At 40.3% G+C, this 72,089-nt stretch overlaps 2 protein-coding genes across 6 annotated transcripts; one reads left to right on the top strand and one right to left on the bottom strand.

Moving 5' to 3' along the window:
* Positions 1-8,386: 8,386 nt before the first annotated feature.
* Positions 8,387-25,893, top strand: LOC133561913 (oxidized low-density lipoprotein receptor 1-like). 4 transcript variants are annotated; one of them, XM_061915572.1, is made up of 8 exons: positions 8,391-8,556; positions 9,481-9,558; positions 9,752-9,832; positions 13,225-13,332; positions 13,406-13,600; positions 19,409-19,578; positions 23,397-23,513; positions 23,656-25,893. In XM_061915572.1, exons 1-8 carry the CDS (start codon positions 8,508-8,510, stop codon positions 23,710-23,712), a joined length of 855 nt encoding a protein of 284 aa, XP_061771556.1. In that variant the 5' UTR covers positions 8,391-8,507; the 3' UTR covers positions 23,713-25,893. The 4 variants fall into 4 exon arrangements, with proteins under 4 accessions (XP_061771557.1, XP_061771555.1, XP_061771556.1 ...); XM_061915570.1 differs by having other exon boundaries at positions 8,395-8,556; positions 23,397-23,518; XM_061915571.1 differs by lacking the exon at positions 9,752-9,832 and having other exon boundaries at positions 8,390-8,556; positions 23,397-23,518.
* On the bottom strand, positions 25,826-35,156 carry gpatch4 (G patch domain containing 4). Of its 2 annotated transcripts, none has more exons than XM_061915568.1 (8): positions 35,080-35,156; positions 31,830-31,908; positions 31,689-31,762; positions 31,515-31,607; positions 29,008-29,127; positions 28,803-28,921; positions 27,228-27,278; positions 25,826-26,612 (listed from the first exon to the last, which is right to left on the bottom strand). In XM_061915568.1, the coding sequence occupies exons 2-8, from the start codon at positions 31,906-31,908 to the stop codon at positions 26,048-26,050; spliced, it is 1,101 nt and encodes a 366-aa protein (XP_061771552.1). In that variant the 5' UTR covers positions 35,080-35,156; the 3' UTR covers positions 25,826-26,047. The 2 variants fall into 2 exon arrangements, with proteins under 2 accessions (XP_061771552.1, XP_061771551.1); XM_061915567.1 differs by lacking the exon at positions 35,080-35,156 and adding an exon at positions 33,509-33,592.
* Positions 35,157-72,089: the final 36,933 nt, after the last annotated feature.

Below are 72,089 nucleotides of genomic sequence, written 5' to 3' on the forward strand. Positions count from 1 at the left end.
GCTGGAGGCGATCATCCTGGAGCAGTTCCTTGACGGCATCCTGGCGAGAACATCTGCGTGGGTACGGTACCACAGCCCGCCTGACGTGAAGGTAGCAGTAAAGCTGGCGGAGGAGCACCTGGCGGTCCGAAAAAAAAACCCCGGGGCCCCGGCGACGGCTCGCCCCGTTATGGGGGGCGGGGTACAGGACATCCATCAACCAAACAAGGCCCATGACCGGACTACCGGGGGCCAACGAGCAGGTTTTTCACCCAAACAGTCAACAACACAATACACACACACACACATCACGGGGGGGAACACGGGGTAATAATGAAATGCCTTTCCGTGTATTCCAGGTTTCCAGCGCTGCTAACAGGGGGATTCCCTCACAGAGTGCACCTCAGGGGCCAGGGCCGGTGTGCTGGGGTTGCGGACAACCTGGACACGTACGCCGGGAGTGCGCCGTGATGGAGGTGGGGCAGGTGTTGCAGGTTGTCGGGCCTCCAGCACCCGCCCCAGATCAAGGAGAGACGTACTGCGTACCGGTAAGGATACAAGGGAGTACATACCGGGCGATGGTGGATTCGGGCTGCAGGCAGTCCATGATCCACCCGAACCTGGTTCGTCCCGGGGCGTTGAGGCATGCAACCCGGATAAGAATCAAGTGTGTGCATGGGGATATATATGAATATCCAACTGTGCCAGTTGAAATTATATATGAAACCCAAAAGCATAAAGTAAAGGTTGCAGTAAGCTCGCAACTTGCGCACCCTATAATTTTGGGAACAAATTGGCCGGAATTCAATCAATTGGTGACACGTTGTGTGGGGGTGCGTTCATGTACAGTAGGCAAGGGGAGTATCCGCGCAGTTCTCAGCGGCGACGCGGTTTCATCCGGGAATGCCGAGCGGGAACCGGTGGGGGCTTCGCGGGAGGCCCCCCCGGTCCCCCGATGGCAACCTACGGAGGATTTTCCCCTCGAGCAGGCCCGTGATGAAACTTTGCGCGAGGCCTGGGATCAGATCAATTTTGTGGACGGTCAGCTGGTGCGCCCGGGGAAAGCGCGGGTATTCCCCCATTTTTCCATTATTAGGGATAGACTGTATCGAGTGGGCCGTGACACGCAAACCGGGGAAGAATACACCCAATTGTTGGTGCCAAAATGCCGCCGGGAAATGGTTTTCCAGGCAGCACATTTCAATCCCATGGCTGGCCATTTAGGATATGATAAAACACTTAATCGGGTCATGGTCCGATTCTATTGGCCGGGCCTCCGGGCAGACATACGCCGATGGTGCGCGGCCTGTCCGGACTGCCAGCAGGTGAACCCCGCAGCCACCCCAAAGGCGCCTTTACGCCCATTACCACTCATGGAGGTCCCGTTCGAAAGAATTGGGATGGACCTCATCGGACCATTTAACCTGAGCACACGGGGATACCGCTTTGTGTTAGTTCTGGTGGATTACGTAACGCGGTATCCCGAAGCAGTGCCGTTGCTCTCCATCTCCGCCAAGAGTGTGGCGCAAGCACTCTTCACGGTCATTTCCCGCATCGGAATCCCGAAAGAGATTTTGACGGACCAGGGCACGTCCTTTATGTCACGCACGATAAAGGAACTTTACGGATTACTGGGGATTAAGGCCATCCGCACCAGCGTATACCATCCACAAACGGACGGGCTGGTGGAGAGGTTTAATAAAACGCTTAAAACCATGATCCGTAAATTTATGCACGAGGACAAACAAAATTGGGATAAATGGTTGGACCCCCTAATGTTTGCGATGCGGGAGGTACCTCAGGCCTCCCTCGGTTTTGCACCGTTCGAGTTGCTGTACGGCCAAAGGCCCCGCGGAGTATTGGACGTCATTAAGGAAAGCTGGGAGGACGGTCCAAGCTCCAGCAAAAATGAGATTCAATACGTCTTGGACATGCGGACAAAACTCCACAAGGTGGGGCACTTGTCACGTGAGAATTTGCGCCTTGCCCAAGAGCGTCAACAGCGCACGTATAATAAGCGGGCCCAACTGCGTCAATTTTCACCGGGAGAAAAAGTACTTGTGTTGCTTCCAACGTCAAGCTCCAAATTACTTGCAAAGTGGCAAGGACCCTTTGAGGTCACACGGCAAGTGGGGGATGTCGATTATGAGGTCCGGCGTTCGGACCGACGCGGAGACACCCAAATATACCATTTGAACCTGCTGAAGGCATGGAGAGAGGCCGAGCCTGTCGCCATGGTAACAGTAGAGGGGGGGAAGAGGAGGAGTTGGGACCATAGAGCCCGCACTCTGGCCCAACCCCTCAGCTTCTCTGTGATGACCAGCTCACATTGGCGCAGAGAGCGGCGGTGGCTGAATTACAGCGGCGCTACTCAGATGTGTTCTCCTCTCGGCCCGGGCGCACGGATCTTGTCCGACATCACATAGAGACCAGCCCGGGGTTACGGAGCGGTCTCGGCCATATCGGCTGCCCGAACACAAGCGTAAAGTGGTTCGGGAAGAATTAAAAACTATGCTTGCGTTGGGGGTGATAGAAGAATCCCACAGCGCATGGTGCAGTCCCATTGTCTTAGTAGGGAAGAAGGATGGGACTGTGCGGTTCTGTGGGGATTACCGCAGGGTGAATGACATTTCACGTTTTGACGCGTACCCAATGCCTCAGGTCGACGAGCTCCTAGATCGGCTGGGCACTGCTCGTTTTTTTACGACACTGGATTTGACGAAGGGCTACTGGCAGATTCCCTTGTCTCCAGAGTCCCGAGAAAAAACGGCCTTTGCTACTCCGGAAGGTTTGTACCAATTCGTGACACTTCCGTTTGGCTTGTTCGGCGCGCCGGCCACGTTCCAGCGCCTCATGGACCGGGTGCTGCGACCCCATGCGGCATACGCGGCTGCCTACCTGGATGACGTAATCATCCAGAGTAGCAACTGGGAACAGCACATGCAGCGGTTGGGGGCGGTGCTCGAGTCCCTGAGGCGGGCGGGGCTCACCGCCAACCCGGCGGGAGGGAGGTACAGTATCTGGGGTACCACTTGGGGGGGGGACAGGTGCGGCCCCAGGTGGACAAAACGGCGGCCATCGCGGCCTGTCCACCTCCCAAGACGAAAAAAGAGGTGAGGCAGTTTTTGGGTTTGGTAGGCTATTACCGCCGGTTCATTCCCCAGTTCGCGGAATGGACCAGCCCACTGACTGACCTCACCCGAAAGGGTGCTCCAGAACTGGTCCAGTGGACGGAGCAGTGCCAGCGGGCATTTGAGAAGGTAAAAGCAGCACTCTGTGAGGAGCCGGTACTGCACATGCCAAATTTTAACATCCCTTTTTGTCTGCAGGCGTACGCGTCGAGCCGGGGACTGGGGGCGGTACTGTCACAGCGGGTGGAGGGCGCCGACCGCCCCATACTGTACATCAGCCGGAAGCTCTCGGACCGGGAGGCGAGGTACAGCACATTGGAGAGGGAGTGCCTCGCCATCCGGTGGGCGGTGGGGGCCCTCCGCTACTACCTGCTGGGGCGCGCATTCAGTCTCTGCTCAGACCACAAACCGCTACAATGGCTCCACCGCATGAAAGACGCTAATGCGCGGATCACCCGGTGGTACCTGGCATTACAGCCCTACAACTTCCAGGTGGTCCACAGGCCGGGCACCAGATGGCCGTGGCCGACTTCCTCTCTCGCCCAAAAGTGTCCCTTTTGAATAATGTGGCCCAGCTAGTTAACTGACTGTGGCAGGGGCGTGGTCCACGCGTTCCCTGCGGGCGGGGTGTGTGCAGCGATCGGCCATGAAGCAGCTGACAGGTGAGTAGATGAGCTCAGCTGGAACGAGTTATCTAATCACCTGTTCCTTTATTAGCGGCGTGGGAAACCTTGAGGGAGAGAGGACACAGGCGGAGCAGAGGACACACGCGGAGCGGAGGACGATCGACTGAAAAGCCGAAGTGAAGAAATAACTAAAAAAACATTGTGGATTGCAAGTACGGGCTGAAAAGCCAAAACTGACATTTGTGTGAACAAACAGCAATTAAAAAGTGTAAACCTGCTCGAGTGTGCTGCTCCTTTCCTGTGCTCCCAGAAGAACAAGCAGGATCTTGCTACACTGACGAATTGTGGAACTCACATTTTTCAGCCTTGACGAACAGGTGGTTCTCCAGTAGACGCTGCAGGACATGGCTTTCCAGTAGGGTTTCAGAGAAAAATAGAATGTTGTCAAGGTACACAATAACAAACCGGTCCAACATGTCTCGGAGTACCTCGTTGACCAGGGCCTGTAAAACCGCCGGGGCGTTCGTCAGGCCGAAAGGCATCACCCGGTATTCGAAGTGCCCCAGGTGCGTGTTGAAGGCCTTCCATTCATCGCCCTCCCTGATTGTGGATATCCAATTTACTAAAAACGGTGGCGGGGGCAAGGGACTGAAGGAAGAGCTCAGGAGAGGGTGAGGGCATCTTTTCTTAATTTTGATCTTCAATACACGGGCGTAGAAATCCGTCCTTCTTGCCATCAAAGAAGAATCCCGCTTCCACCAGGGACTTCGAGGGTGCCGGAGGCGAGAGAGTCCGAAATTTAGTCCTGCATGGTCTTCTTTTCGGGCACGGACAGATTCTAAAGGCGGCTAGGTGCATGGACAGTTTTGGGAACCAGATGTATGGAGCCATCATATGGTCAATGCGGGGGAAGGGAGAGTGCCTGTTCCTTGCGGAAGTCTGCAGCCAGGTCGTTATAGACCGGGAGAACGTTAGAGCATTAGAAGCATTTAAATCCCATTTTAAAATTCATTTGTATACTCTAGCCTTTAAATAGACCCCCCTTTTAGACGAGTAAATCTCCCGTTTCTTTTCTGCTCTGGCCCCCTCTCCATCGTGGAGGGGGGTGGGGGGGGGCACAGATTTGGTGACCACAGATGAAGAGCTAGCTGTTCAAAGTCAGGACCCAGGGTGGACCACTCATCTGTGCATCAGTTGGGGATGTCTCTGCGCTGCTGACCTGTCTCCACTCAAGATGATCTCCTGCTGGCCCCACAATGGACTGGACTTTCACACTATTATGTTAGATCCACTATGGAGTGGACTCTCACAATATTATGCTAGATCCACTCGACGTCCATTGCACCGGTCGCCCTGGGGGGTCCCCACATCTACGGTCCCCTCCAAGGTTTCTCATTCTCATCCCATTGGGTTGAGTTTTCTCTTGCCCTGATGTGTGATCTGAGCCAAGAATGTCATTGTGGCTTGTGCAGCCCTTTGAGACACTTGTGATTTAGGGCTATATAAGTAAACATTGATTGATTGATTGACTGATAGAGAGGTCCGTGGGAGGTAAGACGGCCTTGGGACTGGCGCTCGGGGGAACTGCGGATTCGAGGCAGTTAGTGTGGCCTACAGCGGTCCAGGGCAGGATTTTGCGCGTCGACCAAGAGATGTGGGGATCCTGTTTGCAGAGCCATGAGCAACCAAGGGCTAGGGGTGCGATAGGGGTGTCCAGAACCCAGAGGCTAATGGTCTTGGTATGGTTCCATGAGAGGGTAAGTGAGAGGGGTTCCGCCCAGTGGGTTATGGGACCAACGGGGTGTCCGTCCAGGGCTTGTGGCGGTAGGGAGGTCTCGAGAGGTAGGAACTGGATTCCAGCCTGTCGTGCGAACTCCCGATCCATCAGATTGTCGTCCGCTCCAGAATCCAGGTAGGCCTTGATGGGCACGTTCTTGGAGCTCCAAGATAACGTTACTTGGAGCTCCAAGTAAATGTTACTGGGAAGAGGATGCCAGGATTTCTTTTCTTGTGGGGAACGGAGGTATGACTCACCAGGACTCCGCCGACTAGTGAGCCTTGCCCTTTTGGCCATGTTGGGCAGTTCCTAATCTCATGGCCAGCCACCCCGCAGTGGAGACAGAGGTGTTGCTGAAAGCGTCTCTCCCGTTCCTCAGCTGCTTGGCGGAATCTGCCCAGCTGCATGGGCTCATCTGTGCCGGTGGGCCCAAGGGGAATACTGGTGGCCACATGACAGCGGGCTTCCTGGTGCGAGCGCTTGGGCCTGGGCTGCTGTGCACTTCCTCTGCGGCTTGCTCGATAAGTCTCCAGTCCATCTGGAGAGCGAGTTCCATTAAGGCCCGGTAGGAAGTCGGTCGGTCCAGTTAAAGGCCGTCCGTTACCGCTTCACTTCACTGAGTCCGTACTGGCACTGCACTCTGGAGTGCCTTGTCACCCCACTCGCTGTCAGCTGTGAGGGTGCGAACTCCCCCCCCATCCACTGGATGGTCAAAAACGACGCGTAACTCAGCGCGGAAGGCAGAGTAGTCAGTTCCTAGCCCATTACTCTGGTCAACTGCCGCTGTGGCCCACTGCAGGGCTCTGCCTGACAGGAGGGAAAACAGGAAGGCAATCTTGGCTCCATCAGACGAGTAGTGAGGGGGCTGGTGCTGAAATATAAATTAGCACTGGACCAAAAATCCCCAGCATAGTTTAAAATCTCCCTCAAAGGTTCTCGGGGGAGCAATCTTCGGTTACCGGGAGAGGGAGGTAGTCCAGGTTGCTGCAGCCGGGGAGGCGCCCAGATCCAATGCAGATGGAGAGGGGGTTCTGGCCCAGAACCCAGAGAGTATAGAATGTACACTGTTCTTTTCCACACCTTTTTTTGCACTTGTATATTTTTTACATTTTTATATATTTACACATTGTTTTTTTGCATGCACACATCGCACTGTATGGAATGGCCTCAATCTCGTTACCCTGCGCAATGACAATAAAGCTGATTCTGATTCTGATTCTCTGGTGTCCAGCCTTGAGAGCAGGCTGGCGAAGGCAGCCTAAAGCTTGTTCTTCAAGTTAGCAAAGCGGGACTGGTGCTGCTGGAGAATAGCGTGTATGGTGGGAAGAGCGGAAGCCGTGGGGGGTCAGGAAGGGGAAGTGGAGCGAGGTGTGTTGATTGGAGAGTACTTACGCAGCTGCTGCAGGAGTGGCACACACAGGGGCATGCTTGGAGGTGCGCTCAGCAAAGCGTACGCGCATTAGAATGCGCACGAGTTGTGACAAAAAAAGTCCAATCATCTAAAAATTTCACAACCCCCCCGCAGCACCGCTTCTGAAGACCTCTCCAACGGAAAATAGAAGACAACTGTTTTTAGGGGATATTTTGTTATTTTTTATTATTTTTTTGCTAATGGTATTGTACAGTATTATACGTAAAAGTACACATGATTGTACTTATTAAAGTAATTAGAATCCTAGCAGTCAAAAGACGTTCATACAAACATGTCCTTTAAAACTGAATTTGAAACAAATAGTTGTACTTGTAAATTGGGACAACATTGATGTCTAATGTTGGATCCATGTTGTTGGTTGGGAAATGACCAGTTTTCTAAGTATAATAATGTGTACTTTTGTAAATAGACTACTGTGTATAATACTGTGTACTTTTTGTAGTGAGCTACTGTCTACTTTTGGAAGTAAAATACAATCTACTTTTGGAAGTACAATGATGTGTACATTTGTAAGTACATCACTGTATATTTTGTAAGTGAAATAAATAATACTTTTGTAAGTATACTACTTTGTACCTTATTATGACTTACTATGACATGGTGTACTTTTCAAAAGTCCATAACTGTTTACTTTTGTTGAGTACAATCCTGTGCACTTTGATAAGTAAAAAATAATGTGTATGCTTCTTGATAAAATACAGTGTACTTTTGCAAGTACAATACTGTGTACTTCTGTAAACATCATTCTGTGTACTTTTGTAAGTACAATAATGTGTACTTTTGGAAGTGCAATCCCAGCAGGCACAAGACTTTAAACCAATGTTGAGAACTTGTTGAATTAGGTCCTGACGTTGAGCATAAACATAACGTCAAACAACATACTTTTTGACGTTAAATCAATGTTGGACTCTGATGTTGATTTGACCATTGAATTTTGGTAATTTTCCAACCAATATTCTACAACACAAATACAACATTGAAAAAACATGCTTTTTGACAAGGTTTATTCAATGTCAGGTTGTAATGTTGATTTGACCTTTGAATGTAGGTCATTTCCCAACCAACAACTTTGATCCCAAGTTAGACACCAACGATATCCCAATTTACAAATACAACTATTTTGCAACCTCGTTTCAAAGTCAGTTTTAAAGGACAGGACGTATTATCAACTTTGTATCAATGTCTTTTGCCTGCTAGGATACTAATTACTTTTATAAGTACAATCATGTGTACTTTTAAGTACAATACTGTGTACATCTTAAGTACAATACTGTATACTTAGCCACTGCAAATAATCAAAAGTCTCAATAATCAGATTTGAAAAATCCATCATTAGACAGCCCTAAATATATGGTGTCATACATGAGCCACCCGCCAGAAGCATCAAATCGCGCGTCCACACTTGCCTGCTTTGCATCATATCCTCAAAAAGAAGAACAGGGTTTGAAGTGGTTGTCATGTGTTTCTAAATTTTAGTTTCATTTTTGACCAGACAGTGAGAGCTCGAGCCGCAGCGGTCTGACGTTGGGGCTGGCTGTGATGAAGTGGAATATTTGTTGAAGATGGCAGAAGAAGACCTAAATTATGTGACAGTCAAGTTCAAGTCTCACAGTAAGTCATGTGTTTGAATACGCTGTGCTTTGAGGATGTGTGTTTACTGAAGTGTGAAGTCAACTGAGGCTACCTTAAAATACATTAATGACATTTACCAATCTTTCTCGGTGATATTTGAACCAAAAAACAAGACAAAACATGGAGTTTAGTCATCAGTAACTATCAGAGTCAGCTTTGTTGGCCAAGACATTGATACAATGTCGATTACTGTCTGCGTCCTTTAAAACTGACTTTGAAACAACATTGCAAAATAGTTGTATTTTTAAATTTAGACAACGTTGATGTCCAATGTTGGAGCCACGTTGTTAGTTGGGAAATCACCATATTTACCAAATTTCAATGGTCAAATCAACATCACAACCTGGCAATGAATAAACGTCAAGAGGCATGTTGTTTCAATGTTATATTATATATTATATATATGTAGAATATTGGTTGGAAAATGACCCAAAGTTCAATTGGTCAAATCAACATCAGAAAGCAAGATTGAATAAACGTCGTCAAAAAGCATGTTGTTTCAACATTGTGTTTGTGTTGTAGATTATTGGTTGGAAATTGACCAAATTTCAATGGTCAAATCAGCGTCAAAACCCAACATTGATGAAACATAATCAAAAAGCATGCTCTTCCAACGTTATGTTTGAGTTGGTCAACATCAAGACCTAATTCAACAAGTTCTCAATGTTGTTTTAATGACTTGTGCCTGCTGTGGTATTTGTAGCACAGAAGGAATTTGACTTGGTAGACTGTGCTCTCTTGTTCAGTGTAAACCTTAATATCAAAATTAATTAAATATATAAACAAATAATATTTCCAAGGCTAGTAAGTAACAGTGCAGTGGTGAATAGAACAAAAATAAAAAGATGATGACGTTAACATAAGTTACCACATCCACAGTGATGTATGTTTTGCTATGTCCAGACAGGCCCAGTGATGAAGTTATCTATGAAGACGTGAGGGGCAGCTTGGAGACGTGGGGACCACATCTCAACGTACAAGGTTCTAGAACCTTTCTTGTTGTCCTGCTTTGAAAGCGTAACCCCAAACTGCTTGCAGATCGCACTCCCCTCCACCGGGGGCAGCGGTTTGTGTTTAAGTCAGTTGAACGCAGCTGAACAGGCAGATGCGATGTTGTGCAGCCACTGCAAATAACATAAATAATAAATTAAAAGTAGTGTCATGTCACTTCCAGAGAAGCACAGCGACTTTGAGGAGGTCTATGACGACGTCTGGACAAAGGAGAAGGCGTCCGGTCCACGTCACATCTGTCATGGTACTTTGGAGAAGACCAACTCTTGTACAGTGCTGAAAAAGATACTGCTTTCACGACACAAAACTATGGGAATAACAATATTGTGCACGGCACTGGAAATATTGTATGTAACATTGTTATGGGAACCTAACAAAGCACCCAGTCTTAGAAGGAAACTGCACTTTTTTGTGATTTAGCCTTTAGTTTTCAATAACTATGTAAGACAAGAACACGTATGTTTCTCTTTTTTTAAGCATTCTAAATTATAAATAAATGTTAGCTAAAGTCAGTGAACAATAGAGTCAATTGGAGCGCCTCTGTTTGGTACACAAAGCCCTCTAAATAACCATCCAAAAAGTGCTAACAATACTCCATTTACATCTCGTGACCTGAATATTAACCAAGTATTAACGATATTGTTTTTCTAAACGCTAACGCAGACGATCTATTTTTAAAGATATGAAATCCCAATGTAGTCCGTGTTATCTTTCATAATAATCTTTCATTACCATGAATTGATTAACGTGGACCCCGACTTAAACAAGTTGAAAAACGTATTTGGGTGTTACCATTTAGTGGTCAATTGTACGGAATATGTTGATTGATTGATTGATTGATACTTTTATTAGTAGATTGCACAGTTCAGTACATATTCCGTACAATTGACCACTAAATGGTAACACCCGAATAAGTTTTTCAACTTGTTTAGGTCGGGGTCCACGTTAATCAATTCATGTACTGAACTGTGTCATCCATCCATTCATTTTCTACCACTTATTCCCTTTGGAGTTGCTGGGGGCGCTGATGCCTATCTCAGGTACAATCGGGCGGAAGGCGCCGTACACCCGGGACAAGTCGCCACCTCATCGCAGTACTGAACTGTGCAATCTACTAATAAAAGTTTCAATCAATCAATCAATCAATCAATGACATCTGCCATGATCAGTTGTGTTGTTGTTGAAGAGAAAAGCAAACGTGATGTGTCTGTGTAATTAATACGTCGCCGTATGCTTAAAATGAGCAAAATATGTAAATATTACATGTTGTCAGGAATGTGCCTGTAACTACATTATATGTATATTCTTACAGTGTGTATATAAACGTTGTTGGAGGTGTTTGTTTTTAATAGGCAAATAGAATTGACTCAGTTGTTAGCTGACTTTTGCTATTGTTTATTTATGATTTAGATTGCATGAAAAAAGAAAAATATAGGTGTTCTTGTCTTTCATAAGGATTGTGAATGACATATGATAAGAATAAGGTTTCCCTAATTTTTACACTTTGAATTATTGTACAAATGTAAAAATAACTTAACCCCATCTTCGTAAGTCAAAACGATACAACAGTTTAGCTAAACTTTGATCTTTATTTGATGTTCCCAGGTAACGGCCCCTTTTGGTACAAGTATCGCGCAAAAAGCAAAATAAAAAAGCAAAACAGAAAAGTTAACGCTTTGATATTGGTGGTTCTGTACCCTATTTAAAAAAAAAAAAAATGGGTCTAAACCTGGGCCCCTGGGGAGGGGGTCCAGACTGAGGCCAAGGGAAAAAACAACTCATACCTCTTACATGTGTGTAAGAGGGAAACATCAAAGAACACAAAGGACATTCAATACATTAAAAGAGCAGAGCTGATGCAACCAGCCACTTCTACATACAGCTATGAATAAAAAGTAAAAGAAACATATACATTGTGGTGGCCTCTGCGGTGTTCCACGCCATCGTCTGCTGGGGTGGAGGTAGCATGGCCAGGAGCAGACCCAACAAAGCAACCAAGAGATCGCTGTCGGCCAGTGTCCACTCTGCATGGATGAGCGACGATGCGTCCAAGGAGACTGAGGTGTCTGATACCTGCTCATTCAGCCAAGACACTGTGAAGATTGTCCGTCCCGGCGCACAGTGCTAGCTCTGCAGCCCTGTCTCTTCATCTGCATCTCCTGCAGTCTCTCCAAACGGACTCTGGTGTGGCAGAGACCCAGACGCTGGTCTCCATGGCCAAAAAGGCTCCCGGGAGGTAGATCCAGAAGCCCACAAAAGAGCATCGCAGAAGTCATGAAAGTGCCACCCCTTGTCACACAGTCCCAAAGGGTCCCGAACCAAAAGGCAAGAAAAAAATGTATATATATATATATATATACAAAACACATGAAAACAAGAGAAAAACACAAAATGACGACCCAAGAGCACAGAACTCCTGCCAACACAGCCACTACAGAGGTGCCATCTTGGGAAAAAAAAAAGAAAAAGAACAACTTGAGAATACGTTGAGACACCTCTCCCTTTCTCCCATTAGGAGCTCAATTGTTTCTATGACGGCATTTTTAGTTTAAAACACTTGTATGCTAATCAATGTTGCCCATTGAAATTAATCTACATCAGACGCAAAAGGTAGCTAAATTGTAGATAAGGATTGTTTTGGTTGGGGCCAGCAGACGCATTACGAGGGTTTGTCTGCTCTAATTGTCCGTTCTGGCTCCCAAATTGATCATAATTTCGCCTTGCGGAAAGCTTCTACGAGATGTTATCCAATTTGTGATTTGGTTCAGAAATCGCTAAAGTCTAAGTTCCCACAACTCTGCCCATCCTTCAATTATTTGCGGCAGCTTTAGGGTATCTTGAACGGCTGCCAACATCTTCCAATGTATCGATACAATGCTCACTCCAATCAGCAGATGTCCTGTTATCATGTTTCCGAAAAGGTACCAATAGAAATACAGTACAATATAATTTAGTACAAACAGTTTTATGAAATAATGTGAGTAAAATATACAGCGTATATCTTGGAGAGCGGACTTGTATGGTATCTCCTTGCAGCTGCTTCTCCATATTTTCATTAACACATGTCCGCCGTTAAGACATGATTTTAACGTCCTTGGCTGGCATTATCAACCAATTCTGTTTCAGTGTATGGCAGATGAGCAGTGCTATGCTCCAACTTCTTCACCAAGTTAGCTTGCTGCACGCTGTCATGTTTGTGATGATTTGTTTCTTTGATTCAATGAATAAAATCCACTTCTTCTTCTCAGCACTGTCTTCAGACACATTTTCTTCCTTCTTATGCTTGGCAAAAAAAAAAAATGTCGATCTCTAGCTATAAGCTAATGCTGGTGACTTAAGACCGGATGTTACTGGGTTTATTCTAATAGTCGCTACGCCAGCTAGTGGCAGCGATGCTTGTAGCTCAATTTTTTTTTTGCTTGCAACTTAAACCATGACAAATAGCTCTTATCTCAAAACACTGTTAAGTTTAGATAACACTATAATTGTGGTTTTAGAATATACCACGGGACACTAAAACATTAGCTGCAGCCTGGAAATGGCTCCTTTAGGCCAACTTTGCGCACCCCTGCTTCTTTAGAGTGAATGAAAAAGTATCATTTGCCTTCAAACTTTCCCTTTCTCTTCTCCTGGCAGACAATTTGGGGAAGGTTTCCCTTCACACGTCCATCAAGATGGCATCAGCCGGCCTGGGCATCATCTGCATCATCCTCATGTCCGTCATCATCACCCTCGCCCTCCACAGTACGTCCGCCCGCAAGGCCTCTCTCTCTCTCTGAGAGTGAAGGTAAAGCGCTTTCCCTCCTCTTAACCTCAGTAAACGACGTCGTGGCGGAGCGGCGGCAAGAGAACGCCAACCTGACCGATGAGAACCAGCAGCTATTTGCCCAGGTCTCCCAGCTGCGGGGGCGAGTGAAGGAGCTGGCCAGAGAGCGTGACAGTCTCAACTGGACCATGGGAGTCATCTTAAAGTATGACAGTTTCCCAGTGAAGAAACACTGCTCGGAAAAAGGTGATAGCACTTAAACCACATTCGTTGTCTGTTATGCGTGTTTCATCTAGGCAGAAAAAACTTGCAGATGTGACTCGCACATAACATCTGGGCTCATCAATACAGTGTTATTACATGTGTAATGTATTTCAATCAGTCACTGGCTTTAAATTAAATAAAAATGGTTAGGGTAATGGTAATGGTTAAGGGTGTGAATCTTTGTGCACTGAACAATTCTCTCCGATACCGATTCCTGGGGTGACGACTCGATTCAGAATTTATTCTTAATTCAAACCCATTCTCGCAAAGTACTATTTGGTATAATAATTAAAATGAAACTTTTTTAAAACAGGTTGCATTTTAGAAAAGCTCCTTCTGGTTGCATGAAGATAGACTAAAAACATATTTTTTAAATTGATTCTTATAAAAAAAAAATTTAAATATATTTTTTTAAATTGATAAGCTCCAGCACGCCCCGTGACCCCGAAAGGGACAAGCAGTAGAAAATAGATGGATGGATGGATTTTTTTAAATGATGAATTAGGGGTATATATATATATATATATATATATATATATATATATATATATATATGCTACAAAGACAACATATTTGATGTTCAAACTGATAAACTTTTTTTTTTTGCAAATAATCATTAACTTTAGAATTTGATGCCAGCAACATGTGACAAAGAAGTTGGGAAAGGTGGCAATAAATACTGATAAGGTTGAGGAATGCTCATAAAACACACATTTGGAACATCCCACAGGTGTGCAGGCTAATTGGGAACAGGTGGGTGCCACGATTGGGTATAAAAGCAGCTTCCATGAAATGCTAAGTAATTCACATACAAGGATGGGGCAAGGGTCACGACTTTAGAACAACATTTCTCAACGAGCTATTGCAAGGAATTTAGGGATTTTACCATCTACGGTCCGTAAAATCTTCAAAAGGTTTAGAGAATCTGGAGAAATCACTGCACGTAAGCGATTATATAACGGACCTTCGTTCCCTCAGGCGGTACTGCATCAAAAAGCGACATCAGTGTGTAAAGGATATCACCACATGGGCTCAGGAACACTTAGAAAACCACTGTCAGTAACTACAGTTGGTCGCTACATCTGTAAGTGCAAGGTAAAACTCTACATTGCAAAGCCAAAGCCATTTATCAACGATACACAGAAACGTCGCCGGCTTTGCTGGGCCCGAGCTCAGCTAAGATGGACTGATGCAAAGTGGAAAAGTGTTCTATGGTCTGACGAGTCCACATTTCAAATTGTTTTTTGGAAACGGTGAACGTTGTTCCTCCGGACCAAAGAGGAAAAGAACCATCGGGACTGTTTTAGGTGCAAAGTTGAAAAGCCAGCATCTGTGATGGTATGGGGGTGTACTAGTGGCCAAGGCATGGGTAACTTACACATCTGTGAAGGCCCCATTAATGCTGAAAGGTACATACAGCTTTTGGAGCAACATATGTTGCCATCCAAGCAACGTTATCATGGACGCCCTTGCTTATTTCAGCAAGACAATGCCAAGTCACTTGTTACAACAGCGTGGCTTCATAGTGAAAGAGTGCGGGTACTAGACTGGCTTGCCTGTAGTCCAGACCTGTCTCCCATTGAGAATGTGTGGCGCATTATGAAGCCTAAAATACGACAACGGAGACCCCGGACTGTTGAACAACTTAAGCTGTACATAAAACAAGAATGGGAAAGAATTCCTCTTGAAAAGCTTCAAAAATGTCTCTCCTCAGTTCCCAAAGGTTTATTGAGAGTTGTTAAAAGAAAAGGTGATGTAACAAAGTGGTGAACATGCCCTTTCCCAACTACATTGGAACGTGTTGCAGCCATGAAATTCTAAGTTAATTATTATTTGCAAAAAAAAAAAAAAAAAAGTTTATGAGTTTGAACATCAAATATCTTGTCTTTGTAGTGCATTCAATTCAATATGGGTTGAAAAGTATTTGCAAGTCATTGTATTCTGTTTATATTTACATCTAACACAATTTCCCAACTCATATGGAAGCGGGGTTTGTATATTGACATGAAACCACAAACAACTGCACTTCTGAGTGTTTCTAACACGGTGCGGCATACACAAAAGCAGACGAAAGGCCAACCAATTACTTTTCAATCAATTTTCAATCGGTGTTATATTTGATATCAGTCTCTTTTACATATTTTAGGAAACCACCCCATACTTCTTTAAATTTCACAGAACAATTGTTCAATGTCAGCCTAATTTTCTCCAGTTTAAGGAAATAAAGAATATAATCTCTAATGCAGCGGGTGTGTCAACCCCGCCGCAATTTTCCAATTTAGCGCTATGAGTCTTCTAGCCAGCAAAGTAGCATATACTACCAAGTTCTTTTTGGATTTTCTGAGAGAAGATGGATGCAATATTTTTTTAGACTGATACGATCCAAAACGATACAGAGAGTTGAAATTGATTCAGTAACTTTTTAGCCAATAAAAAAAAAAATCAAGCAGTGTGGGAGTGAAATAAATAGTAGATAGGGCACACTGCAGGTTTCTTATATTACTGTTATTCCTTGTAAGGGGAATAATGTATACATGAATTATGGATACAAACAAGCAGCAAAACAACAATTAATGGCCAATACATTTACATCTTCTTTGAATAAAATGCAACCAACACTTTGGATTTAATTAACCTTCTATGATCACTTTTTCAATATTCAAGAAGTTTTCAAGAAAGTCCAGTAACCCACAGTAGATAAATCTACTGTTAAAATGTTGGTTATTGCACTTTTTTGAAAACTTTTTGAATATTGAAAAAGTGATCATAGAAGGTTAATTAAATCCAGATTTATCTGCTAAATAAAGTATCTGTTCTCCGCCCTCGCATTGACCGATGGCGGACAGCGTCCCGGGTGTGCAGAAGCAGTAGCTTAACCCCGTTGATGGTGGGTTTTTTTAATTTTTATTGTACAATTGTACTTACAAATCAAGGCACATTCAACATATCTAAACATTTTCACACGTCCACCAGGTTGAGCAACATTTTTGTCTTTAACTAACAAAACATGTCAAGGAATTAGAAGTACCATTTCCCAAAATGTAATTAATAATTTGAAATCATTAAAGGCCTACTGAAACCCACTACTACCGACCACGCAGTCTAATCGTTTATACATCAATGATGAAATATTAACATTGCAACACATGCCAATACGGCCTTTTTAGTTTACTAAATTGCAATTTTAAATTTCACGCGAGTTTCTTGTTGAAAACCTCGCGGAGTGATGACGCGTACGCGTGACGTCATGGACTGTAAGGAAATATTAGCGCTGCACCAAACACGGCTAAAAGTCGTCTCTGTTCATGGCGTAATTACACAGTATTTTGGATATCTGTGTTGCTGAATCTTTTGCAATGTGTCAACTTAATGATTGAGACTATAAAGAACAATGCTGTTGGTGGAAAGTGGTGGATTGCAGCTGTCTTTAGCACCAAGACACAGCCAGTGTTTCTTTGTTTGTTGTGAAGCTTTAACACAGAGCGGTCAAGCGAACATGTTTTCTCTACGTCAACCAGCATGTTTTTGGATGGGGAAATTGCGATATATATCTTACCGGAGAAATCATTGGATTATTCGTCGTCCTGCAGCAGCTGTTTAAAAGGCAGCTGTGAGCTTGGCTCCTCGGCTTCTCTCTGAGACACTTCGTGTTCACCGCAGCCATCCGACCTTGAGGTATGTCTTTACAATCTTTAAAATCTCACTAAAACACTATCAAAACAATAAGCAGATAAGGGATCTTCCAGAATTATCCAAGTAAATGTGTCTAATTACATCTGAAACGCTTACACTGCCGCCGCCCGGAGCGTCGCTTTTTTTTTTTTTTGTAGTCCTTCACTATCAATATCCTAATTCACAAATCTTTCATCCTCGCTCAAATTAATGGGGAAATTGTCGCTTTCTCGGTTCGAATTGCTCTTACTGCTGGTGGATCCCATTAAAAACAATGTGAATATGTGTGGAGCCCTGCAACTCGTGACGTCACGCGCAAACTTTATCGTCGATGTTCTCTACTAAATCCTTTCAGCAAAAATATGGCAATATCGCTAAGTGATAAAGTATGACACATAGAATGGACCTGCTATTCCCGTTTAAATAAGAAAATCTCATTTCAGTAGGCCTTTAAGTCAAAGTGAAAATGTATGTTTTACTTCCAGAAATCGACATTTATGTTTAAAACAATTTTTATATTAAAATATTGACAAGCACACCAAAAATTATAAATGTGCCGAATGTGTTCTCTTCTATTGTAAATGAGGACATCTCCACACTCTTGTATCTCAGCTTATTTATGATCTCCCAAAACAAAAGTACAGTGTCACATTCCACAAACAAATGATTCACATTCTCTACAGTTCTACAGATATAACAGCCGTCAACCTCAATGTTAAAGTTTTATTTTAAAAAAAAAAGTAGGGTATATTGTATTAGTCATTTTCAAATGTATTTCTTTAATTTTGGGTAGAATCCTTTTGATGGTGTTGGTCCCTTGTTTCCTCATTTCTGAGAGTCGGTGTGTCGAGGTAACTTGCTCAACTGTCACTTCCATTGTGTCGGCCGCGTCTTATGTGGTTTAAAGTTGTGTTGCGACTTGATCATTGTGTAGTGGCATGTCGTCATAGCAGAGAAAGACAGACAGTAAATGTAAATGACACTCTTGTCTCAAACGCTTTCTTAACAAGCGGGTAACAAACTCTCAGAGTGAAAGCACACATACATACAAGAGCTGCTGTCCGCCACAACTCACGTTTAAACACTGAACACAAAGACACCCCAAATCTTGCGGGACTCGCACACATTGCACTCAAGAGCACCATCTCTTAAAGGTACACACACGTCACAGATTAAACTATTGTCTTGTGGCGTTTGTCAAGACTTTTCTCGAGCACCTAGTATCGATAAAATTGTTTGATTTCCTCTTCAAACAATCTTGGATCAATAGCTAACTTTTTAAAGGCAAACTTTCCGGCAACAAATCAGTATACTCGAACTTTAGCAATATAAATCGATGTATCGACCAATCGTTGCACCCCTATTATTTGCTGCTATTGTTGTAAATCCGTTGATGTATTAAGCATGTGGTATTGAATGCTACTTCCAATTGATTTCACAAAATAAAGTGACTTGGGCACATTAACTTAAAAAAACAAATCTACTATTGGCCTCCACTTAAATCATTTGGGTTGTGCCTTCAAAGCCTTTGTGTACCCAGAGACTTACTCCCTCTCTTTGTAAACAGTAACAAAAATTGCCAAAAAACTGATACTCTGATAAAAAAAAGAAAAATATCGATATAATCACTTTAATGTTGTTTATAAGTAGCTATTTTGCTAGATATCGATGGTTTCGACATCTGAATCAAACTCCTTTACTTTACATTGAAGTGGTTTAGCTTCATGTGTGTAGCGTTCATTTTTCTTAAGTCCTCCAGTGATAGAGAGAGACTTGGTCCTTGAAACTTGGTGAAAATTGTGACAAAACAGAAACCCTCCTGGAATTCCTGCATGTGTGTAACAAATGTGTTTGGGTCTCCCTGAGCGCGAGTATAATCCTTAGTCACGTAACACCGCTGCAGCTGGGTTTGGCAGGCAATCCGTTAAAAAAGGCAAATATCGGCCCGATCGATCCCATATTCGGGATTGCGACATCTTTAGTACGAAGTAAAACCCTTTGTTGTTAAGGCTTTTTCCCCTATAAATGTTTGATGGAATTCTGAATCGTATGAGTGTTGGGTGGTTCCACATTAAAGATCCAAAGGTTATTTGTGTCAATGTCTTTGTTTCCCACTAGTTTTAACATTGTGTGAGCCCTGCATGCAAGGATGGCTGTGGTTCCGCTCCAAGTGTTATCTCTTCCTCGACACACCATATTACCAAGGTTGGAAAACTTGGAAGGGAAGTGTTGAAGCCTGCAGGGAGATGGATGCAGACCTGGTGGGGATTGACTCCCAGGAAGAACAGGTACGATGGACATTCCTATTTTACTTAAGGTCCCATATTATAATAGCATCCGGAAAGTATTCACAGTGTTTCACTTTCTCCACATTTTGGGATGTCACAGCCTTGATCTAAAATGAAATACATTTATTTTTATCTTCAAAATTCTTCATATGATACCCCATAATGACAGTGTAAAACATTTTTTGGGCAAATTGATGAAAAATTACATGTACATACATTCACAGCCTTGCTCAATACTTGGTTGATGCACTTTTGGCAGCAATTACAGCCTAAAGTATTTTTGAATACGATGCTACAAGCTTGGTACACCTACAGTATCTTTGGGCAGTTTGACCCATTCCTCTTTGCAGCATCCTCTCAAGCTCCATCAGGTTGGATGTGAAGCATTGGTTTTCATCCAGGATGTCGCTGTACATTGCTGCATTCATCTTAGTCTAGTCAGGGAGATGACCAGTAACCTGATGGTCACTCTAGCAGAGCTACAGCATTCCTATGTGGAGAGAGGATAACCTTCCAGAAGGACAATCATTTCTGCAGCAAACCACAAATCAGGCCTTTATGGTAGAGGGTAGAAGGCTGGCCACTAAAACGTTTACCAAAATTCACCTGAAAGACTCCCAGACCACGAGAAACAAAATTCTCTGGTCTGATGAGACAAAGATTGAACTCTTCGGTGGAAATCACGCACTGCTCATCACCAGGCCAATACCATCTCTACAGTGAAGCATGGGGGTGGCAGCATCATGCTGTGGGGATATTTTTCAGCGGCAGGAACTGGGAGACAAGTAAGGATAGAGCGAAAGATGAATGCAGCAATGTACTGAGACATCCTGAATGAAAACCACCAATTCCCATCCAACCTGATGGAGCTTAAGAGGTGCTGCAAAGAGGAATGGGCCAAACTGCCCAATGATAGGTGTGCCAAAATAGTGATTTTTTATAACAAATCAGTGGACATTTCTGTGCTGTCAGTGTCCGTTAACCTTATCCGTCTCTGGCCTTCTTTTGTCCCCTTTGCACCTTTTTAGACGTGTTAAACAGGATATCATACGTCCAACCTGAAGGTTGATCAAATGACCCCAACCTATTTTCCACCATGGATCGGTTTAATGCAGGGGTCACCAACCTTTTTGAAGCCAAGATCTACTTCTCGTGTACTGATTAATGCAAAGGGCTACCAGTTTGATACACACTTTAAAAAATTGCCAGAAATAGCCAATTTGCTCAATTTACCTTTACTATATATATATATATATATATATATATATATATATATATATATATATATATGTATATATATATATATATATATATATATATATATATATATATATATATATATATATATATATATATAATTGGGTATTTATGTCTGTCATTCCGTCGTACATTTTTTTTCCTTTTACGGAAGGTTTTTTGTAGAGAATAAATGATAAAAAAACCAAACACTTAATTGAACGGTTTAAAAGAAGAGAAAACGGGAAAAAAAATGAAAATTTAATTTTGAAACATAGTTTATCTTCAATTTCGATTCTTTAAAATTCAGAATTCAACCGAAAAAAAGAAGAGAAAAACTAGCTAATCCGAATCTTTTTGGAAAAAAATTTAAAAAGTAATTTATGGATCATCACTAGTAATTTTTCCTGATTAAAATTAATTTTAGAATTTTGATGACATGTTTTATTTAGGTTAAAATCCAATCTGCATTTTGTTAGAATATGTAACAAATTGGACCAAGCTATATTTCTAACAAAGACAAATCATTATTTCTTCTACATTTTCTCGAACAAAACTTTTAAAATAAATTTAAAACACTTTGAAATAAGATTTAAATTGGATTCTAAAGATTTTCTAGATTTGCCAGAATAATTTTTTTGAATTTTAATCATAACAAGTTTGAAGAAAGATTTCACAAATATTCTTTGTCGAAAAAACAGAAGCTAAAATGAAGAATTAAATTAAAATGTATTTATTATTCTTTACAATAAAAAAAATTGTCAGGAAAGAAGAGGAAGGAATTTAAAAGGTAAAAAGGTTTATGTGTTTAAAAATCCCAAAATCATTTTTAAGGTTGTAATTTTTCTCTAAAATTGTCTTTCTGAAAGTTATAAGAAGCAAAGTAAAAAAATAAATGCATCTATTTAGGGACGGTGTGGCGCAGTGGGAGAGTGGCCGTTCGCAACCCAAGGGTCCTTGGTTCAATTCCCACCTAGTACCAACGTCGTCACGTCCGTTGTGACACTTCACCCTTGCTCCTGATGGGTGCTGGTTAGCGCCTTGCATGGCAGCTCCCCCATCAGTGTGTGAATGGGTAAATGTGGAAGTAGTGTCAAAGCGCTTTGAGTTCCATGAAGGTATTTAAACAAGTGAAGACCAAGTCTTTAGGATATTTTCTTGGATTTTCAAATTCTATTTGAGTTTTGTCTCTCTTAGAATTAATAATGTCGAGCAAAGCGCGACCAGCTTGCTAGTAAATAAATCAAATTTAAAAAATAGAGGCAGCTCAATGGTAAGTGCTGCTATTTGAGCTATTTTTAGAACAGGCCAGCGGTCCACTCATCTGGTCTTCACGGGTTACCTGGTGCCCGCGGGCACCGCGTTAGTGACCCCTGGTTTAATGTATGCATTATTTTCACGGACCAGCTTTCCACATGTGGCAGATAAAAACAGCAAAAAAAAAGTGAGCACGAAAAATCCATTCACACCGTAATGCTGAAGCAATGGCAACCCTGGGCATGTTTCTTTGCGAATAGATGCTCTCCGGCACGATGACAGCAGTGTTTCTTAACAATAGGTCGCGAGCGACACCGAGATTGTAATATATCTGTTTTTCAGCTGTGGTCATTATAGGCCGCAGTAATACAAGTTTCCACCACTTATGGCAGTAATGATAATATAAAAAAAACAGAAGAAGTCTGGCGTGAATGTCAGACACATTTCTTAAGCGCAAAATTTATGACTAAATTTGTAAAGCTGTATTGTCATTTGCACTTTAATTTTATTGACAGTTCGGTTAAGAAGCATTTATTATTATGTTTTCTAATTTAACATGACATAATGTATATTCTATGCAAATGTATTATTTGGTTAGTACTTATTTTTCTAGTGTGAATGTTGTCTGTCTATCTGTGTTGGCCCTGCGATGAGGTGGCAAATTGTCCGGGGTGTACACCGCCTTCCGCCCGATTGTAGCTGAGAGAGGCACCAGCGCCCCCCGCGGCCCCAAAGGGAATACGTGGTAGAAAATGGATGGATGGACTAATTTTTCTAATCAACCTGACCTAAGCCCAAGGTTTATTTGTTAAATTCAAAATAACCTTGTGATTAACACATGTTTTTATATCATTTGACAAGGTAGTATACTGTAAATAGGTTAGATATATTTATTGAATATGATCAAAATCAAGGGTAAGATTACTAATTCAGTGTTAATATTGGAATGCCAGGGCCCCTACGTAGTGAAAAAGTTGGTTTCTGAGGTCAAACAGGTTACGATCCCCAGCTATAAGCAATCACCCTGCAGATGCAAAATGTTTCTGTGTGGTCCGGTTGCAAACACGTCACGGACCAATCCGCTTAGTCGTTGTTTAGTGTCAGATTAAAAAGTTCAACATGTGTGAATTTTAAATAGAATTGTGAGCATACTATCTCTTTAAATATGCATGAATATTCCATAAGCATCATCAAAAGCAACCAACATTAAAATACATCCTTCGCTAATCTTTATTGCGTATGAATATTTATTAAGCACTCCCTACAAGTTATTGGAGTTAGTTGACGTGAATACGTTATAGCACTGACATTGACATTGTGTCCAGGAGTTCGTCACAAACCACACAAAGTTTTACAACGACAACAGGCACGGTTACTGGATGGGCCTGAGGAAGGATGACAACACGGACCAATGGATGTGGCACCATGGAGGAAACCTCACGGTGACGTAAGCACTCACGTACTGTACAGTGATACGCTCGAGTGAAAAATAAATGTAGGGTGCAAAAAGACGTGATTTGTCAACCAAGATCGGTGTATCTATCCGTAACACTTCTAATGGAGTCCATTTTCTGTTCCGAATAGGTTCTGGAGAACACAATACTACAGCAGAACCAATTGTGCATTGATTCTGCCGTCTGATTCGCTGGCTAACTGGAGCAAAGAGAGCTGCGAGATGAAGAACCGTTACGTTTGCCAAACGAGTGCCTTGTTCAAACCAGATTTGGAATAAATGCATCTTGGAAGGCAGTAGTCGATTAGCCCGCAAGTAGTTTACTAGAATACCAAAGTATCTAATTGTAGCTCAGTCTCCACTGTGTGACGTCATGGATAAAATCTAAAACCCCTACAAATATTCAAACTGACAACGTAGTTGCATATTTATTATTATGACGGTGTTAAACTGCATCAAATGAGTTGAATTCTCCTCTGGTCAATTCAAAAGGTTGTTGCACAACATGGAAAATAAATGGTGTGTTGCAACAGCTGTGCACGTCGTCATCAACGATCGACCTTTAACCTCTTATATCCCAATTGTAACTCAGTCCATGATGTAGTGTTCCGTAGCAATTAATCATCTCCACTAACAGTGTTAGTAAAACGACAGGATTTTGAGTTTTTTAGGGATTCGTGCAGTTTCCAACTTCCTCTATTTCATGGTTGTGTACTGTGTAGATGTACTTTCCGAGAAGTTGTAAGTTGTGTAATCCTTGATATGTGGTCAGTTGTGCAATTTTTTTTTTCCAGCAGCAAGGGTGCCTTGCCTTGATTTAATCAATTTTAGATGGAAAATACCTTTTTTTTTTTTATACTTACAGTAATTTATTTGTGGTGACCCGCCACAAATACATTTGGCACTGCTCGCCTTAGCTTGTAGCTTAGTGATGAGTCAGCTCAAATTAGTGTGACTTAAATTTTGTTTCAATAACTTTTTCACAAAAATGTTCAGCTTTTTTTTTTGACACTGAATTTATGTAACTGATTTTTTTGCGTTTGAATTTTGTGAACTGCCTGCGACCCCAAGAGGGACAAGCGGTAGGAAATGGATGGAAGGATTGTGAACTGAATTTCTTTTACATTAAGTAATGCTGACAATTTCATTGAAAAAAAATCAAGTATGTAAAAAAATTTGATGGATGGATGGCAATTCAGTGTATTACAACTCAGCGTATAAAAGTTCAGGGCTAAAAAATGTACTGTTTTAAAAAGCAAGATTTCTGGTAAATTAAGTCAATCCTGTCTCAGAGCAAGCCAATAAGGTATTAGGTTTGAAGTCACGTGACACAGGTCTTACAAAACAGCATAAAAATGGCAGTTACTTGATCATAATACAACATAATTAACATTGCAATGCGGTTCACCGGACATTTTCAAACTATTGAAAAGATTCCAATGTTTATAATCTGCACTTTTGAGTGACATTTTAAGCTCTGCTTCATGCAGATTTCTACAACAAAGTTCTGAAAAACAGGGACATTTTATCGAATGTGTGGATGCTTTTTTTTTACCCTTTTCGTTCATTTTTCACAGTGTTTGTTACATCCTCGTTGCTCTCGCTCGATTAAAAAAGATGTCGATCAAAGTAGTCTGGGAAGCAGAGGAGCAACGGTCATGTATTCAGTGTTTTATTGTTGATAGTCAATATTGTGAATACCACATTCTATATTTTTATGTACATTCTGACTCATATAATTTAGTTAAAAAAAAACTTTGAGAGGGTCTGTTTAGTTTTCTATTCAAAAAGACTCAGATTGTACATGAAATTACAGAATGCAGGCAAAACGATACAAATATATCAATTTATTCTATATAAATCCCTGTTCTGCAGAACTTTGTAGAAATATACCTCCGTCTGACAATCGCGATTGCGGGGTCTCAGGCTTGTTGCTGCTACGCCCACTCTGCCCCACTCTGTGCATGGTCTGCATGAAGCAGAGCTTCCTGTGATTACTGTAGTAACCCGCATGTCACTCAAAAGTGCAGATTCTAACCATTGGAACCATTTCTAGTTTCAAATTATCCAGCGGGATGCATTTAAAAGTTATTTTGTATTATGACCAGCTAGCAGCCATTTTATGCTGTTTAGCAAGACCCATGTCACCTGACTTCAAATTTGACACCTCATTGGATGGTTCTGAGACAGGATCGATTGCTTCGGTCATAATTTACCGGAAGTGAATGTTGCTTTTTTAAGCAGCAAATATTTCGACATCCTTTTTGACAGCAAGTGACAAAGAAAACAAACACACAGACATGACAATTTAGTCGTTTATGGTTCAGTTGATTGTCGGCCCAGGCCTGATTAAAAGTGTGGTAACAAAGGAGGTTTGCTTTCTTTGTCTGAGGGTCTTCACAGGGTTCTTGAAGTTCTGTTCCTTCAAAGTGAGGCTAAAAAAAATTGGTCGTGATGGACACAATCCGATTCTCTTTTCCTGAGTCACAACACTTCAAGCGTTACTCTTTGGTCTTTTTCTTCTTATTTGGTGGACGCATCTCCTGGCTGATGTTTGATTCCAAACATGTTTTTTTCCTTTTTGCTCTTCCTGTGTTTCTTCTTTAGTGGCTGTTCCTCATCCTCCAGCTGCTCATCTTCTTCTGCAGGTTCACTCTGTTTTTTGTTGTTGTTCTTCTGCTGCTGTTCTGGGCTTCTTTCAGACCTCTTATACTCTCCGTTCTTTCTCTTTTTACATTTCCTCTTAATTTTTGTGTCACGATTTTCCACACAGGACATTTCCTTCTCGCATTCCTCATTGTTCCTTGTTTTTACCTTAGGGCAGGACACTTCCTTCTTCTCGCATTCCCGATTTTTCCTTGTTTTTACTTTAACGCCCGGCTTTTCCAACACAGAGAGAACATTTATTTCTTCAGTCTTCTCCCTGGAATGCTTCTTTTTTCTTCTCCTGTTCTGAGTTTCCTCAGCCACATCCTCTGGCCTCTCCTGTGATGATGTGATCTTCTTGCCATACTTGGCCATGAACTCGGCCTCCTGCTGCTCCAGCCTGGCTAGCTTAGCGCTCATGGTCAAACCATGTCTGGCACCTCTAAAAGTACACAAGAGCACACCATAAATAATTCCTTAAATCCTAAAATACTAAACATTCTGTTGTGTAGCCCAGTGTTTCTTAACTATAGGGCCCGCAAGCACCCCCTAGAGGGCTGACAAGAAACATCTATTCTTCAGTTGTAATACACTTTTGTATTATTTGTGGCAGTGATAACAATATCAAATAAACAGATGAAGTCTGTAGCTAAAATCATGGAAAATTCAAGTGGTGAAAATTTAGTTTTTTAATTTCACTTTAACTGTTCATTTAAGAAACATTTATTTGTTAATATGAATTTAGTTATTTATTTTTAACACTGGGTAATTGTATGGAAATGTATTTTTCATCAGTTTTATGAGTCCCTTCTTTTGCAGTATATTTGATTAGTATTTATTATGTAATCAGTCTGACCTAAACCTTGATAATAATCTTTGGGATTAACGCATGCTCTCATATCATTTAACAGGTTACAAACTGTAAGTAGGTTAGATATAATTACTGAATGCCAAGAGTAACATGATTAATTCAGTGTTAATATTTAAGTGGGCCTGGCCCCCTCTGTAGTGGAAAAGGTGGGCCCTGAGGTCAGTTGTTTACTTTAAAAGGACTTACTTGTGAGCAGTACGGCCTCCACAAACTTTCATGAGTTCCCCGTCAGACAGTCTGTAAGCAGCAGCAAACATGTTAAAATATTGTTCATGTCAGGCAAAATAGTCAAAAATGCATTAAAAGGAATTAATCTTTGAGGTAAGATGGAAACATTTTTTTTTTAATCTTAAAGTCTTTGACTTGTAATATTCTCCGCTCAGGGTGTAATGGCACGTTTCATAAACTTTTTTTTGGTTCAGTCCACATGTGAAAAGTGAGGAACAGGAAGTGTAACTGCCTCAAAATATAGCCATGTTTACTAGCGGAAGTCGTCACAACTATGCTGTCAGTAAAATCTCCTGTTTTGAAACACTTTGCCTGTCCGGGGGAACTGCAATTAATGCTGCACTTATAATAGGAAACTTGTATTTACTAAAAATAAAATAATCATTCACACATAATTTTAATTCTAATTAAAAAAATCACAATTTCAGCTGTTTACAAAAAAACCTAAGCCACAGTTTCCCTTACATGTAATTGATTGGGGTGCACTGCCAAAAAACCGCCAAACCTTGAAACATTGTTTTTAAAAGTGAAAACACATTTTTAATGTTACAGTTGCCAAAAATATTTAATATTGTTGTTAAATAAAACATCTGCTATGTTTTTAAAACTTAGGCCTACTACGCTACTGTATTTTAATAAAATAAAACTTTATTTATATAGTATTTTTCATACACAGGCAAGTAGCAAACGCAAAGTGCTGTAAAAAAAACAGCAGAACAAATGAAAACTTAATAGAAAAAAGAGAAGAAAAAATTCACACGCACGCGCAAACTTTTTTGAGAGAACAAAGCAAAAACAAAACAGGGCATGGCACTGAGGATTTGAGAAAAAATGCCACCATTGAGGCATCCACACTGGAGAATAACTAAAATTAACGCCATTTCATAAAATAAATGTAAACATTTAAATAATATGAATATTACATTCATAAGTTCATAAAAAACAGAACATTAATAGATAATAGTAGAAATACTCAAGCTTAAGATAGAAAACCACATGATAAAACAATAACAAACAGATGATCAGTAATGAACCTGATTATCTAGTCATAATGTCGGCCATTATATTAGTACTTGGAGAGCCAAGTTTTTTCCGAGGTGGTACTTGGTGAAAAAAGTTTGAGAAACCACTGCTCTAAACTAATCAAGTGTCCCTAGTACAGTTACTGTCAATGTTCGAAAACCTGATCTTGTGCTTTTTGAGGTTAGGGGTACAAAGAACACTTGAAGAACACAAAATGACAACACATTTGTAAAATCTCAGGATAATGCTAATGTTGCAAATGTTATTGCAAAACATTTGCTAATTTTGCTGCAAGTTTGTGTAAAAGCTGCGGCATAAGCTGTCATTTTAGGCCATAACAATCCAGTGAAATCTGGAAAAGATTGCCTAAAAATGGACAAGGCGAATATAAAGTGTTTTCTTTCTGTTTTGAGAGATTACAAAGCAAGCAGTGCAGCAGTCAAACACAAACATAATGAAACAGATGCATTGCTGAACTTGCGCTTTCTCTAGACAAAAATCAGTTCTCACTGAGTGGTACTGGACAGGTCCAGTTTTTGGTCATCGTCCTCGTCCGAGCTGCTGCTGATGTCGCTGGACTTGGAGGACCTGGGCTCCGGTTGCTCCTGACCTGACAGCAGAGTGGCTGACTAAAGAAAGGACAAATTCATCATCACAATGTCCTTCGTTTGTCTCTTCGGGAGGAAACTGTGAACAAAAACAAACACAGTAGTACCTTGACAAAGCATCCGTAAAGTTTGTCTTTAGCCAGCGTGGCCTTGCGGGGCTTCTTGTTTGAAATCATTCCGTCTTCTTCTTCCCCGTCTTCTGACCTCTTCTTCAAAGCAATGCCATCCTGGACCAAACAGAAGACCACTCAATCATCTGAAGACTTCTTTGCCTAGCTCAATGACATAAAATACATTTTGGCCCCCCTTAATTTTGCACATTTTAATGAACATTTGTTTTTAATAATTTGTGCAGTTATAGTTTTGAAGTTATTTCATAATACATTTTCTGACTGACTTAATCCAGCCCACCCACCTTTTCAAAATCTCCCCAAACTTGTCAAATCCGTTTGGCTGCAAATTTGTTTTTGTCTATTCCAGTTTTTCTGTTAACGTTGTATTATTCATAACCAGCCCACCCACCTTCTCAAAATCTCCCCAAACTTGTAACACCTGTTTGTGCTGCATTTCTTTTGTCCATCCATCCATTCATTCATTTTCTACCGCTTATTCCCTTTGGGGTCTTGGGGGGAGCTGGTGCCTATCTCAGCTACAATCGGGCGGAAGGCGGCGTACACCCTGGACAAGTCGCCACCTCATCGCAGGGCCAACAAGATAGACAGACAACATTCACACTCACATTCACACACTTGGACCAATTTTAGGGTTGCCATTCAACCTATCCCCAGGTGCATGTCTTTGGAAGTGGGAGGAAGCCGGAGTCTATTACAATTTTTATATTACCGGTACTAATGTTTTATTGGTCGTAACCAGCCCCCTATACTATATCAAAATATCTCCTATAATGTCCCATTCTTTTCTGCTACAAACATTTTTCTCTATTATAGGTTTTATGTTATTAACATGTTCTTTTTGACATCCATAGTGGATACTGACATATCAATCAATACTTCCAATTCCAGATCGACCTTAATATTGATTCGCAAATCAAAATATGGATGTTTTGGTACATTAATAATTTGAGGTCATGTATACAAATAACAATAACATAGTGGAAAGTGACAATTATTGAGAGCTTGTCTAAATTATGTCTAAATGCGGTTGGTGGGAACTACTTTCTCTTCCGCCTAAGCGCAGGGGACACTCGTTCAAACCAAGACGCTGTGTGATATTTGTCAAAAATGGATGATGTCACTAGTCAGAAAATGTATTTTAGAGTAACACTGAGATTGTAACAGCACAAAAAAAATGTTTACGGTGCAAACGAATGTCAATGTTATTTTAATATCTGCAAGTAGGGAGCATTTTTTTCTGCATTTAAAACACTTCCTTGTGGTCTACATAGCATGTAATGGTGGTACTTTGCCCAAAATGTGGCATAGAGTATATTTTACAGGACGTTTTCATGCTGCTTTCTGACCGTCTCTTCAGAATGGACTGTTTTGTTGGCGGTTTTATTTATGTACCTCCACTTCGACTGCGTCTTCTCCCCATTGCAATGTTGTAATTTTTAGCGCTTACATGTCGTGTTTACTGACAGGTATAAGTTCAAACTATATGCTATTTTGTATTAGAAATGGCAACAGCAGAGGATGAATGTCCATTTATGAGCCAGTCTGCCCCACAACAAGAGGATAGAGAAAAAGAAGGAACTTATTGACTCCAACATCGGACTACAATGGTGGACTAGTGCAACGATCGTCACCAATAGGAAAAACATTACAAATTGGGCAAATTCCAAACGTCTACTTTGGAAGAAGTATAAAGGAAGGCAAGATTGTTTTATAAATATCTCCGCCCTACCTCCAAGGTTTGTTTTTACATTTTCGAGTCTTATGCAGATTCCAAACACACAAAAACAGGTACCAATAGGTAAGAACATTTTTGCATAATAGGCCCCCTTTAAGTTTACTTCACAGTATAGTGGAATTTTTAAAACATCTTGCAAGACTTCAGCTTATACTGTGTTTTTAAGTTTGGAGTTTAAGAATCATAAACGACACTGAACACTCAGCCTGTACAGTTTAAACATGTTAAGATGATGACAGCTTGACCCTGATTATTTATATTGTTTTTGTGGAAAAACTGTTGCAAAATCTGATTTAAACGTTAACCACCATTTAAAATCAGACATTTCACTGAACAGGCAATCATTTTGTGTATATTTTCCGGTAAAGTTAAAGTCACATTAGGTGTAGTGATATTTGTCCTCAGCATTTGACCCATCCCCTTGTTCAACCCCTGGGAGGTGAGGGGAGCAGTGGGCAGCAGCAGTGCCGCGCCCGGAGGTAATGGGTCCCATTTTTTCTTTGGTATGACTTGGCCAGGGTTTGAACTCACAATCTACTGCCCTCAGGACGGATACTCTAACCACTAGGCCACTGAGTAGAATAAATTTAAGCTTCATTTCCTCCAACTGCTTTACAGACATGTTGATTTGTTCAACTATAAACATGTGATGTTCCATAATGTAAGTTGCTTAACATCTCTGAAATAATACCCGTGTTTGGAACAAAGAAAATATTGTATGATTGTCTTCAAAATAAGCACCGACCTGATCGGACTCCACTTGCAGACTGGACGAGGCTTTGTTGAAGATGTGGTCCCACCAATGGAAGGTAAACTGCTCTCCTTCCTTGTGGCCCACCTGGAAGAAGACAGCATGGGTCAGGAGACGCCGTGCACACACAAGGGTAACAAAAACGTGTGGTTATCATCCGATACTCACTCCTCCCTTGTCACATTTCACTTTGACTTTAATGGATTGTGATAAGCCGTCCTCCTTACGCCCGAGTCCTTTGCCTGCACATGTAACACATGTAATGGTCGTCGCTATAATGATGAAATGAGACAACATACAATATCTCACCGTGTTCCCACCCATGGCGCTTAAGATGCTCTTCTGCAAACTTCATGCCACGTCCTTTGTTTTGCACTGCCTCTGCCATCTACATGAAGAAGTTTGGCCGACTTATTGAGCAAAACAGTGTTTTTGCTAAAGCAGATAACATAAACATCTCTAATGAATTTCAAAACATCTGTTGAGTACAATTATCAGGGAACACAGCACGGTGGTAGAGGGGTTAGTGCGTCTGCCTCACAATATGAAGGTCCTGAGTAGTCCTGGGTTCAATCCCTGGCTCGGGATCTTTCTGTGTGGAGTTTTCATGTCCTCCCCGTGACTGCGTGGGTTCCCTCCCACCTCAAAAGACATGCACCTGGTGATAGGTTGATTGGCAACACTAAATTGGCCCGAGTGTGTGAATGTTGTCTCTGTGTTGGCGACTTGTAAAGGGTACCCCGCCTTCCGCCCGATTGTAGCTGAGATAGGCACCAGCGCCCCCCGCGATCCCAAAGGGAATAAGCGGTAGTAAATGGATGGATGGACAAACTACTATGACATTGGTGCTTTTGGTGTCAGTCACTCTGGCTCAGCTCAGCTGCAGCTAGCTAGCTGGAGTTGACTGCTGAGTTTCGGGCAATCGGGACTACAAATGTGACTTTTAACGGCAATGATATTTTTCTTTAAAAAAAGGAAAACTTGGGAAATTTCGGAGATCTTTTTGTTTGACAGGCTATCACGTCTGAGAGGTACGTGCTGGCATAGCTACTCTAGCTTCATAATAGTAGCACTACACTTTATGATAGTGACACTGCAAAGCTCACCAACAGGTACAGTAACTCACCAAAGGGTCAAATATTTGCTTCAACTCTCAGTATTTTTGTAAATGTTCAAATCAGACATCATGTGTCTATTTAATGAAAAACTACCACAAAATAGCATACAGACAATGGCCACACTGCTGAAGTGAAGCTGAGGTTTTAGTTTTTTCTTAAACAAATGAAATGCTGACAGTCATAAACTAAAGACACATATTTGAGCTTTGTTTTTGTCAAGGTAGTCATCATAGTGATAAAAAGTTGGAGACCTGCTCTATCATAAAAACTGAACACTTACATTAAAGTTTTGAAGTTAAGCAGGATAGGTGTCTGTAAAGAAATATTTTTTCTTTGTTATGTTACATTAACGTAAAAATATTAATTATTTTTTGTTATTTTGCCCCAATTTTTTTTTTTTTTTACATTCTTTTACCATACATTTGTATAGTTCCAAAACCTGTGCATTGTTGAAGTCAAATATTATAAAAAATAATGTGTGTAGATTGTACTAGGCTCTTCTTAAACGTCTTCAACAAACAAAAATAATCCAGTTGCCCCCTTACAAAACTAATTTCATAGAAATAACTCGCCTTGCAAAATGTCCTTTAATTAACATGCAGTGTTGGCCACCCTACAAGCGTCCATTTACGTTATCCTTACAGTTTATTTTTTTCACCAGATTTGTATTTGGATTTAGCACATTTTAGTGTTTGTGAACCATTGAGATTATGCCGGCTGCTATCGTAACAAACGGCATTACTCAATGTGTATGGCGAGCAACACATAATTGCCACAACAATGTAGACTTTTTAAAGCTATACGTCTAGAGTGTCACTCAAGCTTTGCAAAACCAATGCAGAAAAGCGGTTTTATAAACAACATTCAAACCTTTGTAGAAGTCTGACACGCGGAATTAAAAGGAGGATGCCATGACCCGGATATACGTCAATGTATACTTCCGGGTTTCCTCTTTTTCTTATTCATTTTCTTCTTCTTCTTGATGAAACCCTACTCAGTATTCTTTCATTTAACCCATCCATCCATCCATCCATTTTTTTTTACCGCTTGTCCCGATCTCAGCTGCATTCGGGCATAAGGCGGGGTACACTTTGATTGATTGATCCATCCATTTTTTTTTACCGCTTGTCCCGATCTCAGCTGCATTCGGGCATAAGACGGGGTACACTTTGATTGATTGAAACTTTTATTGGTAGATTGCACAGTACAGTACATATTCCGTACTATTGACCACTAAAAATGGTAACACCCGAATAAGTTTTTCAACCTGTTTAAGTCGGGGTCCACGGTAATCAATTCATGGTAAATTCATGGACAAGTCGCTACCTCATCGCAGGGCCAACGCAAATAGACAGTAAAACGTTAATTTTCAAGGTAAACGTTGATTTTCAAGACAAAAATACATTACGCCTTGTACACATTTTGACAAATAGTTTTTAATATAAGTTTCCTAAATAGACTGTCAAAACCCAGCCTTTTTAAAATATGTATACTATGTGTTCTGAGTCTATTTTCTACTGCTTGTCGCAGGGGTGCTGGAGCCTATCTCAACTGTATTCGGGCGGAAGGCGGGGTACACAAGTCGCCAGACAACTTTCACAATCACATTCTTTTCACACACTAGGGCCAATTTTTAGTGTTGCCAATTAACCTATCTCCAGGTGCACGTCTTTGGAGGTGGGAGGAAGCCGGAGTACCGAGAGGGAACCCATGCAGTCACGGGGAGAACATACAAACTCCACACATAAAGATCCCGAGCCCGGGATAGAACTCAGGACCTTAATATTGTGAGGCACATGCACTCACAATATAATAATATTGTTCTGAAAGTTTGCATATTTATGTAATTGTTCCTTTAAATTCTACAGATAGGAAATAATTTCTGTTAAGGGATTATTATTATTCTTATTATATTTCATACGTGTCGCTTGGGAAGGTGAAATGTGTTTTTTTAAGTTGTTTAACCTTTGCTATGGCTTCGGTTGCTATGGTTTCCGGTTGCTATGGTTACGGGCAGTTCTGTTTCCGCCGGCAGGTAGAAAAAAGTGTAAAAAGAGCTCCGGCACTAACAAGCAACGCAGCGTCGGTAATACTACACGGGACATAGTTCACCACGGTTGCAGATCGAAGAAGTAACGACTGTAAGCTTCCTATTGTAACGCCGGTTCGGCAGTGTGGTCCGGGTTCGATTCCCTCGAAGATGCGTCAAACGAAGAACACAACAAAGGTAGGATCTAACAAATTTATTAACAAAAGGTGAACTCTGAACAAAAACACTGGAGCTAATAAATAGGGAAACAAAAAGACGCTAGCGTGAAAGCTAGGAAATATAAAGAACTAAGACTTGGCACAATGGCACAAAAAGTAAAAACAAAGATGGTTAGCATGTGAGCTAAAGATGACAAGGTGGCTTCGCTAATGAGCTAGCGAGAAAAACATACCTGACGTAAGTTGTTGCATGTGAGCAAATTAGAGTCCCAGAAAGGATAAACAGAAGAGGCTGGCTTATAAAGGGTGGTGATTACAAGAACAGGTGTGCGAGAACCGAGACTAGCAGGTGGAAATAATAAGTGACCATGGAAACGAACAAAACAGGAAGTAAACAGGTCAGAACGGAGAATAAAAGCACAGATGGAAAAATAAACAGCGTGAAGATCCGAGTAACGGATCGTAACACCTATTTCAGTGTGTCATAAGTGACAGTTGATAACGTGCTGTGGTTTAAGTTTAAGGACGTTTTGGGCGCTTCATGTTGCCAGTATATGTGAAGTGTATGCTAACCGCTAGTAAGCTAACCGCAGCTCGCACGTGTGTTTTGTTTGCTGCACACTGATTTCACGAACGGCAGGTTTAGTCACGTTTGACTTAAGTTTGTTATAGAGACATATCTCCCCTGTGACTGTATCATTTGGAGAGCGATCTGGGACAGTATGGAGAGTTTAGTTGTGTGCTATCGTGGTTACATTGCTGCGAGGGACGTGGACAGCGCGAGGTTGGCGTGTTAATTGCATGCGCTCACGGACTATTCGACAGAGAGGTGGCCCAGGATGAGGCTGGTTCTCCTCTCGCTCCAGACTGGACTCCTGAGGCGTGCTAAAGGAAGCACGGCTGTGCGACCCCCCCCCACTGTTTCCCATAATTTAGTCGTGAATATGAGACCCGCAGGTGTCCCCTGGGTTGTGGAGCCCTCTGGTGGGCTTCTTCAACAGCGAGACACATCCCCGGAACCAATTAATGGCCTAACAGCCAGCAGCTACCCAGTAAAGGAGACACCAAAAGACGAAGAGGTGTCAAATTCCCTCCTGGGGATTTATTCGCAGGGGCCCCCTGAAACCCAGAACAGGCCAAAATGTGAAAAAAAGGCATAGAGATGACTCACAGGGCCCCGGGAAGAACAAGCCTAAAACAGGCCAAAATGTGGAAAAAAGACGAAAAAGGTTAAAATTCCCTCTCGGGGAAATGATTTGCAGGGGCCCCATGGAGTCCATAAAAGGCCAAAATGTGGAGAAAAAAAAAGTCAAAAAAGGTTAAAATTTACCCGGGCAGGGACTTCCACAAGCCCCTAGAATGTGAAAAAACTCAAAAATGGGAGTAGTTAAGACCTCTTTGTGACGATCTATCACTTCATTTCTGTTGGTTTTCCTTGTTTTTATATTTACTTCCCGTCAGTGCTTTTATTTTGTTAAATGTCCTGTTTGTTCCGCGGAGCACTGTTTTCTCCTCACCTGCCGTTGATTGGCAGCCGGTCCACACCGGCTGCGCAACCTCCTCCTCGTTGGCCAAAGATGTGGCCGTGTTATGGACTTCCTCCTTGTCAGCAACTGATGTGGCCGTTCCGTGGTCGCCCGCCTCGCCAGTTGGAGTGGCGTTCAACGCGTCGCCGCCACGTGACTCTCCCTCGCTGGTTGTGGGGACACTTGGCCTGGCGACCCTCCGCCAAGTCCTCCCTCCGCCCTCCCTTAAATTTTGGACTTTTTTCCGTTCTCGTTTCCAGGGAACATCTGGGATCTGTTCCTTGAGGGGGGAGGGGGGGGGGGGGGGGTCCTGTGACATTCCGTCACTTCATTTCTGTTGGTTTTCCTTGTTTTTGTATTTACTTCCCGTCAGTGCTCTTATTTTGTTAAATTTCCTGTTTGTTCCGCGGAGCACTAGAAAAATTAGGTTTTACTGGCCTCATATTGGTCACACTCAAAATGAAAGTTTTTGAAACATAACAGCAAAAATACACATGCAAAATGTCTAATAATGCCTGAAGAAATGCATCTTTGTGAGTTTTACTGGAAAAAAAACATTTGGTAAAGTTTGCAAAAACAAAAAGTAAATTTCCACCCGATTTGACAATAATGTACTTAGGATCCCGAGATAATGCGAAAAAAGCAAAAAAAAAGGATTCCCACATAATTCCTAATCCAAACTTGCAAACTGTCTAAAAATGCCTGTAAAAATTGAATATGTGTGAGTTTTACTAGATACAGTTGTTTTTCTATGGTTTGCCTATACAAAAATGAGGTTTTACTCAATATGACTGTATACTGTAACACTCAATTTGACAGTTTTTTAAACATTACTTCTACACCACACATGAAAAATGGCTAATAATGCCTGAAAGCATATGTTTTACTCGAAACATATGCTTTTTCAAATCTTTCAAATGCAAAAAGTAGTTTTAACTCAACATGATATTATTGTTCTTAGAATCCTGAGATAATGAGAAAAAAACAATAAAAAATGTATTCAAACATTACTTCTAAACAACACATACAAAATGGCTAATAATGCCTACCGATATGTATATTTGTTTGTTGTACTAGAAAAATTATCTTTTGTAAGGTTTGCAAAGACACAAATCAGTTTTTTTATTCAATATAACAGTGTCACTGTCATACTTAATATGAAAGGTTTATAAACATAAAAGCAAAACCAAACATGAAATCTGTCCAAAAGAAGGCCTGTAATATTCATTTTATGTGGGTTTTAAGAGAATCAGGTATTTTGGGAAGGATCACAAATACAAAAATTAGGTTTTACTGGCCTCATATTGGTCACACTCAACATGACAGTTTTTGAAACATAACTCCAAAAATACACATGCAAAATGTCTAATAATGCCTGAAGAAATCTATCTTTTTGAGTTTTACTGGAAAAAAAACATTTGGTAAGGTTTGCAAAAACAAAAAGTTATTTTTACCCAATTTGACATTAATGTTCTTAGAATCCCGAGATAATGCGAAAAAAAGCAATACAAATCTATTCCAACATATATTCTAATCCAAACGTGCAAACTGTCTAAAAATGCCTGTGATATTGAATCCATGTGAGTTTTAATAGCTACAGTTGTTTTACTATCGTTTGCCCATACAAAAATTAGGTTTTACTCAATATGACTGTATACTGTAACACTCAATATGACAGTTATTTAATCATAACTCCTACACCACACATGAAAAATGGCTAATAATGCCTGAAATAATGCATCTTTGGGAGTTTTACTTGAAACATATGCTTTTTTATATCTTGCAAACGCAAAAAGTAGTTTTTTACTCAATATGACAATAATGTTCTTAGAATCCTGAGATAATGCGAAAAAAGCAATACAAATTTATTCAAACATAACTTCTAAACAACACATGCAAAATGGCTAATAATAACTACAGATATGTATATTTGTTAGCTGTACTAGAAAATGATATTTTGTAAGGTTTGCAAAGACACAAGTTATTTTTTAAAAAATTCAATATAACAGTATAACTGTCATACTGGCGCCGATCAAGGCTGCCTCGGTGCTCTCGTGCGCGCTGTTTTGTTTGTTTTTGTGCGTAAATAGTGTGTCCCAGGGGCAAGAGGGAGCAGAGCCCCCTTAAATAAATGTCTTGCCCCCTCAAATCAAAATTTGGAAAAGCAAATTTGAATAAACTCACAAAATTACTTCATTACAAGTTGACAAAATTATCTGCACTAGCGGAAAAATTAGCCGAAAAAGGGACACACACGATATAGTAGTGTTGGCTTCCCTCTCATCCCTCCCTCCGCTGTGCGTGTATTCAACATTCTACAGGCTGCGCAGCAGACACACACCCGCACACACCCCTCAGCCCTCAGTAAACATCCAATCACTGTTGCAGTATGAAAGTAAAAGAAAAGGAAAAGTCGTCTACATTTATCATATACTTGTTAGGATGGGTGTATTTGTGTAGTCTTATCTGTCATAAAAATGTTTATCATCGCGGACTTTCGGTGCTACGGAGTTCCTTTTTTTGTTTTTACAACTTGACGAGAGCAGTGCCAGTGGAGGCTCTGAGCAGCAGTGGTTTGGAAGGCAGAGAGCCCTGTAACAAGCTACAAGTCATTTATGATGCTGTTAAAGTACGGTAAAAATGAAACATAAGAAACATATCCTGCTTAGCAGTCATCCTCTGCTGTCCTCTGTTCAGAGCGGAGTCCCTAGCAACGGCCCGTTTTACTTAGCAACGGTCTGGCAATCGACTGCTGGAATTCTTTTTCTGTTGTTTTTCTTGTAATTCTACATAGTCAACCTTTAATGTTTCAATCTACATTTTGTAATAAACAAGTTATAAGTTTCATTTGATATGACCAAGACACCTAAAAACAAAAACACTGCCGTTTTCATCAATTTACAAGCAAGTGGACAACACACATACATTGGACTGAATGAATTTTGTGCCCAGATGAGTGCCCATGTTTTGTTTTATAAATTAGTTTGAGATTATTTTGTATCATTATTCATCAGACTACCTTTCAGTTTTGTAAATATTGACTGTATTGTGTGAAGTCCTACTTTGGGTCAACATTTTTTGGAGAGTTAGGCAATCCAGTTAGGATAAATGTTATGTTGTTGGTTGATAAAATCTGGATGAAGGATGTTTTATTTTATTTTATTCATTTATTTTTATTTTTATTTTTCAATTTCCCCTCTTGAGGGATTGCCACCTTATTGTGAGAGAATTTAAGTCCCTACCTTTAGTCAAAAGTGATTTATGACCCCTCATAAATCAATGATTTATGACCCCTCAAGGTCAAAGGTCAATGATTTATGAGGGGTCAAGTTCAAAGGTTAATGATTTATGAGGGGTCAAGGTTAAAGGTCAAAGTCAAAGGTCAAAGTCAAAGGTCAGGTTCAAATGTCAAGGTCAAGTGGGTGTGGCTTACCCGGAAGAGGGTGGAGTTAAGACCTGTGGTGGGAGTGGTTAAACCAGGAAGAGGGTGGAGTTTTAAACAGAAAGAGGGTAGAGTTAAGACCTGCGGTGGGAGTGGTTAAACCAGGAAGAGGGTGGAGTTAAGACCTGACAGGGAACAAAGGAGGGTTCAGTTTTTTTAAGAAAGCAATGTCATCTGAGCAGCATGTGACCATATATTTGATAGTTTAAATGTTTACGATCGTTTGAAACAACTTCCAGATTTCGATGTATTGATGGCTGGGAATGTTACGTGTGGAGATGTGGACACGCACGCACTTCACACACACACACACACACACACACACGCACACACACACACACACACACACACACACACACACACACACACACACACACACACACACGCAGAGGAGGGGTACAAAAGGGCGGTGTAAGGCTTAGTCATTATTTGGAGCTTTATACGTTAGCGTAAAGACTTTGTTCGATTCGGTCATGATTAGTGAAACGCCTGTGTCGATTTATAAAAATAATAAAACTTACATTGACGCTCCGCAAAAAAGTCGAGTGTTTCTAAATCGTATTTAGATGCCGCCGACCGAATCTTTGCGTGAGAAATGGGACTTGGAAGCGTACGGGATGGAGGGATCTTTTGGATTTGTATTCAGATACGAAATGGGTGATATCTGCTTATTTCAGCTAAAAGAAAGAAGAGACGGAAGCCCTTTCTCGATATTTTCATCGTTATCTATCGTGGATTGGGAAGTTTTTGGTGGACACGCACACACACGCACACACACACACACACACTTCACACACACACACACACACACGCACACACACGCACACACACACACACACACACACACGCACACACGCACACACGCACACACACACACACACACACACACACACACACACACACACACACACACACACACACACATACACACACACACACACACATTCGTACGCACTGAAACAACTTCCATACCTCACGAAAACATATTTAAACAGATGGAAAAACTATCGCAGAACACAGTGTCACGTAGCAACTGGTCTTTACGGTCGTTTGAATCAACAGGTCAGTTTGGGGTACAAAGGAGGGTTCAGTTTTTATGGAAGCTTGAGAATGTCGTATGAATAGCAACTGGCCACCCATCTGACAGTTTAAATGTTTACGATCGTCTGAAACAACAGGACACGCACGCACGCACACACGCACGCACACACACACACATACACACACACACGCACACACACACACACACACACACACACACACACCATTACCTCTGCTTTACCACGTTATTAGACATTGGTTTAACTCCATTTAAGCATTTAAACGTTAAAAGCATTGCACTTGTACGACGTTGTAATACTTTTTTTTTTACCAGCCGATGACGACGAAGTGAAAGACGATGAACTTTGCTTAAACGGTCTTACAAAGTTGGAAGATGATTATCGAGGTGTGTTTAAACCTTCAAATTATTTAATATTGTGTGTATTCATTATTTTGTTTTATAGAGGATTTGCCGTAAGATCCTAACGCGATCGTTTTAACACAATCGCAGTCTGGTGAGTCAAATGATTCTCATTTTACAAGAAAAAAAACATGCGGTATACGATACATATATACATATATTTACTTACATCTCCGGCTCGCTCGTCTCCCTTAAAGCTGGCGGGTCCGTCAACGGCCGTTCCAGAAGGTTTGATTGTGCCAAAGACTCCAGACATCGAATCCTTGCTCCGAGGGGAAATCATCGAAAACGACGGTGAATGTCCGACAGGCACCCGCTGTAAGTTTTTCTCGTTTTCTGTAAGCTTTTTAAGATTCTCAGGAGCTTTAAAGAGCTCCTCTCACTCTAATGTCTTTCGCTCAAATGAATTTCGCGCCTAAGGGGAATGGGCGGGGACTGATTCCGGAGGTGGGCGGTTGTTTCCGCCAAGCAACCTTCTGGTTGAAATGGAGTGTGGATCAAGATGGATCCCTACTCTATATTCTTTTATTTAACCCAATGTTTTTTAAATACGTGTATAATGCTTTATATCCTATGTGTTGTGAATTCCATCCTACAATATCTTCCAAGGAACCCAAAGAAATGTTACCACACCTCCCGCTTTATTTATTCTATAGATTACCTGAACTATTTCATAAACTAAATCTTGTCTTGTTTCTGATGCTATGTTTTTTTATGCTCATCAATGCACTGTTGGACTGCGAGCACACAACTACTTTCCTTGCTTTGTTTTCCTCTATCCAGTTAACTGCCATATAAATTGCTACCAATTCCCCCGTAAAAACAGATAGTTTATCACTGATTATTTTATTTAATACTATGTTTCCTTGTGGGATAACTGCTACAGCTCTTACCTTTTTTTTTTTTTTTTTTTTTTTTTATATAGTTTTTGATGCATCCGTATATATCATATCTCAATCCATTTTTCTATCCGGTAACTATTTAAATTTCTATTCTTTAGTAATTGCATGTTTTCTTTTGGGTTATCAAACATCCACGGTGGTATTGCAGGCATTGGTACCGTAGGACTAACTTTAATATTGTCAATTTTAACTTTATTACATATGTCTCCTATAATCCACCCAAAACTATTCTTTTTTTGTTTTCTCTTTTTCTTGGCAGATTGGTAGCACTGGACAAGTCGGATATCCTTGCTTGGATCCTTTTAAAGTTGCCCGATAAACTGCTGAGAGTTGATCTCTCCTCTTGTCCAAAGGTTTTTCGTTCATTTTTACTTGTAATACTGGCACTAGGGTTGATGTAGTAGCTCCACAACATAACCTTAAAGCCTGTGACTGGATCCGGTCTATTTTCCCAAGTCATGTTTTTGAAGCAGATTGGTAAATAATGCATCCGTAATCAATAACAGATGGAATTAAAGTTATAAATATATACATGTATTGTTTTCAACGTTAACCTATCAGCCCCCCAATCATTACCCCTCAAAGACCTCATTATATTTAACACCTTTTTTTACTTTTTCCCCTATTTTTTTATTTTCCGGAAGGAACACTCCTGAAGGAATAAATAAAGTACTATCTAATCTAATCTAATCAAATCTATTTTGCTGATGTGGGTTGACTAGTTCATATTTTTATCAAACCATATTCCTAAATATTTAAATACTTGTACCTCTTCTATATTTTCACCTTAGAGTTTTTATTTGGAGCTTGTTTGGTACTTTTGTCTTTGTAAAATGTATGACTTTTGTCTTTCCAACAGAGAATCTTAAACCTCAAGCCGTTCCCCAGTCTTGAACATTATTTACCACTTTGTTAGTTTTTTGATTATTTCTTTTGACTCTAAATAATATACTAGTCTTTCATTAATCTTTTTTTTTTCCATTACTTTTCCCCAAATTTATAATTTCCTGCCTCTTCCGGGTCTTACCCTGACTTGCATAATGGAATTGTTACCGCTAATTTTCCCCTCTGCCGGTCATTCTCCTTCTTCATATATCCTGTCATATCATTTCAAGACCACTTCTTTGACGATGCCACCTAAGTTTTTGATCATTTGATAACCCGCTAGGTCTTTCCCCGGTGACGTATTTTTAACCTTTTTCAAAATTCGAACCATTTCATTCAAAGAAAATGTCATATCCATAGTGTTGGTAAAGCTAATAACGTTGTCTTCCATCATTTCCCCAATATTTAAACTCATTGTTTTTTCTCTCTTTTGTTTTTCCACATTTCTCAAATTATCATTACCGTGCACTTTAACAAATGTTTTTGCTAAAGGTTCTGCTGTTTCTTTACCCGTGACTACATCTTCTTTGATAAATGTGGCACATCATCCTCTTTACCCTTCATTCCTATCTTTACGAATCGTTATATATCCTTTTATTATAAAGTTTAATTTTGGCTTCAGCCCTGTTTCTTGAATACAAATTATACGTGGTTTAGTTTTCATATTTTTAATATATCCCTTTAATTCATGTTCGGTTGCTATCAAACTTCTGGCATTCCACCGGACAATTAACAGGGTGTTGGAATGTGGTAACATGACTCCGTCACGTCTACTCTCCGTAGTACAGCTTGCACCCGGTACCAAGATAGTTCTTTCAACAACTTTGATGCTGCTTTGACAATTATTTTGATCTTCTCAGTCTTATTTTTACTTTCATTTTGTATCAAAGCTGAGTTGTGCTCTCTGGTTTATTTTGCAAATGAACCGACAGAACATGATCATGTACAAGACTCGCCTACCCACAATGCACTGCAACCCAACGCTCCTGGTCGGAAATTTTTTCCGGGGTTCATGGAGAGATGCGGTAAAGAGTGGTAGCCAAGACACACGGTCACACACGGTCACACACGGTCACACACGGTCACACTCGGCAATTATTTTGACCTGGGGAGCAGATATAGAGGAAAAAATGTGTCTGGGGGGCCGGGATATCTGATTTTCAGGTACAAAAAACTTCACAATGACACAAAATAAACACAACAGTTAAACCTCACACTAAAAACAAGACATTGACTTGTACGTTCAAAAGACAGAATAGAACAAGTCAAGACATGCAATGCCATCTACAAAATGTTATGTAAATGTTAGTCATTACACACGCGGCTATGGTTTTGATGTATTTGTTACAGACATGTTTACGTCAAGTAACATCACATGGTTCCATTTGCACCTTTCAACAAATCTGAAAAGGAATATTAAGAAGTAAAACTTATATTTAATCCTACCTCTTCTCTGAGCACACGGTGACTGTACATACGGGTCGAAAAATGTTGACCTAATTCAGCATTTCTCAAAGTGTGGGGAATAGAGACATGACAGGTGGGGCGCGAGGAAAGGGAGGAAATTTTTATTTTTGATTTTTTTTTACTATGCTTTCATTTTCTATACACACTGTAAATCACTTTGTGATTCTGTCTGTGAAATCCGCCGTATAAATAAATGTAAATTACTTATTTTTCCTGTAGGCTTTAAATTTCTCGGCAGGAGCGAAAGTTTGACAGACATAGCAACAGTAACTTTTGCAGGCAGGGCTAAGAGGAACAAACTTTCGCGCGGATGGGTAGCAGGCTAATGTGCGGACCACAATTACACAAAATGGATACATTTGCAACTCGCACCTCAAAGGTCTGCGGAGAAACAAAAATATGACGGGTCTAATCAACCAAAAAGTCAACCTAAAAGAAAATATGGCGAAGGGTATCTTGCTCTTGGATTCACGGCAGCGGAGGTGGGGGCAGAGGAGAGACCCCTGTGTGTTCTTTGTCTAAAACGGCTAGCAGCAGACAGCATGAGGCCCAACAAAGTAAAGAGACAACTCGAGACCACACATGATGTCCAATAAATTGTTTTGTTGGGGCGATGGGGGTAGGTGGGCCTTGAGTCTAAAGTGGGGATGACAGAAAAAAAAAAAGTTTGAGAAGCCCTGACCTAATTGTACGGATCTCACTTTAAACGGCAAACCGATCATTTAAATGTTTTCACTTTGAATATGAAACGAGGAGTAAAATGTACAATATTATCAATTATTTCACAAGGACATGTTTTAAGGATATTGTACAGTATAATTAAATCTAAAATGAATGTGATCACTTTCAGGATCATTTTATTTTTAGCCAGTAAACAACTGTTATGTACTTTTGAATCGGGTTTTCAAAAAAAAAAAGAAAAAGGGAGGGACAATCAAGGATCAACAATGGCACGACTTTCACTAGCTTGCGTGAGGTCAAAAGACAAGAGATTTTAGACCAATGCTGCTTTGGATCTGTTCCTGCTAAACTAGTAAGTGACTTTCAATGCTCAAATCAGAATAATAATACTAATTTTAGCTACTGGAAATTTGTGTGGTAGCAATAAATACCCACCAGCGCGATACTTTGCAGTTCCACACTGACCAACCACGCAACAAACTCAAAAGAACTGTACAAGGAAAAAACAATGCAGTGACTTCAAACTGCAAATATAAGGTTTGAGTAAAATATGTAGGTTGGTGTGAATGTTGTCCGTCTATGTTGACCCTGCAATGAGGGGGCGACTTGTCCAGGGTGTACACCTCCTTCCACCCGATTGTAGCTGAGATAGGCGCCAGCGACCCCCACGTCCCCAAAAGGGAATAAGTGGTAGAAAACGGATGTAGGTTCCTACTGTGGAAAGTTCAGTAATACAGAATCATTGTGGCATTATCGTGTCAGTTGGTCGCTATATGCGCTAGTCCTCATGGTAAATGTGGTTTTCCTTTTGGGAAAACGCCATCGCTTTGGTTCACTGGTGCGGCCAATATAAACCAAAACTGAAAGTTCTTAAGTGGGGCTTTAAGTAGAGTTTATAAATCTTGTATCTGTGCCACATATAGCCTTATTTCAGTGTCAACAGTCTCCAGCTTACTTGCTACACATGTTTTGGCTCTGCCCATCCCTGTGCAGTTATTGGACCGACATTTTTAATACTTTGTCTGTTGTTGTAATTACCTACTAGGCCTTCTTTGCCTTTATTTGTTGTTGTATCTTTATGTTAGCAATTGGGACTTTTTGAATGAAATTGTCTGTGGCTCCATGTTAACGAAGTTGTCTGTACTATTTGACTGATGCATTTTATTGATTGATTTATTAGCAGTAATTGCACAAAGGCATTCTTCTTCTTTTAGTTTTCTGACAGCACGTAGGCGTTCGCATCAACTTTCGTCTTTTTAACAAATGGGTAAAGGGGGGATGATGTATGCCGTAAAACTAGTTGGCACATTTAATATTTAATAATAATGAATATTGTAAAATTCTATAATTTTTGTTATTTAAAGGGGAAAACCCGATTCAAAAGTACATAACAGTTGTTTACTGGCTAAAAATAAAATGATCCTGAAAGTGATCACATTCATTTTAGATTTAATTATACTGTACAATATCCTTAAAACATGTCCTTGTGAAATAATTGATAATATTGTACATTTTACTCCTCGTTTCATATTCAAAGTGAAAACATTTAAATGATCGGTTTGCCGTTTAAAGTGAGATCCGTACAATTAGGTCAGGGCTTCTCAAACTTTTTTTTTTTCTGTCATCCCCGCTTTAGACTCAAGGCCCACCTACCCCCATCGCCCCAACAAAACAATTTATTGGACATCATGTGTGGTCTCGAGTTGTCTCTTTACTTTGTTGGGCCTCATGCTGTCTGCTGCTAGCCGTTTTAGACAAAGAACACACAGGGGTCTCTCCTCTGCCCCCACCTCCGCTGCCGTGAATCCAAGAGCAAGATACCCTTCGCCATATTTTCTTTTAGGTTGACTTTTTGGTTGATTAGACCCGTCATATTTTTGTTTCTCCGCAGACCTTTGAGGTGCGAGTTGCAAATGTATCCATTTTGTGTAATTGTGGTCCGCACATTAGCCTGCTACCCATCCGCGCGAAAGTTTGTTCCTCTTAACCCTGCCTGCAAAAGTTACTGTTGCTATGTCTGTCAAACTTTCGCTCCTGCCGAGAAATTTAAAGCCTACAGGAAAAATAAGTAATTTACATTTATTTATACGGCGGATTTCACAGACAGAATCACAAAGTGATTTACAGTGTGTATAGAAAATGAAAGCATAGTAAAAAAAATCAAAAATAAAAATTTCCTCCCTTTCCTCGCGCCCCACCTGTCATGTCTCTATTCCCCACACTTTGAGAAATGCTGAATTAGGTCAACATTTTTCGACCCGTATGTACAGTCACCGTGTGCTCGGAGAAGAGGTAGGATTAAATATAAGTTTTACTTCTTAATATTCCTTTTCAGATTTGTTGAAAGGTGCAAATGGAACCATGTGATGTTACTTGACGTAAACATGTCTGTAACAAATACATCAAAACCATAGCCGCGTGTGTAATGACTAACATTTACATAACATTTTGTAGATGGCATTGCATGTCTTGACTTGTTCTATTCTGTCTTTTGAACGTACAAGTCAATGTCTTGTTTTTAGTGTGAGGTTTAACTGTTGTGTTTATTTTGTGTCATTGTGAAGTTTTTTGTACCTGAAAATCAGATATCCCGGCCCCCAAGACACATTTTTTCCTCTATATCTGCTCCCCAGGTCAAAATAATTGCCGAGTGTGACCGTGTGTGACCGTGTGTGACCGTGTGTGACCGTGTGTCTTGGCTACCACTCTTTACCGCATCTCTCCATGAACCCCGAAAAAAACATCCGACCAGGAGCGTTGGGTTGCAGTGCATTGTGGGTAGGCGAGTCTTGTACATGATCATGTTCTGTCGGTTCATTTGCAAAATAAACCAGAGAGCACAACTCAGCTTTGATACAAAATGAAAGTAAAAATAAGACTGAGAAGATCAAAATAATTGTCAAAGCAGCATCAAAGTTGTTGAAAGAACTATCTTGGTACCGGGTGCAAGCTGTACTACGGAGAGTAGACGTGACGGAGTCATGTTACCACATTCCAACACCCTGTTAATGGTCCGGTGGAATGCCAGAAGTTTGATAGCAACCGAACATGAATTAAAGGGATATATTAAAAATATGAAAACTAAACCACGTATAATTTGTATTCAAGAAACAGGGCTGAAGCCAAAATTAAACTTTATAATAAAAGGATATATAACGATTCGTAAAGATAGGAATGAAGGGTAAAGAGGATGATGTGCCACATTTATCAAAGAAGATGTAGTCACGGGTAAAGAAACAGCAGAACCTTTAGCAAAAACATTTGTTAAAGTGCACGGTAATGATAATTTGAGAAATGTGGAAAAACAAAAGAGAGAAAAAACAATGAGTTTAAATATTGGGGAAATGATGGAAGACAACGTTAATAGCTTTACCAACACTATGGATATGACATTTTCTTTGAATGAAATGGTTCGAATTTTGAAAAAGGTTAAAAATACGTCACCGGGGAAAGACCTAGCGGGTTATCAAATGATCAAAAACTTAGGTGGCATCGTCAAAGAAGTGGTCTTGAAATGATATGACAGGATATATGAAGAAGGAGAATGACCGGCAGAGGGGAAAATTAGCGGTAACAATTCCAATATGCAAGTCAGGGTAAGACCCGGAAGAGGCAGGAAATTATAAATTTGGGGAAAAGTAATGGAAAAAAAAAAGATTAATGAAAGACTAGTATATTATTTAGAGTCAAAAGAAATAATCAAAAAACTAACAAAGTGGTAAATAATGTTCAAGACTGGGGAACGGCTTGAGGTTTAAGATTCTCTGTTGGAAAGACAAAAGTCATACATTTTACAAAGACAAAAGTACCAAACAAGCTCCAAATAAAAACTCTAAGGTGAAAATATAGAAGAGGTACAAGTATTTAAATATTTAGGAATATGGTTTGATAAAAATATGAACTAGTCAACCCACATCAGCAAAATAGATTTGATTAGATTAGATTAGATAGTACTTTATTTATTCCTTCAGGAGTGTTCCTTCCGGAAAATAAAAAAATAGGGGAAAAAGTAAAAAGGTGTTAAATATAATGAGGGCTTTGAGGGGTAATGATTGGGGGGCTGATAGGTTAACGTTGAAAACAATACATGTATATATTTATAACTTTAATTCCATCTGTTATTGATTACGGATGCATTATTTACCAATCTGCTTCAAAAACATGACTTGGGAAAATAGACCGGATCCAGTCACAGGCTTTAAGGTTATGTTGTGGAGCTACTACATCAACCCTAGTGCCAGTATTACAAGTAAAAATGAACGAAAAACCTTTGGACAAGAGGAGAGATCAACTCTCAGCAGTTTATCGGGCAACTTTAAAAGGATCCAAGCAAGGATATCCGACTTGTCCAGTGCTACCAATCTGCCAAGAAAAAGAGAAAAGAAAAAAAGAATAGTTTTGGGTGGATTATAGGAGACATATGTAATAAAGTTAAAATTGACAATATTAAAGTTAGTCCTACAGTACCAATGCCTGCAATACCACCGTGGATGTTTGATAACCCAAAAGAAAACATGCAATTACTAAAGAATAGAAATTTAAATAGTTACCGGATAGAAAAATGGATTGAGATATGATATATACGGATGCATCAAAAACTATATAAAAAAAAAAAAAAAAGGTAAGAGCTGTAGCAGTTATCCCACAAGGAAACATAGTATTAAATAAAATAATCAGTGATAAACTATCTGTTTTTACGGGGGAATTGGTAGCAATTTATATGGCAGTTAACTGGATAGAGGAAAACAAAGCAAGGAAAGTAGTTGTGTGCTCGCAGTCCAACAGTGCATTGATGAGCATAAAAAACATAGCATCAGAAACAAGACAAGATTTAGTTTATGAAATAGTTCAGGTAATCTATAGAATAAATAAAGCGGGAGGTGTGGTAACATTTCTTTGGGTTCCTTGGAAGATATTGTAGGATGGAATTCACAACACATAGGATATAAAGCATTATACACGTATTTAAAAAACATTGGGTTAAATAAAAGAATATAGAGTAGGGATCCATCTTGATCCACACTCCATTTCAACCAGAAGGTTGCTTGGCGGAAACAACCGCCCACCTCCGGAATCAGTCCCCGCCCATTCCCCTTAGGCGCGAAATTCATTTGAGCGAAAGACATTAGAGCGAGAGGAGCTCTTTAAAGCTCCTGAGAATCTTAAAAAGCTTACAGAAAACGAGAAAAACTTACAGCGGGTGCCTGTCGGACATTCACCGTCGTTTTCGATGATTTCCCCTCGGAGCAAGGATTCGATGTCTGGAGTCTTTGGCGCAATCAAGCCTTCTCCTCTGCCTGGAACGGCCGTTGACGGACCCGCCAGCTTTAAGGGAGACCAGCGAGCCGGAGATGTAAGTAAATATATGTATATATGTATTGTATACCGCATGTTTTTTTTCTTGTAAAATGAGAATCATTTGACTCACCAGACTGCGATTGTGTTAAAACGATCGCGTTAGGATCTTACGGCAAATCCTCTATGAAACTAAATAATGAATACACATAATATTAAATAATTTGAAGGTTTAAACACACCTCGATAATCATCTTCCAACTTTGTAAATCGTTTAAGCAAAGTTCATCGTCTTTCACTTCGTCGTCATCGGCTGTAAAAAAAAAAGTATTACAACGTCGTACAAGTGTAATGCTTTTAACGTTTAAATGCTTAAATGGAGTTAAACCAATGTCTAATAACGTGGTAAAGCAGAGGTAATGGTGTGTGTGTGTGTGTGTGTGTGTGTGTGTGTGTGTGTGTGTGTGTGTGTGTGTGTGTGTGTGTGCGTGCGTGCGTGCGTGTGTGCGTGCGTACGTGTCCTGTTGTTTCAGACGATCGTAAACATTTAAACTGTCAGATGGGTGGCCAGTTGCTATTCATACGACATTCTCAAGCTTCCATAAAAACTGAACCCTCCTTTGTACCCCAAACTGACCTGTTGATTCAAACGACCGTAAAGACCAGTTGCTACGTGACACTGTGTTCTGCGATAGTTTTTTCCATCTGTTTAAATATGTTTTCGTGAGGTATGGAAGTTGTTTCAGTGCGTACGAATGTGTGTGTGTGTGTGTGTGTGTGTGTGTGTGTTGTGCGTGTGTGCGTGTGTGTGTGTGTGTGTGTGTGTGCGTGTGTGTGCGTGTGTGTGTGTGTGTGAAGTGTGTGTGTGTGTGTGTGCGTGTGTGTGCGTGTCCACCAAAAACTTCCCAATCCACGATAGATAACGATGAAAATATCGAGAAAGGTGCTTTGTACCCCTCCTCTACGTGTGCGTGTGTGTGTGTGTGTGTGCGTGTGTGCGTGTGTGCGTGTGTGTGTGTGTGTGTGCGTGTTCACCAATAACTTCCCAATCCACGGTAGATAACGATGAAAATATCGAGAAAGGGCTTCCGTCTCTTCTTTCTTTTAGCTGAAATAAGCAGATATCACCCATTTCGTATCTGAATACAAATCCAAAAGATCCCTCCATCCCGTACGCTTCCAAGTCCCATTTCTCACGCAAAGACTCGGTCGGCGGCATCTGAATACGATTTAGAAACACTCGACTTTTTTGCGGAGCGTCAATGTAAGTTTTATTATTTTTATAAATCGACACAGGCGTTTCACTAATCATGACCGAATCGAACAAAGTCTTTACGCTAACGTATAAAGCTCCAAATAATGACTAAGCCTTACACCGCCCTTTTGTACCCCTCCTCTGCGTGTGTGTGTGTGTGTGTGTGTGTGTGTGTGTGTGTGTGTGTGTGTGTGAAGTGCGTGCGTGTCCACATCTCCACACGTAACATTCCCAGCCATCAATACATCGAAATCTGGAAGATGTTTCAAACGATCGTAAACATTTAAACTATCAAATATATGGTCACATGCTGCTCAGATGACATTGCTTTCTTAAAAAAACTGAACCCTCCTTTGTTCCCTGTCAGGTCTTAACTCCACCCTCTTCCTGGTTTAACCACTCCCACCGCAGGTCTTAACTCTGCCCTCTTTCTGTTTAAAACTCCACCCTCTTCCTGGTTTAACCACTCCCACCGCAGGTCTTAACTCCACCCTCTTCCGGGTAAGCCACACCCACTTGACCTTGACATTTGAACCTGACCTTTGACTTTGACCTTTGACTTTGACCTTTAACCTTGACCCCTCATAAATCATTTACCTTTGAACTTGACCCCTCATAAATCATTGACCTTTGACCTTGAGGGGTCATAAATCATTGATTTATGAGGGGTCATAAATCACTTTTGACTAAAGGTAGGGACTTAAATTCTCTATTGTGGTCAGGGGGTTTGCGTGCCTCAGTGACCGTAAGAGCAGCAGGAGCTTAGTTTTCAGGTGGGACACCCAAGTTGGGCAGGTCTGAAGGTAGAGGCCTGACAAAGTGCAATCCACTACTACAGGTTGGGGTTGGACACATAGCCAAAGACCCATTTCAATGAAGAAAGCATCGTTACTATAAGCACAAAAAAAAGTGCTGGAGCATGATGTGTACACATGATGCCCCCTTCACATTTCTGACTGCCCCCTCATATAAGCATGCCTAGAACCGCCCCTGGTGTGTCCGCGTGCTCTTAGACACGTGAAGAGCTCTAAACATCAGATCCATCACCCCTATGGACTTATTACCAGTCATTTTAGTGACAGCTGCGGATTTGGTCCACTGTTTGATGAAAAGAGGGAAACCACACCGAAGAGGAAAGAGAGCGGGCGCCCTCGTCCGTCTCCGCAGACGAGGATTACGCACGCCCTTTCCCGGCATCTTTCTCTCCAACGTCCGCTCACTTGACAACAAGATGGATGAGCTAGCGTTGCTGAGGAGAAGAAACAAGGACTTTTCCTCCTCTCTTTGCTTTATGCTTCACGGAGACATGGCTGAGCGCGAGCGTCCCGGACAGCGCGGTTCAACTGGAGGGCTTTCATCTTCTCCGCGCGGACCGAGATGCGCGGCTCTGCGGCAAAAAAAGAGGGGGTGGAGTCTGCTTCTTTATCAACAGCAACTGGTGTACAGACGTGACGGCGATATCCCAACACTGCTCCCCTGCTCTGGAATATATTTTCATTCACTGTAAGCCCTTTTACTCACCGCGTGAGATTGTTTCATTCATTCTGGTGGCTGCCTACATACCGCCCAGCGCGGACGTGTGTGACGCTCAGCGCACGCTTGCAGACCAGATCTTTCACGTGGAACGGTCTTTTCTGGACTCTATCGTTATCGTGCTTGGTGACTTCAACAAGGGAAATCTGAGCCAGGAATTACCCAAGTATAGGCAGTTTATTAAATGCCCGACCAGAGAGGAGAACATTTTGGATCACTGTTACACCACAGTAAGCAAGGCATATCATGCAGTCCCACGTGCTTCCCTTGGACTATCAGATCACTTGATGGTGCACTTAATCCCTTCATACAGGCATAGACGGAAACTGGCTAAAACTGTTACGAGGACCATTAAATGTTTCACTGCTGAAGCTGTGGATGAGCTGCGTGCATGTTTGGAGATGACAGACTGGAAGGCAATTGGAACACACTGTAACAAAAAAATTCTGTAAAAAAACGGTCATCTACTGGCAGCTATGGCTGCCAAACGAAAACCATAAAATTAAAGTAAAACACTGTAAACCAAATAATGTTCAAAAACCTTATATTTACAGAAATTTTCATGAAATGTTTTGCGGAAAAATATCGTAGTTTTACAGATGTTTACTAAATTATTAAGATCAACCACCTTTAATAAAGTGACGATGCTGGCAGTTCCACCAAAAAATACCATCATTTTACAGATTTTTTCTGAATTGATAAGATAAGGGGTTTTAAACTCATTTTACCTGGGGGCTACAGGATGCCGAAATTACGTGAAAAGTGGATTCACCTTCTTTGAATAGCTATCCCGACCTTGCAACAAACTTCCCAATTCTCCCGATTTTCACGAGAGATTTCACGTGACCCTCGCGAAGGATTGTCCCGGTTTTGTCTGGACAAGTACTTTTACAGGGTGCTGTGACAGCACTTCCTTCATCGTCCTCGGTGACCTTTCGCCGCGATTGCTCATTCACCAATTAATGAGCACGCCGAATGAGAGGCATGATGTGTAAGGCTTCATTGAACATACAATAGTGACTGCAAGACCTACTTGATCAACAGCCATACAAATCACATTGACGGTGGCTGTACAAACAAATTTAACACAAATATGCGTCACATTGTGAACCCACATCAAACAAAAATGACAAACACATTTCGGGAGAACATCTTCACCGTAACACAAAATAAACACAAAAGAACAAATACCCAGAATGCCTTGCAGTGCTACGTTTCCGGGCTACACTCCCGCCACCACCCCACATCACCACTCCCCTCCGTGCGTCAGTTGAGGTGGGCGGGGTTTGGTGGTTGCGGGGGTGTACCCCGGAAGAGTAGCACTGCATGGCATTCTGGGTATTTGTTCTTTTGTGTTTATGTTTTATCACAGTGAAAATGTTCTCCCGAAATGTGTTTGTCATTCTTGTTTGATGTGGGTTCACAATATGGCGCATATTTGTAACAGTGTTCAAGTTGTTTGTACAGCCACCGTCAGTGTGACTTGTATGGCTGTTGGCTGTTGATCAAGTATGTGTTGCAGTCACCAACGCGTGTCATATCACAGAGAAAAATGTTAAATTGTTAGTATGAGCATAAACATTTATATAACAGGCTACAAAAAAATTTCTACTTGAATATAAAAATACACATAAATATAAAAAAAAATAAGATGTTCCTAAAAATTACATATAAAACTGTTAGATTGTTAGTATGGACATAGACTCCTTACTAACTATAAACCCAAAGCCCCCCAGGCCCTGCAGGACCGAAGTCCCGCTCAGGATCTCAACACACATTACTGTCGTCACGAACGGCCTTCAGCTCATCAAAGCTCTACTCCCCCCACCACCAACTCCAGCAATACATTGAAGGATTTAAAGGACTCCAAGTTCATTAAGGACTCCAAGAACATCACAGGACCTCACAAAAGGCCCTCTCCATCCGAGAGGAGGATGTACGCCGGCAGTTCTTGAAGCTGAAAACGCGGAAGGCCCCCGGGCCTTATGATGTCTCCCCCAGCTGGCTCCTGTCTTCACTGACATTTTTAACACCTCTCTGGAGCTATGCCGCGTGCCGTCCTGTTTCAAAACCTCTACCATCGTCTTTGTCCCCAAGGACTTAATGACTACAGGCCGGTGGCGCTGACGTCTGTGGTCATGAAGTCGTCCTTTGAGCGCTTGGTCCTGCCCCACCTCAAGGACATCACCGCCCCCCTCCTGGCACTTGGCGGTCCGATCCTCGGCTACAGAAGCTAGCTGTTGGGACGTGGATTGTCACTTCACTGGGGGGGAAGGAGCCTGAGCTAGTGCGCGAAGTGGAGAAGTTCTGGCTGGATATAGTCGGACTCACTTTGACCCACAGCAAGGGCTCTGGAACCACTTTTCTCAAGAGGGGCTGGACTTTCAACTACTCTGGCGTTGATGGCAGTGAGAGTCAACGGACTGATGTGGCAATTCTTGTCTCCCCCCGACTCAAACCCTGCACGTTGGAGTTCAACCCAGTGGACGAAAGGGTAGCCTACCTCCTTCTTCGGGTGGTGGGACGGGTCCTGACTGTTGTTTGTACTTACGCACCAAACAGCAGTTCAGAGTACCCACCCTTTTTGGGTACACTCGAGTGCTCCCCCGGGTGATTTCCTTGTCCTACTAGGGGATTTCAACGCTCATGTTAGCAATGACAGTGAAACCTTGAGAGGCGTGATTGTGAAGTATGGCCGCCCGCATCTGAACCCGAGTGGTGTTTTGTTATTGGACTTTTGTGCTCGTCACAGATTATCCATAACAAACACCATGTTCAAACATAAGGGTGTCCATATGTGCACTTGGCACCAGGACATCCTGGGCCGCAGATCCATTATCGACTTTGTAGTTGTGTCATTGGATTTGCGGCCTCATGTTTTGGACACTCAGATGAAAAGAAGGGCGGAGCTTTCTACCGATCACCACCTGGTGGTGAGTTGGCTGCGATGGTGGGGGAAGATGCTGGACAGACCTGGCTGGCCCAAACGCATTGTGAGGGTCTGCTGGGAACGTCTGGGAGAGTCTCCTGTCGGAGAGAGTTTCAATTCCCACCTCCAGAAGAACTATGAACATGTCACGAGGGAGGTGCGGGACATCGAGTCCGAGTGGAAAATGTTCCGCACCTCTATTGTCGAGGCAGCTGATTGGAGCTGTGGCCACAAGGTAGTTGGTGCCTGTCGTGGCGGTAAACCGTCAACCCGTTTGTGGACACCGGCGGTGAGGGATGCCGTCAAGCTGCAGAAAAAATCCCATCGGGTTCTTTTGGCTCATAGGACTCCGGAGGCCGCGGACAGGTATCGACAGGCCAAACGGTGTGCGGCTTCAGCAGTTGCGGAGACAAAAACTCGGACATGGTAGGAGTTCCGGGAAGCCATGGAAAACGACTTCAGGACGGCTTCGAAGCGATTCTGGACCACCATCCGCCGCCTCACAAAGGGGAAGCAGTACACTGTCAACACCGTGTATGGTGCGGATGGTGTCTGCTGACCTCAACTGCGGATGTTGTGGATAGTTGGAAGGAATACTTCGAAGACCTCCTCAATCCCACCAACACGTCTTCCTATGAGGAAGCAGTGCCTGGGGACTCTGTGGTAGGCTCTCCTATTTCTGGGGCTGAGGTTGCTGAGGTAGTTAAAAAGCTCCTCTGTGGCAAGGCCCCAGGGTTGGATGAGATGCTGGATGCTGTGGGGCTGTGTTGGTTGACAAGACTCTATAGCATCGCATTGACATCGGGGACGGTACCTCTGGATTGGAAGACCGGGGTGGTGGTTCCTCTCTTTAAGAAGGTGTGTTCCAACTATCGTGGGATCCCACTCCTCAGCCTTCCCGGTAAGGTTTATTCTGGTGTACTGGAGAGGAGGCTACGCCGGATAGTCGAACTTCGGATTCAGAAGGAACAGTGTGGTTTTCGTCCTGGTCGTGGAACTGTGGACAATCTCTATACTCTCGGCAGGGTTCTTGAAGGTGCATGGGAGTTTGCCCAACCAGTCTTCATGTGCTTTGTGGACTTGGAGAAGGCATTCGACCGTGTCCCTCCAGAAGTTGGTCCGCATTGACGGCAGTAAGTCGGACACGTTTCCAGTGAGGGTTGGACTCCGCCAAGGATGCCTTTTGTCACTCATTCTGTTCATAACTTTTACGGACAGAATTTGTAGGTGCAGTCAAGGCGTTGAGGGGTTCTGGTTTGGTGGCCGCGGGATTATGTCTCTGCTTTTTGCAGATGATGTGGTCCTAATGGTTTCATCCGGCCGGGATCTTCAGCTCTCACTGGATCGGTTCGCAGCCGAGTGTGAAGTGACCGGAATGAGAATCAGCACCTCCAAGTCCGAGTCATTGGTTCTCTCCCGGAAATGGGTGGAGTGCCAGGAGACCCTGCCCCAAGTGGAGGAGTTCAAGTACCTAGGAGTCTTGTTCACAAGTGGGGGAAGAGTGGATCGTGAGATCAACAGGCGGATCGGATCGGTCTTCAGTAAGGCGGACGTTGTACCGATCCGTTATGGTGAAGAAGGAGCTGAGCCGGAAGGCAAAGCTCTCAATTTACCGGTCGATCTACGTTCGCATCCTCACCTATGGTCATGAGCTTTGGGTCTAGACTGAAAGGATAAGATCACGAGTACAAGCGGCCGAAATGAGTTTCCTCTGCCGTGTGGCGGAGCTCTCCCTTAGAGATAGGGTGAGAAGCTCTGTCATCCAGGAGGAACTCAAAGTAAAGCCACTGCTCTTCCACATCGAGAGGAGCCAGATGAGGTGGTTCGGGCATCTGGTCAGGATGCCATCCTAACGCCTCCCTAGGGAGGTGTTTAAGACATGTCCAACCGGTAGGAGGCCACAGGTAAGACCGAGGATACATTGGGAAGACTATGTCTCCCGGCTGGCCTGGGAACGCCGCGGGATCCCCCGGGAGGAGATAGACGAAGTGGCTGGGGAGAGGGAAGTCTGGGCTTTCCTGCTTAGGCTGCTGCCCCTGCGAACCGACCTCGGATAAGCAGAAGAAGATGGATGGATGGAATATGAAAGATTTATAAATATAACTCCAAAACCAAACATGAAATCTGTGTAAAAAAGCCTGTAATATTGAATTTATGTGAGTTTTACCAGAATCAGGTAATTTGGAAAAGTTCACAAATACAAACATTTGGTTTTACTGGCCTCATATTGGTCACACTCAACAAGACAGTTTTTAAAAACATAACTCCAAAAATACACATGCAAACTGTCTAATAATGTCTAAAGAAATGTATCATTGTGAGTTTAACTGGGAAAAAAAACATTTGGTAAGGTTTGCAAAAACAAAAAGTAGGTTTTTACTCAATATTACAATTATGTTCTTATGAGATAATGCATAAAAAGTACTAAAACACATGCAAAATGACTAATAATGCCTAGAGATATGTATCTTTTATGGTTGTACTAGAAAATTAACTTCTGTAAGGTTTACAAAGACACAAGTTATTCTTTTTTTTATTTAATAGTATTCAGTATAACTATCATACTAAATATGAAAAGTTTATGAACATAACTCCAAAACCAAACATGAAATCCGTCTAAAAAAAAGCCTGTAATATTGAATTAATGTGAATTTGACCAGAATTAGGTATTTTTTATAAATATTCATAAATACAAAAATTTGGTTTTACTGGCTTCACATTGGTCATACTCAATATGAGAGTTTTTGAAACAACTCCAAAAATACACATGCAAAATGTCTAATAATGCCTGAAGAAATGTATTTTGGTGAGTTTTACTGGAAAAAAACTTTTAGTGAGGTTTACAATAACAAAAATATTTTTTTTCCCTAATTTGTTAGGAATGTACTAACAATCCTGAGATATTGCGAAAAAGCAATAAAAATGTATTTCAACATAATTACCCTAATCCAAACATGCAAAATGGCTAAAAATGCCTGTGATATTGAATCCATGTGAGTTCTACTAGAAACAGTTGTTTTTCAATGGTTTTTCAATTACAATTATTAGGTTTTACTTAACATGACTGTCGACTGTTACATAACTTTTAAACCACACATTAAAAATGGCTAACAATGCCTTAAATAATGCATCTTTGGGGGTTTTACTCGAACCATATGCTTTTTTAAATCTTGCAAATGCAAAAAGTTGTTTTTTACTCAACATGACAATAATGTTCTTAGAATCCTGAGATAATGCGAAAAATCAGTAAAATGTATTCAAACATAACTTCTAAACAACACATGAAAATGGCTATTAATGCCTAGAGATATATATCTTTGTTAGTTGTACTAGAAGACATGATCTTTTGTAAGGTTTCCAAAGACACAAGTTAGTTTTTTTTATTCAATATAACAGTATAATTGTCATACTTAATATCAGAGGTTTTGAACGTGACTCCAAAACAAAACATAAAATCTCTCAAAAAAAAAGCCTGGAATATTGAATTCGTATGAATTTGACCGAAATCAGGTATTTTGGAAAGGTTCAAAAATAGAAAAATTAGGTTTTACTCTTTACGACTGTATACGGTCACACTCAATATGAAAGTTTTTGAAACATAACTCCGAATATACACATGCAAAATGTCTAATAATGCCTGAAGAAATGTAACTTTGTGAGTGTTACAGGAAAAAAAAAATTGGTAAGGCTTGCAAAAACAGAAAAAAATGTTTTTACTCAATTTGACAGAAATGTACTAACAATCCTGAGATATTGCAAACAAGTAATAAAAATGTATTTCAAAATAATTCCCCTACTCGAAACATGCAAAATGTCTAAAAATGCCTTGTGATATTGAATCCATGTGAGTTTTACGAGAAACAGTTGTTTTTATATGGTTTGCAAATACAAAAATTAGGTTTTACTCAATTTGACTGTATACTGTAACACTCAATATGACAGTTATTTAAACATAACTTCTAAACCACACATGAAAAATGGCTAATGCCTATAATATTGCATCTTTGGGGGTTTTACTCGAAACATATGCTTTTTTAAATGTTGCAAATGCAAAAACTAGTTTTTTACTTAAAATGACAATAATGTATTTAGAATCCTGAGATAATGCGAAAAAAGCAATAAAAATGTATTTAAACATAATTCCTAATCCAAACTTGCAAAATGTCTAAAAATGCCTGTGATATTAAAATCTGTGTAAGATTAACTGGAAACAGTTGTTTTTCTATGGTTTGCAAATACAAAAATTAGGTTTTACTCAATATGAGTGTATACCGTAACATTCAATATCACAGTTTTTCAAACATAACTTCTAAACCATGCATGAAAAATTGCTAAAAATGACTGAAATGTTGCATCTTTGGGGGTTTCACTCGAAGCATTTCCTTTTTTAAATCTTGCAAATGCAAAAAGTAGTATTTTACTCAATATGACAATAATGTTCTTAGGTGTTACTCACTATGACTGTATAGGGTCACACTCAATATGACAGTTTTTAAAGAATAACGCCAAAAATACACATGCACAATGTCTAATAATGCCTGAAGAAATACATCTTTGTGAGTTTTAATAAAAAAAAAAAGCAATTGGTGTGGTTTGCAAAAATAAGAAGTAATTGTTTACTCAATTTGACAGGAATGTACTAACAATCCTGAGAAATTGCAAAAAAGCAATTAAAATGTATTTCAACATAATTACCCTAAATCCAAACATGCAAAATGTCTAAAAATGCCCTGTGATATTAAAGCCATGTGAGTTTTAGGAGAAACAGTTGTTTTTCTTTGGTTTGCAAATACAAAAATTAGGTTTTACTCAATATGACTGTATACTGTAAGACTCAATATTACAGTTGTTTAAACATAACGTCCAAACCACACATGAAAAATGGCTAATAATGCCTAAAATAATGCATCTTTGGGGGTTTTACTCGAAACGTATGCTTTTTTTAATCTTGCAAATGCAAAAAGTAGTTTTTTACTCAATATGAAAATAATGTTCTTAGAATCCTGAGATAATGCGAAAAAAGCAATAAAAATTTATTCAAACATAATTCCTCATCCAAACATGCAAAATATCAAAAAATGCCTGTATAGTGAATCCATGTGAGTTTTACTAGAAACAAATGTTTTTCTATGGTTTGCAAAACCAAAAAATAGGTTTTACTCAATATGACTGCACACTGTAAGTGTGACCCTATACAGTCATAGTGAGTAAAACCTAATTTTTGTATTTATAAACCATAGACAAAATACCGTTTCCAGTAAAACTTACACAGATTCAATATCACAGGCATTTTTAGACATTTTGCAAGTTTGGATGAGGAATTATGTTTGAATACATTTGTATTGCTTTTTTTTACATTATCTCAGGATTCTAAGAACATTATTGTCATTTTTAATAAAAAAACTACTTTTTGCATTTGCAATATTTAAAAAAGTATATGTTTCGAGCGAAACCCCCAAAGATGCATTAATTTAGGCCATATTAGCCATTGTTCATGAGTGGTTTAGAAGTTATGATTAAATAACTTCGGTCCCCTAGAGGGGGCGGGGGTTGCCCACACATATGTGGTCCTCTCCAAGGTTCTTATAGTCATCATTGTCACCGACGTCCCACTGGATGTGAGTTGAGTTTTCCTTGCCCTTATGTGGGCCCTACCGAGGATGTTCGTAGTGGTTTGTGTTGTGGTTTGTGCAGCCCTTCGAGACACTAGTGATTTAGGGCTACATAAATAATAATTGATTGATTGATTACTGCATTGCCGGCAGTAAGTCGAACACATTTCCAGTGAGGGTTGGCTGTCCTTTGTCAACGACTGTTCATAACTTTTATGGACAAAATTTCTAGGCGCAGTCAAGGCGTTGAGGGGTTCCGGTTTGGTGGCCGCAGGATTAGGTCTCTGCTTTTTGCAGATGATGTTGTCCTGATGGCTTCATCTGGCTGGGATCTTCAGCTCTCACTGGATCGGTTCGCAGCAAAATAATGCATCTTTGGGGGTTTCACTCGAAGCATATGCTTTTTTAAATCTTGCAAATGCAAAAAGTAGTTTTTTACTCAATATGACAATAATGTTCTTAGAATCCTGAGAAAATTCGAAAAATAAATACAAAATGTATTCAAACATAATTCCTAATCCAAACTTGCAAAATGTCTAAAAATGCCTTTGATATTGAATCTGTGTGAGTCTTACTAGAAACAGTTGTTTTTCTATGGTTTGCAAATACAAAAATGAGGTTTTACTCAATATGACTTTATACTGTAACACTTAATATGACAGTAATTTAAACATAACTTCTAAACCACACGTGCAAAATGGCTAATAATGCCTAAAGTAATGCATCTTTGAGGGTTTCACACGAAACATATGCTTTTTTAAATCTTGCAAATGCAAAAAGTAGTTTTTTACTCAATATGACAATAATATTCTTAGAATCCTGAGATAATGCGAAAAAAGCAATACAAATGTATTCAAACATAACTTCTTAACTACAAAGGCAAAATGGCTAAAAATGCCAAGAGATATTTATCTTTGTTAGTTGTACTTGAAAAATTATCTTTTGCAAGGTTTGCAAAGACACAAGTTAGTCTTTTTTTATTCAATATAACAGTATAATTGTCATTCTAAATATCAAAGGTATATAAACATAATTCCAACACCAAACATAAAATCTGTCTTAAAAAGCCTGTAATATTGAATGCATGTGAATTTGACCAGAATCAGGTATTTTGGAAAGGTTGACAAATACTAAAATTAGGTTTTACTCACTACAAGTGTATACGGTCACACTCAATACGACAGTTTTTGTAAAATAATTCCAAAGCTACATATGCACAATGTCTAATAAAGCCTGAAGAAATGTATCTTTGTAAGTTTTACTGAAAAAAAAAACATTTGGTAAGGTTTTCAAAAACGAAAAGTATTTTTTACTCAATTTGACAGGAATGTACTTACAATCCTGAGATATTGCAAAAAAAGCATGACAAATGTAGTTCAACATAATTCCCCTAATCCAAACATGCAAAAAACTACTTTTTGCATTAGCAAGATTTAAAAAGCATATGTTTCGTGTAAAACTCCCAAAAATGCATTATTTCAGGCTTTATTAGCCATTTTTCATGTGTGGTTTGGAAGTTATGTTTAAATAACTGTCATTTTTAGTGTTACAGTATACAGTCAAATTGGGTAAAACCTATTTGTTGTATTTGCAAACCATTGAAAATTTAAAAAAGCATATGTTTCGAGTAAAACTCCCAAAGATGCATTATTTCAGGCATTATTAGCCATTTTTCATGTGTACTGTAGGAGTTATGTTTAAATAACTGTCATATTGAGTGTTACAGTATACAGTCATATTCAGTAAAACCTCATTTTTGTATTTGCAAATCATAGAAAAACAACTGAATCTAGTAAAACTCACATGGATTCAATATCACAGGCATTTTGAGACATTTTGCACGTCTGGATTAGGAATTATGTTGGGATACATTTTTATTGCTTTTTTTGCATTATTTTAGGATTCCAAGTACATTACTGTCAAATTGGGTAAAACATTACTTTTTTTTTTTTCAAAACTTACTTACTGTTTTTTTAACAGCAAAACTCACAAATATACATTTCCTCAGTCATTATTAAACATTTTGCATGTGAATTTCTGGAGTTATGTTTATAAACCTTTTATATTTATGATGACAGTATACTGTTATATTAAATACAAAAGTAACTTGTGGCGTTACAAACCTTACAAAATATATTTGTTTTAGTACAACTAACAAAGATAAATATTTCTAGAAATTATTAGCCATTTTTCATGTGTAGTTTAGAAGTTATGTTTGAATACATTTTTATTGCTTTTTTCACATTATCTCAGGATTCTAACAACATTATTGTCATATTGAGTAAAAAAAACTACTTTTTGCCTTTGCAAAATTTAAAAAGCATTTGTTTCGTGTAAAACTCCCAAAGATGCATTATTTCAGGCATTATTAGCCATTTTTCATGTATGGTTTAGAAGTTATGTTTAAATAACTGTCAGATTTAGTGTTACAGTATACAGTCAAATTGGGTAAAACCTATTTTTTGTATTTGCAAACCATTGAAAAATAACTGTTTCTAGTAAAACTCACATGGATTCAATATCACAGGCCTTTTTAGACATTTTGCACGTTTGGATTAGGAATTATGTTGTGATACATTTTTATTGCTTTTTTTCGCATTGTCTCAGGATTCTAAGTACATTACTGTCAAATCCGGTAAAAAATTACTTTTTGTTTTTTTCAAAATATACTAAATGTTTTTTTCCAAGAAAACTCACAATTATACATTTCCTCAGGCATTATTAGACATTTTGCATGTGTATTTTTGGAGTTATGTTTATAAACCTTTCATTTTAGTATGACAGTTATATAAAAAAACTAATTTGTGGCTTTACAAACCTTACAAAATATATCTGTTCTAGTGTAACTAACAAAGATAAATATTTCTAAAAATTATTAGCCATTTTTCATGTGTAGTTTAGAAGTTATGTTTGAATACATTTTTTTTGCTTTTCTCGCATTATCTCATGATTGTAAGAACATTAGTGTCATATTGAGTAAAAAATACTACTTTTTTTATTAGCAAGATTTAAAAAGCATATATTTCGTGTAAAACTCCCAAAAATGCATTATTTCAGGCATTATTAGCCATTTTTCATGTGTGGTTTAGAAGTTATGTTTAAATTACTGTCATATTTAGTGTTACAGTATACAGTCAAACTGGGTAAAACCTATTTTTTGTATTTGCAAACCATTGAAAAATAACTGTTTCTAGTAAAACTCACATGGTTTCAATATCACAGGCATTTTTAGACATTTTGCACATTTGAATTAGGAATTATGTTGGGATACATTTTTAATGCTTTTTTCGCATTATTTTAGGATTCCAAGTACCTTACTGTAAATTAGGTAAAAAAATACTTTTTGTTTTTGCAAACTTTACCAAATTTTTTTTTCCAGTAAAACTCACAAATATACATTTCTTCAGGCATTATTAGACATTTTGCATGTGTAATTTGGAGTTATGTTTATAAACCTTTCATATTTAGTATGAGAGTTATACTGCTATATTTTATAAAAAAACAAATTTTTGGCTTTACAAACCTTACAAAATATAGTTGTTCTAGTACAACTAACATAGATAAATATTTCTAGAAATTAGTAGCCATTTTTCATGTGTGGTTTAGAAGTTATGTTTAAATAACTGTCATATTTAGTGTTACAGTATACAGTCAAAGTGGGTAAAACCTTGTTGTTATATTTGCAAACCATTGAAAAACAACTGTTTCTTGTAAAACTCACATAGATTCAATATCACAGGCATTTTTAGAAATTTTGCACGTTTGGATTACGAATTATGTTGGGATACATTTTTATTGCTTTTTTCGCATTATCTCAGGATTCTAAGTACATAACTGTCAAATTGGGTAAAACGTTTTTTTTTGTTTTTTCAAAACTTACTAAAGATTTTTTTCCAGTAAAACTCACAAATATACATTTCTTCAGTCATTATTAGACATTTTGCATGTGTTTTTTTGGAGTTATAGTTTAAAGACTGTCATATTGAGTGTGACCGTATACTGTCATAGTGAATAAAACCTCATTTTTGTAATTGTGAACCTTTCCAAAATACCTGATTTTGGTCAAACTCACAAAAATTCAATACTACAGGCTTTATTTAACCGATTTGATGTTTGGTTTTGCAGTTATGTTTAAAAAAAACTAACTTGTGTCTTTGCAAACCTTACAAAATATATTTTTTCTAGTACAACTAACAAAGATAAATATCTGTAGGTATTATTAGCCATTGTTCATGAGTGGTTTAGAAGTTATGTTTAAATAACTGTCATATTGAGTGTTACAGTGTACAGTCATTTTGGGTAAAACCTATTTTTTGTATTTGCAAACCATAGAAAAACAACTGTTTCTAGTCAAATTCACATGGATTCAATATCACAGGCATTTGCACGTTTGGATTAGGAATTTTGTTAAAATACATTGGTATTGCTTTTTTTGCAATATCTCAGGATTGTAAGTTCATTCCTGTAAAATTGAGTAAAAAATTACCTTTCGTTTTTGCAAACCTTACCAAATGTTTTTTTTCCAGTAAAACTCCTCTCTGAGCTGCCAGCTTATCGTGGTAGAGGAGTTTGCGTGTCCCAATGATCCTAGAAGCTATGTTGTCTGTGGGCTTTCATGCCCCTGGCAGGGTCTCCCAAGACAAATGGGTCCTAGGTGAGGGATCAGACAAAGAGCAGCTCGAAGACTTGTTTGGCTATACAGCAAAGTGGACTTAGATTTCCCTCGCCCGTACGCGGGTCACCGGGGCCCTGCCCTTGAACAAGGCCTGGACTTGGAGTATGATGGCGAGCGCCTGTCCCAATGGGGCCCGGCCGGGCACAGCCTGAAGAGTCAATGTGGGTCATCCCTCCAATGGGATCACCCCTCATAGGAGGGGCCATATGCGTTTGGGCCTGCCAGGTCTGTCCGGCATCCTCCCCCACCATCGCAGCCAACTCACCACCAGGTGCCCCTCTCTTCACCCGAGTGTCCAAAAGTTGATTCCACAAATCCGATGACACAACTACAAAGTTGATCATGGAGTTGCGGCCTAGGGTGTCCTGGTGCCAAATGCACATATTGACAACTTTATGTTTGAAAATGGTGTTTGTTATTGACAATCTGTGACAGGCACAGAAGTCCATAACAAAACACCTGTCGAGTTCGGATCCGGGTGGCCCTTCTTCCCAATCACGCCTCTCCATGTTTCCCTGTCGTTGCTAACATGAGCGTTGAAGTCCCCCAGTAGGACAAGAAAATCACCCGGGGGAGCACTTTCCAGTACTTTCTCGAGTGTATCCAAAAATGGTGGGTACTCTGAAGTGCTGTTTGGTGCGTTAGCACAAACAACAGTCAGGACCCGTCCCCCCAGCTGAAGGCGGAGGGAGGCTACCCTCTTGTCTACTGGGTTGAACTCCAACGTACAGGCTTTGAGCCGGGGGGCTACACGAATTGCCATCCAAGCTCGTCACCTCTCACTGCATGCAACGCCAGTGTGGAAGAGAGTCCAGTCCCTCTCGAGAGAACTGGTTCCAGAGCCCTTGCTGTGCGTCGAGGTGAGTCCGAATAAGTCCAGCCGGAAATTCTCTACCTCACGCACCAGCTCAAGCTCCTTCCCTCTCAGTGAGGGGACGTTCCCCAGTCCCAAGAGCTAGCTTATGTAGCGGAGGATCAGACCGTCAAGTGCCGTGCCTTCGGCTGCCGCCCAGCTCACAATGCACCCGACCTCTATGGCCCCTCCTATGAGTGGTGAGCCCATTGGAGGGATGACCCACATTGACTCTTAAGGCTGTGCCCGTCCGGGCCAAATGGGGAGAGGCGCTCGCCATCGTGCCCCAACTCCGGGCCTGGCTCCAGAGCAGAGCCCCGGTGACCGGCGTCTGGGCGAGGAATATATAAGTCTACTTTGCTGTACATCAAAAAAATTATTCGAGCTGCTCTTTGTCTGATCCCTCACCTAGGACTTGTATGTCTTGGGAGACCCTAAAAGAGGCATGAAAGCCCCCAAACAACATAGCTCCTAGGATAATTAAGACATGCAAACTCCTCTACCACAATAAGGTGGCAGCTCAGAGAGGAGTTTTACTGGAAAAAAAAAAAATTGGTAAGGTTTGCAAAAACAAAAAGTATTTTTTTACTCAATTTTACAGGAATGAATTTACAATCCTGAGATATTGCGAAAAAAGCAATGCAAATATATTTCAACATTATTCCTAATCCAAACGTGCAGAATGTCTAAAAATGCCTGTTACATTGAATCCATGTGAATTTGACTAGAAACAGTTGTTTTTCTATGGTTTGCAAATACAAACAATAGGTTTTACCCAATATGACTGTATACTGTAACACTCAATATGAAGGTTATTTAAACATAACTTCTAAACCACACATGAAAAATGGCTAATAATGCCTAAAGATATTTATCTTTGTTAGTTTTACTTGAAAAATTATATTTTGTAGGGTTTGCAAAGACACAAATTATTTTTTTTCATTCAATATAACAGTATAACTGTCATAATAGATATAAAAGGTTATTAAAAATAACTCCAAAACCAAACATAAATCTGTTTAAAAAAGCCTGTAATGATGAATGTATGTGAGTTTCATCAGAATCAGGTATTTTAGAAAGGTTAACAAATACAAAAAAAAAGTTTTACTCACTATGACAGTATACGGTCACACTCAATATGACAGTTTTTGAAACATAACTCCAAAAACACACATGTAAAATGTGTTTTCCTGGAAAAAAAAATTTGGTAAGGTTTGCAAAAATGCCAATAATTTTTTGGGCCCAATTTGACAGTAATATACAAAATGTATTCCAACATAATTCCTAATCCAAACGTGCAAAATGTCTAAAAATGCCTGTGATATTGAAACCATGTGAGTTTGACCAGAAACAGTTGTTTTTCTATGGTTTGCAAATACAAAAAAATAGGTTTTACCCAATTTGACTGTAAACTGTAACACTCAATATGAAGGTTATTTAAACATAACTTCTAAACCACACATGAAAAATGGCTAATAATGCCTGAAATAATGCATTTTTGGGAGTTTTACTTGAAACATATGCTTTTTAAATCTTGCAAATGCAAAAAGTAGTTTTTTTACTCAATATGACAATGATGTTCTTAATATCCTGAGATAATGCGAAAAAATGAATAAAAATGTTTTCCTTATGTAGCGGATGATCAGACCACCAACTGCCCTGCCTTCGGCTGCCGCCTAGCTCACAATGCACCCGACCTCTATGGCCCCTACTATGAGTGGTGATCCCATTGGAGGGATGACCCACATTGACTCCTCAGGCTGTGCCCGGCCGGGCCCCATGGGGACAGGCCCTGCCACCAGGCGCTTGCCATCGTGCCCCAACACCGGGCCTGGTTCCAGAGCAGGGCCCCGGTGACCCGCGTCTGGGTGAGGGAAATCTAAGTCTACTTTGCTGTACATCCATAGAATTCTTCGAGCTGCTCTTTATCTGATCTTGGGAGACCCTATGAGGGGGAATGAAAGCCCCCAGACAACATAGCTCCCAGTCATATTGAGTAAAACCTAATTTTTGTATTTGCAAAACATAGAAAAACAACTGTTTCTAATAAAAGTTACTTGAAAAGAGTATGAGTATGAGTATGAGTTTATTTCGAACATGCAAGCATACAACATGATGCATAAAAATTTTCAGTTTCTCTTTTCAACATGTTCGAAAAGGAGTAGGAAGAAGCAGAGCTTATTTAATCCTACCCCTTTTCTTTTACATAACAGTTGCTAAAAATTTTGTTCACTTCCTGTTCTCAATGTTTTCACAATATACTCCATAAGTAATTAAATGAAAATAAATAAATAAATAATTGTTGGAGTTTTATTCCATATGATGAGATAAGTAAGATTATTTTGAGAATGAAAGAATATGAATGGGTGAATAAATTCAGAATGTTTATCATGATTCTTCTTTTTTGTACATTGTCAACACTTTAAGTTTGAAGAGTTTCTTGATTTCTTGATTCTTGAAACATTGTATGATTGCTTTGCTTAATCCATTCCGTAGTTTGATTCCACATAGATGTACTGAAGGTCTTAAGTGTTGCACGTGCGTACAAATGTTTTAAGTTACATTTTTCTCCAAGATTATATTTCTCCTCTTATGTTGAGAAATGTTGTTGTATATTCTTCGGTAGCAGGTTGTAGTTTGCTTTGTGTATAATTTTAGCGGTATGCAAATCCACTATGTCATGAAATTTCACTATCTTTGATTCAATAAATAAAGGGTTTGTATGTTCTCTGTATCCAACATTGTGTATTATTATAACTGATCTTTTTGTAAAACTGTTAGTGAATGAAGTGTACTTTTGGAATTATTTCCCCATATTTCTACACAGTAACTCAAATATGGTAACACTAGTGAGCAGTAGAGAATATGAAGTGATTTTTTGTCTAGAACATATTTAGCTTTATTCATTATTGACGTGTTTCTTGCAACTTGATATTGTATATTTTTTACATGAAATTTCCAGTTCAAATTTCCATCAATCATCCTACCTACACTGTAATTAAAAAAAATCCTATTTTTATGGTAAATTTACTCTAAATGTCGACTGTAATTTTTCTACTTTTTTTTAAAATAGGTTATAAAACTGTAGAATTGAAGACATTATCTGTAAATAAACAAACCGCCTGTTATTTTAAGTAATATGCCAGTAATGAAAAAATATGTATATTTCTATTTTTTTTTTAAACAAAAAAATACCATATTAATGATACATATCATCTTCTGTTTTCTCAAATTACTTTCAAATTCATGTAAAATTACAGGAAATAACTTTCATTTAATATGTAGCTTATTATATAAAAGTATATGTCGATACTAAAAATCGATATGTTTTATATGTAATTTTAAGGAAAATTTTAATTTTGTAATATTTATGTGTATTTTTTATATTCAAGTTGAAATATATTTCTAGCCTGTTATATAAAGGTTTATTCTCATACTATCCATCCATTTCCTACCGCTTATTCCCCTTCGGGGGCGCGGGGGGCGCTGGCGCCTATCTCAGCTACAATCGGGCGGAAGGCGGAGTACACCCTGGACAAGTCGCCACCTCATCGCAGGGCCAACACAGATAGACAGACAACATTCTCACTCACATTCACACACTAGGGCCAATTTAGTGTTGCCAATCAACCTATCCCCAGGTGCATGTCTTTGGAAGTGGGAGGAAGCCGGAGTACCCGGAGGGAACCCACGCAAACTCCACACAGAAAGATCCACACAGAAAGATCCCGAGCCTGGATTTGAACCCAGGACTAATCGGGACCTTCGTATTGTGAGGCAGACGCACTAACCCCTCTGCCACCGTGAAGCCTATGCTCATACTAACAATTTAAATTTTTTATTTGTAAAATGACACAAGTTGGTGACAGCAAGATCAACAGCCATACAGATCACACTGATGGTGGCCGTACAAACAAATTTAACACTGTTACAAATATGTACCAATTTGTGAACCCACATCAAACAAGAATGACAAACACATTTTGGGAGAACATCTTCACCGTAACACAAAATAAACACACAATAACAAATACCCATAATCCCATGCAGCACTACTCTTCCTGGCTACACCCCCCGCAACCACCAAACCCCGCCCACCTCAACCAACGCACGGAGGGAGTGGCGGTGATGTGGGGTGGTGGCGGGGGTGTAGCCCGGAAGAGTAGCGCTGCATGGGATTATGGGTATTTGTTCTTATGTGTTTATTTTGTGTTACGGTGAAGATGATCTCCCAAAATATGTTTGTCATTCTTGTTTGATATGGGGTCACAATGTGGCGCATTTTTGTAACAGTGTTAAATTTGTTTGTACAGCCACCGTCAGTGTGATCTGTATGGCTGTTGATCAAGTATGTCTTTCAGTAAGGTCTTTAATTCAACAAAGCCTTGCGCAACTTGCATTTCAGTCAGCTCGTAGTTTATCTGGTGAATGAGTAAACGCGATGAACGGTTGTCGAGGGTGATAGGGCAGTGCTATCATGGCTCCCCCTGATAAAATTGACTGGTCAACATCGCGATAAACCTTCGCGAGGGTCACACTAAGTCTCTTGGAAAGAATGGCCATATGTTGCAAAATTGGCATAGCCATCCAAAGACGATGAATCCACTTTTCATGTAGTTTCTACATACAGTGGCCCCCCGGTAATTTGAGTTTGAGACCCCTGATCTTAATAATTCGAGTTTGAGACCCAGAAAAATCTGGAAAATAATGGTATTTTTCGGTTGCA

The sequence above is a fragment of the Nerophis ophidion genome, linkage group LG11 (genome assembly GCF_033978795.1).
Source record: "Nerophis ophidion isolate RoL-2023_Sa linkage group LG11, RoL_Noph_v1.0, whole genome shotgun sequence".
NCBI lineage: Eukaryota > Metazoa > Chordata > Actinopteri > Syngnathiformes > Syngnathidae > Nerophis > Nerophis ophidion.

What these genes read in the sequence shown, in the direction of transcription:
- LOC133561913 (XM_061915570.1), top strand. Translation starts at nt 8,508, where the DNA reads ATGGCAGAAGAAGACCTAAATTATGTGACAGTCAAGTTCAAGTCTCAC. An exon ending in AGTCAAGTTCAAGTCTCACA is followed by an intron (nt 8,557 to 9,480) that starts GTAAGTCATGTG and finishes TGCTATGTCCAG; the next exon opens with ACAGGCCCAGTGATGAAGTT. An exon ending in TCCACGTCACATCTGTCATG is followed by an intron (nt 9,833 to 13,224) that starts GTACTTTGGAGA and finishes TTCTCCTGGCAG; the next exon opens with ACAATTTGGGGAAGGTTTCC.
- gpatch4 (XM_061915568.1), bottom strand. Translation starts at nt 31,908, where the DNA reads ATGGCAGAGGCAGTGCAAAACAAAGGACGTGGCATGAAGTTTGCAGAA. An exon ending in GCGCCATGGGTGGGAACACG is followed by an intron (nt 31,763 to 31,829) that starts GTGAGATATTGT and finishes TTACATGTGCAG; the next exon opens with GCAAAGGACTCGGGCGTAAG. An exon ending in TGAAATGTGACAAGGGAGGA is followed by an intron (nt 31,608 to 31,688) that starts GTGAGTATCGGA and finishes GTCTTCTTCCAG; the next exon opens with GTGGGCCACAAGGAAGGAGA.